This window comes from Vespa crabro, chromosome 3 (genome assembly GCF_910589235.1).
Source record: "Vespa crabro chromosome 3, iyVesCrab1.2, whole genome shotgun sequence".
NCBI classification, from domain to species: Eukaryota; Metazoa; Arthropoda; class Insecta; order Hymenoptera; family Vespidae; genus Vespa; species Vespa crabro.
The window spans coordinates 1,918,040-1,990,128 of NC_060957.1; the positions used below are offsets into that span (position 1 = coordinate 1,918,040).

The following is a 72,089-nucleotide window of genomic DNA, read 5'->3' on the forward strand; positions in this document are numbered from 1 at the left end:
ATTAAATTAGACAGTATTTCCTTCTTTTTCTTATCAAATATCTTTTCCATAGTGATTATTTCTTTAAAACGACAAGCTAATACTACGTAGACTTCGGTCTCGCCGATCTTCAATCTTATCGAGTAGCACTTCTGTTCGGTCAGTTCGAAGTCGAACGCGTGTAGGCGCCTCTGGTTATCCCACTACGAAGGCGCAGCTTTTAAAACTCCTCCATATGGAAAGTTGCACGCTTGATTCCTATGGAACCCCGTACTTGCTCGTTCGTTTGTACGTGTGTGTGAAAGAGAGATAGAGAAAGATAGATAGAGAAAGAGAAAGAGAGAAACAGGGCCAATGAGTAGCTTGTATCAAACGTTACCAGTGTGCACATAAGCGATACGTCGTCGGTGTACTAACACGAACGTATGCAAAACGCTTGCTCGAGAGACTGGTCCAGGGAGAAGAGGAAAAGAGGATGGTCGTCTTCTCTTCGCCTACGCGGCCGATCCAGGCTCTCCTCTCGGGTGTCGAGAAAATTTGCATCGACGCGAGGCCCGTGTCTGCCTAGTAACCGGCTGTCTCCACTGTCTTTCCTCGTCCGCCTGTCCACGAGCATACGTGCAAGATGCATCTCTACGAGAAAATGCATCTTTAGCTCTTCTAGATTTACCAGATACATTGTATTCGTCATTATGATCCTGGATCTCTCTCTCTCTCTCTCTCTCTCTCTCTCCGTATTTTTTGTTGTTTTCTTTTTCATGTTGTTTTTATTATTATTATTATTTTTTTTTCTTTTTTTTTCTTTTTTCCCGTTATTTCGACCCACGTATCGATAACATTTCATACAATTGTCCTGTTTTATTGCATAGGAATACAGGCTGTCCGTCCACTGTTGTCCGAGCAAATATCTCGCGATTGGTTGATATTAGAAGAAGGTTTAATGAATAAAGTTTGCACAGCATTGAATCAGTTACAAAGTGCACGTGAAAAATATTTTCTTTTTTTTTGTTCTCTTTTTTTTTCTTTTTTTTTTTTTAAGAATACTTTTTAAGAATAATCTTTTTCGCATTTTTCTATCGCATAATCGTTTGCAATCCAAATCATGCCTAATAAAAAGTTGATATTATGCATCGTTTATGAGATAATAATCGACGTTTTCAAGGATTAAAAATTTTTAAATAGTTAGTTTTTTATAATACTATTTGAAAAACAATCTTCTAACTACGTAATATTTTGAAATCATGATAATTGACTTTTAATTCGTCAAAAAACTCGACTTCTTCATTTGTAAATAATGTATCAGTACAATATGGACGTAATATATTTATGCAGAATTACAATAAAGTATGAATCTGTTAGTCAGACATTAAGATGTCGCCGATTATCTTATAAACTATGGATAGTAATCAATCTTTTTACTAGATATAATTTTTATCGTAAATGATCATTAAAATATAAATATGCAAAACAAAAAGAAATTATGAGTGTCTATCAAAAAAAGAAAGAAAAAAAAAAAAAAAAAAAAAAGAAAAAAAAACATAATCGACCTTCGTAATTCAATTTTCTATAATTGACTCCGTGTCCGTGAAAATTTTTTTCTATAAACTTTTTTATAATTTCAATCGATTATCAGATATTTCCTCGAAAATCTATGAACGGACATACTGTATATGTAAATATATATAAAAAAAATAGATATAATGAATATTAAGAACGATATTATTTTGCGTTATTTGTATCAAATTGTAATACAATGTGTTTCATTTTAAAATTCAAAAGATTAGCTTCAGGCATTTCTAATGTTAATGTTTCCTTTTTTTTTCCTTTTTTTGTTTTTTTAAGAGAATACATAAAAGTGAGAATATTTTGATAGGTTTGTCTATTAAATTATTGTTAGATAAAAAAAATAAAAGGTAAGTTATGTATGTCATGGTTTAAATTGTTTCAAAGAAAATTAAGTTTTATTCTTAATAAATAAATTTCGATTGTGTATAAAATAACGACAGAGATATGTATTTTTCATAATTTTAAACCCATTAAATTAATTAATATTGGAGAGAGAGAGAGAGAGAGAGAGAGAGAGAAGGGGAAAGAGAAGGAGAGAGGAGAGAGAGAAGGAGAGAAAGAATCTAAGATTGTAATTGTGAATAAGTTCTCGTGAAAGACACGATTGCATAATCGTTAGAGAGAATTATTATCATTGAAGAGATATATGCATAATATAATTTAATCAAAAAAATATTTTAAATCTTTTCTAACGAGATATAATTTTTATATATAAATAGATTTAAATATTCGTATGTTGAATTTCTTATCAATATTAACGTGCACCTTCCCGGTGCAAACCAGTTCATAATTTTTATCCATACCTTTAACGACAAAGCGTATTGCTCGTTTAATTATGTATCTAACAACGATCGATCGATCGTTACTCTATCGTTCGATTTAAGTCCTATTCGTTTCTCGCCCCCCTCTTGTCCCTCCTTACTTTTAATCTCGACGCTTACCAATTACCACCTGTTTTACAATTCCATTATAAGTTCACCAACGTCGTTAAGAGCTTTGCGAACGATACGAGTTTGTCGCGAGTCGCTCGTAAGTTTCGCCGGTTGCCGTTTTCTTTATCGCTCCATTCACGGTCCTTTGCTTATACAGGGTGTATACAAATTATCGGTCAGAATTTTATAACCCGATATAAATAGATACATGTTCGAAAGAAAGAGATGCGAAGAGAGAGAGAGAGAGAGAAAGAGACAGAGAGATAGATAGATAGATAGAGAGAGAAAGAGACAAATAGAGAGAGAGAGAGAGAGAAAGAAAAAAGGAATTTATTTAGCATATACAAGCTCTTTCCAAGATAAATCACTTTCTTTTCTTTCTCTTCATTTGCAAGTCAATTAAGCTGGACGGACACTTATTCGATCCTTAACGTTAAGTTAAATATTAAATATAATTCCTATGATAAATTCAAATGGATTTATGAAGATTTTATTTATTTATTTATTTATTTATTTATTTATTTATTTTTACTTTCGTGCGAAATAAAACCGATAGGATATTTTCTTTTTTACAATTTTTCTTTTCTTTCCTTTTTATTATTATTATTATTATTTTTTTTTTGTATCTTTTATCTTTCTATTTTACGATTCATTGTATACGAATTATACTTTTGCGTGTTCAACTCTTATCCTTGCGAAATTTCGTATTCGATCGAATCTAATTCTCTCGACGATGGATTCCGACATTATCGTAACTTCAAAGTGGTGGAACAGAGAGGATCAAGAGAAGATCGTTAAATGTCGTCAGACAGAGAAACGGCGATATACGAAGGGATGTAGTGTAGATGCGTGTAGATGTTACATTTGTACGTATGTACGTATGTACGTATGTATGTATATATATATACATGTATGTATATATGTATGTATATATATGTATGTATGTATGTATGTATATGCATACGTTGTACGTACAACGATTTTAGCAAAACGCGATCGTGCCCAAACATTCCAATCCCACGCAAATCGACCTCCCTAAGAACCTCCATAAAATGGCAAGTACTCGCTTACTCGTTCCTTCGAGAAGGAAAGAAAGAAAGGAAGAAATAAAAAGATAGATAGAAAGAAAGAGAGAGAGAGAGAGAGAAAGAGAAAGAGAGAGAATACGTTAAAGCCCGTGAACGATTATTTAACAACTGGCACGACTTTTTTCAAGTATACCACTTCATACCATCGAATGACATTTAAACTACTAAAAAGCTTAGTTAAGTAACTTGCGAGTTACAACTTTTAAAAGTCTATTTCGTTCTTCATTTTGTTTTGATGATACTTTGGCAATTTTCATTTTATTTCATAGCCTACGAGAGTATACACCTGTGTGCGTTATCTATAAAAGTTACATTTTTACGATCTCATGTTTGACTGGCATCAATTATATCTTATTACGTCGTCGTATTCGAATCGCGTGAAAGGCCTCGGTTGCGCAAATAGTTGGATGAATTCGACCGGTGATTTAGTGGATTAAACATTCCGAGAAACTAACGATTCTTAGGAGTTATACCTTCTCGTTGAATATATATATATATTTGTGTGTGTGTGTGTGTGCGTGAGTCGTGACTGTATGTCGTAGTAATAACGTGGGCGTCGAAAGGTGATTCGAAGAGCGAGAAGTTTTACTACTTTACGTCGCCTCTCGTAGACGAGGATAATAATGTCGGTGGTTTCGATGCGTGGCATCATTCCTTTCTGTCTCCTCTTCTTTAACCAACGTTATACAATACTCTCGATAACAAATATTATACGATTTACGTGATCCCATACAAACAAGGACATAATATGTAAATATTATATATTGTATGTCTCCTATTTCATATATAATAACTTCAAAGTCAGAGTTGACTTTATCGAAGTAGTAACTAACAATATAATTTTCCATTAGATAAAATTTTTAATCGTTTCATCGTAAATCATACAAAATATATAAATAATCGTATTTATTTGAAATGAAGTGTGAAAATACGGAATACATACTAATCTAAATACATGAATGACATGAAAGTGATTGGTAAATCAAATCTATTAAATAGTAAGTTTCAATAGGAATATATAATTAATTGATAAAATGTATACAATTATAATAAAAATAATGGATACTTGTAAATTATATGAGAATAAGATAAGTATATGTATACGTAAATATCAATTTACGTACATATATTAATTTTATTCAAATACAAAGAAATATATAATTGTTATTTAACTTATCAAATATTCATATATATATATATTTTTTTTTTTTCTTTTTATATATTATATATATGTCTGTATGTATACATATCTCATATAATTTATAAGTACTACTGTTTCATAATTTATATATTTTATTTTATTATTTAATTTCGTATTTAAACCATTATTAATTATTATTAATGTTTATAATAAATTAAATTATTACCTTTTATACGTATAAAGCTTTCTTGTTCTTAAATTCTTTTTTGTTTCTTTTTCTTTTTGTTTTATACTATTGATATATCATCGAACTGGTTGTTAAAAAAATAATGCCAACCTACGGAACTTACAACATTGTTCTCAAGCAAAATAAAATAATAATTTACTTCTTCTATAGAATGAACAGTTTGTAAATGTATAGGTATATAAGTGTTTACGTAGAGGAGACTCGTTCATTGTTCCTCTGGCGATCCTCACTTTGCTCCTATTTTCGTATTATCTGAAGGGCCTCCCAGGTTGGTTGCAACTTCTACTATAATGCATCGAACTATATTGCCGTGGCACACACAACGCGCTTACGTGCACGTTCCGAGACACCATGGTCGTTTATATTCTCACTGCCGAGAATATAGACGTTAACTACGTTCGTGAATACAGTTTGTTGTAGATCGTTTGAGTATACTATATATATACGTAAATAAAGAAAAAGAAATACATATGCTTACATGTATGTGTATTTATATGTTATAATGGTTTTTATTAAAAATTGATACTAAATATTTTTATTTTAGAAACACACATACATACACACACATATACATACATACATACATATATATATATATATATATATATATATATATATATATATATATAGTTTTTTACTTTTTTATATATACGTTAATTGTGCATAAAATTTCAAAAGTACTGTACTTATAGAAATTATATAAGAATGTATACGTGTAAAATATATTGATATTTGATAATATTATTATAGATATAAAACGGACGTTTTAAACATACGTATAGTTATAAAAATATATGAATATTACATTGAAGTTAAGATAAGTAAATATATGTTTCCTTTAGAAAAACAACATCGATCAAATAATCCAATTAAATTCAAGATATACTGTATATATTATAGCAACATTTTATCTATGAATTTTTCATTGATAAATCATTAACAATTCTTCCAACTGTACTTGTGTATACATGTGTATGTATATAACCACGTATTTTACATATGAACATATCTGATCTTAGATCATTTTCTCTCTCTCTCTCTGTCTCTCTCTTTCTCTGTTTCTCTCTTTCTCAGAAAATGTCAGAGCTTTTCGATTCGAATTTAGAAACTTTATCGACGAATAAGTACTTACCATACACTATCTCTGACTTTACTCATGGATCGTGACGCGGCTAGATGGCTTACGTAAAACGTGCCACGCCTACGTCGCAAATTCGTAACTTACGATTCTAACGATTCTTACGATTTTACAATACATCCGGTGCACCGAAAATCTACAAGGGTCGTAAGTATTCTCGATAACACGTATTTTTTTTTTTTTTTTTAATAATTTTCCGTTATACGATCGATGTATGGGATTTTATCGTTTAACAGAGGACGATGCGTAAGTCATTAAACAAATAAGGAAATATTGTATATCTTTTCTTCCGTGTATACACATACAATAATATCAATATAAGTGAATTACATCTTATCTGTATGTATGGGTAAGTATATATGTGGTCCAAACTTTCCGAGCACGCCAAGTTCCAAGGATGTTAGTCAGCCTCGACGGTAGGCCATTGAAATCATTCGTAGCATCCGCGAAACGACGCTTCTTGCTATACGAAATGGTCAGAAGGATGACTCACGAGAGAGAAGAGAAGAGGACAGAAAAAGAAAGAAAGAGAAATAGACAGAGCAAGAGAGAGAGAGAGAGAGAGAGAGAAAGAGAGAGAGAGAGAGAGAGAGAGTGAGAAAGAGAGAGAAAGTAAGAGGGAGTAAAAGAGGGGTGAGGAAGGTATTAAAAAAAAAGCTGACTGACTGTGTTCTATGGGTGAACGTGCACAGGGAGTACTCGAGCGAGTGAACGCGCGCAACAGGTGTGATTCGTGTTGGTTGACTACTCGTGCGAATAATCCGGCTTGTGTATAGAACATCTGAAAGAAAAAGAGAGAGAGAGAGAAAGAGAGAGTCAGAGAGAGGGAGAGAGAGTACGTTTCGAATTGTTTTTTCTAATATCCGGGATATACTTCGTATAAGTGTTTTTTTCTCTTTACATTTCGATTCTATGAACATTCTTAAGTTAAATGTTTAATGGTAGTGAATAAGGTTTATATCGATTTTTCTGATAAGTAGTGAAAGATTCGAAGAAACAAAATCATAAGTGTCTTGAAGTGGTGATTCTGGTTACTCGAATGGTTTGTAACTTTTATTAAAAAAAAAAAAAAAAAAAAAAAAAAAAAAAAAAAGAATATAATAAAAAACGCAAAAAAGGAAAAAATTTATGAATAAGTATTACATTTTTTTTTGAACTATCTGCAAGATACACTTGCGATTTACTTAATTATTATTTTCTTTACTTTTTTTCTAATATGAATCAATTATTTTTGCTAATAGCAACGTCGATCACATTGGTATGTATATTCCTTCTTTCCTTATCTAAATGATTATACTCACACAATAATCATAATTCAATATTCCAATTATTTATGGATATTAAAATATATAAATAATATTCTTATTTGTTTACATTTGATAAACGAATCTCAGCGTAGCGTCGTAAGTAGAAAAGATTGTTATTAATATTTCTTCTTTTTTTCTATTTATTTGAACAATAATAAATCACAGAAAGACTTGTGATACAGTATTCCATTATTAATTTAAATTGAAGAATCGAACGATTTAATGAAATTCAGTTCACTTAGACATTTATTATACTCTGTAGGAATATGAATAATAAATATATATCAATGAATAATCTCTGAGATATTACATGATGGACTTCCGAAGATGCTTCTTATAAGAAAAAATGAGAGAGAGAGAGAGAGAGAGAGAGAGTACGTTCCAAATTGCTTTTTCTAATACACGCTTTTATCTTATTTTACCTAATTTTTCTTAACTTCTAATTTTCTAATAATACTTTTCATATATACGTTCTTCTTTCTACATTTAGATTCCATGTTTAGATAAATAAAGCATATCGAGCATTTTAATGTTAAACTTTGAATGATAGTGAGGGGTTTATAACGATTTTTGTACGGGTAATGAAAGATTCGAAGAAACAAAATTATAAATACCTGAAAGAGAGTATCATGAATACGTTCATACATATTCATGAAATGATAATTCTGATTACTTGAATGGTTTGTAATTTTTTTTTTTTAGAAACGTTTTTTTCTCTTTTAAAAAACAAAAACAGGATAATATTTATAAATAATTGTTATATCGTTTTCTGTTCTATCTTCAAGATACATTGTAATTTATTTAATTCTATTTCTTTATTTATTTTCTGATAGGAATCAATTTTTTTGATTCGAGAAAAAATCGATAATAGTAATAACATTTTTTTTTTCTTATCTAAATGAATACAATCATACAATACTCATGATTCAATATATCAATTATTTATAAAAATTCAAACAAATAAATAAATATTCTTATCCGTTTATATTTGACAAAGGAAACATCACGTGTCGTGACTATCGTAAAAAAATTTGCGTACTATGTTCAAATTATTGATTTAAATTAAAGAAACGGAGGATTTAATGAAATTCGATCCATTTAAATATTTAACAAACTAATCACTATGCATTGTAGGAGTGATGAATAATAAATATAAATCAATAAATAATCTTTGAAATATCATGAAATGTACTTTTGAAGATGCTCGTTATAAGATGAAACAAGACAGTGAGATAAAGAAAGAGAGAGAAAGATATAAAGAAACAGAGAGAAAGAGAGAGAGAGAGAGAGAGAGAGAGAGAGAGAGAAAGAGAGGGTGAGACAGAGAAAGAGAAACAGACGTTATTTTCTTCGGACCTTTAATCAAGAAGGAGGAACGCATAACGACGCAGAGCGTAATGAGTAATGACATCTGGTCTGTAAAGGGCGGGGCTAACAGGTCCCACGCGGTCTCTTCCGTGCGCTCGCGCGCGCGCGTGCATACTTCGTTACGCGTTTCTGTCCGTTTAAGCACTTACGTGCTCGATTTAAACGATCCATCCCACCTCTCAGTCCATCTCTTTCTCTCTCTCTCTCTCTTTCTCTCTCTTTCTCTCTCTTTTTACGTTCATTGCATCTCTCCCTCCTTTTCTCTTTTTCTTTCGTGACTTATCTGAGAGTAGTGAGAGCGCCCAGGCTCGCGCGAACTTGACTCCGGTCAATGATTTTTTCATTTCGGTGAACCTTCAGGCTATGTAGGTATTTATATGTTTATATATGTGTGTGTATATTATATATATATATATATGTATACATGCACACATATGTGTATATATTACACACACACACACACACACACACACACACACACACACACACACACACACACACACACACACACACACACACACACACACACACATATATATACACATTTTTGTTTTTAAGAAAATGGAAATGCCAGAAAAAAGGGAGAAAGACATAAAGAAATTATTTTCATTGTACTAAAGCTTGTAAGCCTTATTGATGAATAAATAAAAAGAAAGAAAAAAAAAAAAAAGTAAAAAAGAACAATTGGAATCATGTAAAATTATAAACTACAAATAGAATTAAACGCCATGACATCGTTATGAAAATTAAAAATAAATTAAAAAATATTAATTAAAATTTAATATTAATTAAAAATTAATAAATATTAAATAAAATATAAATTAAAATATGGTTAATCGGATTTGAACTAAATTATAAATTTTGTATTAATAATAATAATAGTAATAATAATAATGATAATAATAATGATAATAACGTGTATAAATAAAAAAATTAAGCAACAAAATCAGACATATGGGGAGAGGGAGAGAGAGAGAATAAATAGAGAAGCGTTCCATTTGATTAAACACTCACGTCTTTAACTGTCTTCATATCATCGGACAATAAATAAAGAAACGATTTGGCATTTATGATCATCGACGATATGCAGAATTGAATTTCTTCGTTGAGAAAGAAAAAAAGATGGATAGATAAATAGATAGATAAATAGAGAGAGAGAGAGAGAGAGAGAGAGAGAAAGAGAGAAAGAGAGAGAGAGAGGATAGCGTTATAGCGTTAAAGAAGAGCGCGATGCATTTGAATAACGGACGGATCGGATCGGATCGGGTATAATCGAACGTTCTTCTATTTGCCGCGCGAGAGCAACGTTAACGAGGTAAATCGAAAATGCAATACAAGTTTGTCTACATGTATATATATATATATGTGTATATGTCTTTTAGATTGCGTCAGTATGCAACCACACACACACCCACACATACATATATACGAATACATGTTCATACATATATGCGCGTACATATGTACACATATAAACACACGTGTTTTGTATAGACACACATTCGCAAGAAGACATCCGCCTGCCGAGTATGGAATAAGCGTATCTCACAATCATAAACGCTCCGGAGCCGCTCGTTCGAGTTTTGTCGCTGACATCTGAATCGTAATCGCATACGAAATATTATAGTTCGCGAGTGAACTTCCAAATAAGGTGAGCTCCTCGTCTTTCTTATAAGGAACGATAAACTACCCTACATTAGGATGTCCGAGCCATCTCTGTTCTTCTCTCTTATTTTTCTTTTTTTTTCTATCTTTCTATCTATCTTATCTTTCTCTCTCTCTCTTTCTTTCACTTTAAAGAACACAGAAGAACGAGTTCGTTGTGTAATCTTAATGACTTTAATAGCGAAAAAGACTACGTTCGCTTATGCGAGCATTTGCAACGCGAAAAGCCGCATAATTTAGCGAACGAGTGTGTCCGCATACCATCGCTATGCTCGAAAGTCTGTTTCTTCGAGGTGCCGGAATACATGTTCTCTACTAGTCTGTATAAACGCAAGTATGAAAGAGAAAGAGAGAGGGAGAGAGAGAGAGAAGAAGGGAGAGAGAGAGAGAGAGAGAGAGAGAGAGAGAGAGAGAATATTTGAATAATCGAGACGCGATTTCCACGTTCGAACTTTCAAACGCTTGGTACGCGCAAATTAATCACCTTAATTACGAATAATAGCGTGACCGATCCTATCCCAGTTCAAATCCATTCAAAGCACGATTTATTAATGATATTCTCAGATGCGGTTTATTTTCGAATATGGTTTGCGTTTAGTAAAGTGTTAATAAATAGTAATTTCACGTATGGCAAGTCGTAAATTAGAACATTTTCTATACCATATTTTCTATCTATCTATCTATCTATCTATCTACTTATCTATCTATCTATCTATCTATTTATCTATCTTTCTATCTTTCTTTCTGTTTCTCGTGCTCTTACGGTTTTCTATGAACGAATACGCGACAAATTCATGCTTCGGTTCTAGCCTTCTTTGGTGCGAGCGCGCGTGGGCGCATTTACTTCGAACGGAATTACAGTCCTCACTTACTCCATCGTATCTCTCGGTCATTTTAGTATATAAGTAACTGCAATCGCGAACCGTGACCGTTGCCCGTACCATCTGGTTTACGTAATTACACGCAGACACATAGAAAGAGCACAGGGACGAGCTGTTCCTACCACAACCGCTTGCTTTGCTTTGCTTTGCTTTGCTTTGACTTGACTTGACTTGACTTGACTTGCCTTGCCTTGCCTTGCTTTTGCTTTGCTTTGCTTTGAAGACTCTCCGGAAGTAATCTTTGCCGTTACGAAGGTGCTACGCTCGACTATGTCATACATACTCTTTCTTCTTCTATTACTTCTTTTCCTTCTTCTTTTTTTTTTTCCTTTTATACTTATTGTTACTTCTTCGCAATTTGTCGCTGACTATTCCGTCCTCGTATAATTGCAAAAGTGTAGATATCTTTTAAAATTTTATATAAATCAGGATTTATCTTAGTTTTAATAAATATGTTCGTTTAGTTTCTTCTATTGAGAGGATTTTTTTTTTGTGTAATAAAAAGAAAAAGACGTAAATTATTTACGAATATAAATATATGTTTATATTGATACGATTTTAGACAAGAGACACACTATATGTGTTATTGTTAAAGTATCGAATTGAATTATTCTAAATCGTAATGGAATACATTATGATTAATAAATTAGACTATCAAAAAGAAATTCTATTTCATAATTGCTCCAATTAGTAAATTATATCGTCAAAGAGGAAGTTTATTTCTTAATTGAAACAAAAAGATATTCTTCTCGTTTTCATTTTGACATATTCTAGGCCATAATGGAATAGATTGTAATTAATAAGTTATACCATCGAAAAGAAATTTTATTTCATAATTGATCCAATTAATAAATTATACTGTCGACAAGGAATTCTATTTCATAATTGAAAAAAAAAAAATAAATGAAAAAAAGAATAAGAAACGATATTATTCCTTTTTCATTTGGACATAGCACGTGTCAGAATTTTGATCGAGGGCAAGGAAATATATACGCGTTGTCGTTTCGATGATAGACGATTGTTAAGATTATCACAGTAAAAAAAAAAAAAACAAAAAGAAAAAAAAGAAAAAGGAACACGAGACGGATATTATCCTCCACGATAGAATAGGATTTAGCAGATGTCATATTACCGTCTGGAAATGGGTGTGGTATTGCTTCCAGTAACACTTTTGCAATCAATCATATATTTGATTATATTATACACTTGACCGAAAGTAGGTTATTTCTCAGGAAGTCGATACCTGTAATAATCCGAGTCTTTCTTGAGTAATCGGACTCTCGAATTCTGTTTCTGATCGATTTCTTTGAAATATCTCTCGGTTCAATATTAACCAAGGATTAATGTATTATTTTTACTATTTATCCTTTTAAAAATCGTTTTAATAATCAACAACAACATTGGTACGTGTAAAGACTATATACAGGATGATTCCAAATACATGTTCAAATTGATCGAATAAAAACTATGTGATATCGATTAGGATCTTATACGATCGATTTATTTTTTCTTTTTCTTTTCTTTTCTTCTTCTTCTTCTTTTTTTTTTTTTTTTTAATAAAATTTAGCTCGGCACGTAAAAGATTTTTTTTTTCTGTATACTTTTTATTTGTTTTATATATACAGGATATTACAACAATCGTTAGACCATCCTGTATAATACATCCCGTTTGAACTTCCAAGATTCGATTACTTCGTCCGGCACTTTCGAATATCACGCTCGAACAGTCACGCAACTAAGCTAATCTCGTGAATGGCTGTACGCTTCGACGCAGGTTCACAATTTTTTTTGTCTATGTCTCTAGTAACTGGTACGTATCCATCCGCTCGAAGCTAAAAAGGAGAACAGAGTAAAGATTGAAACATTAAATAATAATAAAAAAAAAAAAAAAAAAAAAAAAAAGAAAAAAAAAATAACAAGAAAAAAGAATCTTAGAAAAAGGAACTTTTATAAATCGTTGCTACTTTCGGATAGTAATATACTTTTTTTTTTTTTTTTTTTACTTAATTTGTATTTTTATAATTTATTAATTTTTTAGGACAATTTATATGACAAATGTCAACGAAATCTTTTTTCTAAAAATAAAACGAATGTATTTCGAATATTTAAATCGATATCGTAAAGATTTATTTGTTTTTAAGAAGTGGAAAAAGAAATTGACAGATTTATCAGAATAAAATAAAATGAAACTTATTATTTTATCGATTATAAAATAATTGATAAAAATATCTTCTTAAATATCGTTAATTAGTGGCGAATAAAGAAACGAAAAAAAAAGAAAAAAAGAAAAAAAGAAAAAAAGAAAAAAAGAAAAAAAGAAAAAAAGAAATTATTAAATATCAATCCTCTATAAAACTAAATGTAAATCGCGCACTCATACATTATCTATATCTTTCAATATTTCATTTCACGTTTTCACCACACAAAATAATAATAATAATTAATTCTATGTTCGAAAGTTAATGTTTCCTAAGTATAAGCTATATACCACAAGTTTCGTGTTATATAATAATGTTCTTTTTTTCTTCTTTTCTTTTTCATTTTTTCTTTTCTTTATAGACAATAATAAAAACATTTTGGATATATAACGTATAGACGTTTAAGAGAAAGAGAAAAGAGACAGTAGAAAGAGATAGATAAAACGAAAGATAAAGATAAAGATAACAATGAAGTGTAAAATAAAGATGAATATAAAGATATAGATATGGATAAATATAAATATAGATATAAGGATAAAGATAAAAAATATAGTTAGAAAGAGAAAGAGAAACGACGTAATATGATAAAGGAAAGAGAGAAGGAAAGAAAGAAATAGGGAAAGAAGAAAAATAAGGGGAAGAAAAGAGAAAAGGCCAACGCGAGGATGATCTTGACGCGCGTTGAACGCGTTTCTATCGAGGGTTCGAGTGCGATCCCGATCGTAGCTCGACAGCATCCGCCCGCGCAATGGACCAGGCGCGTCGAAGGGGGCCGAGCGTTGGCGAAGCCGGTCGAACGCGGACGAATAGTAGGCTCGAATCGTGCTCGCGCGACGCATCGGTTCGAACGCGCGCTCGAGTACCGCTCTTGGTTTATCTATCTTTCTCTCTTTCTCTGGCATACACATACATAGAGAGAGGGAGAGACAGAGAGAGAGAGAGAGAGAGAGACACAAATACTAACAGAGACTCAAAGAGTAGTAATCGTCTTCGTCATTCCTCGTGTCTCTCGACTTAACGCTCGCGCGCCAGACGTTCCGACAGGCAAACGCGTTCTCGATACTCCGTACGTGCCGTGCGTTCGGTCGTTGCGCGCGAAATCGAACTTTCGATCTATCGAAATTTGAAAAGAGATCGTACAAAAGAAAAGAAAGAACAACAACAACAACAACAACAACAAATACAAAAATAAGAGAAAGAAAAGGAAAGTAAACGGAAAAGAGAAGAAAGATCGTGCATATCTTTCTTTCTTTATTTCATTATTCATTTCTTTCTTCATTTCTTTCTTTCTCATTTGACTTTTTCGTTTACTCGTCACAAGCGAGTTGGACTTGAAAAAAACTTGAGGACTCTAAAAGAGAGAGAGAGAGAGAGAGAGAGAGAGAGAGAGAGAGAGAGAGAAACAAAGGAAGATAAATGAAATAACGTGAGGGTGAAATAAGAAAAGGAAAAAAGAAGAAAAAGTTAAGTGCTCGAAACTTTGAGAAATAAGATTTCTGTGATTATTTCATTGTGGTTTTTCTTCGAAAATAATATTACGAAAGTGCAGAGCCAAGGATCCTGGACTGATGGATTTTATTTGTTTGTGCACCGAAGATACAGAAAGAAGAACGACAAGACGGACGTGAGAATTTATCGTTATACGTAATTTTGAATTAATTCGTTCCTTCAGAAACGAAGAATTCGTCGTCGTCGACGATTGGAAAAGGAAGGAGCTTGCTCATTGACAAAGTGGACAACGTCAGTATAATTCTCGTTATGGATTCCTTCTCGACGGTGAGTAATTACTTTAATTACAATAATTAACAATTTAGACATTTTTCTTTAATTCTTCATATTTATTCTTTTTACTATTTTGCTTTTTGTTTTATGAAGAAACAAAAACGTTCGTTTGTATCGAAAGCGTTCGGAAATTTTCATTATATCAACTGAGACACAGGCGCGGCGTCATTTCTGCACTTTACGAGAATTCCGCAACAAAAATAGATCGTACAAGTAATTTAATAATCGCTACGAAAGTCTAACTCACTATATGCGCATTATCCAATGACAAATGCTCGTCTTTTGAAAAATATTTCTCACGCATGTAGTTTTATATATATATATATATATATATATATATATATATATATATATATATATATTTCTTTTTTATTATTTTCATTTCTATTTTTATCTTTTGTTTTTTTTTCTACTTAAAACATTATGAAAGAAGCATCAAGGAATTTTCATTTAATCGGACAATTTGTTTTCTTCTAATGAAATCGATTTTATGTTCTGTCGAATAGAGACATTTGTCGCTAGAACTAGAATTCGATCAAGCCGGTTATAAACGTCATTATATCATCAAATAAGAAAGAAAGAAAGTGAAAGAGAGAGAGAGACTAATACACACAATGGATTACCCACACTGGATATTCTTATAAACCGCGATCGGAATGATAATAGCTATCGGTAATTTACGATCCCTAGATCATTATACGTACCTATCTGCAGATACGTGCACACTTGCCAGGCCTCTTGTCAAATGAAAGTATCGAAATTTTTATTCGTTTCTCGTTCGTAAATATTTTTCGACACCTTCTTTCTTAATCGTTTAAAGATAAATCAATTGACTGGTATAAAGAAAAAGAAAGAAGAATGGGTTGCTATATGATGACGTTTCCTATATCGATGAATATATACTTATATATATAAAAAAATAAAAAAAAATAAAAAAATAAATAAATAAATAAAAAGAAAAAGAAAATAAAAATAGAAGGAAAAGGAAATAAAAAAGTAAATGTTTTTCTTTCCGACAAATGTATGCAATTAGATATAATTTTTAACAAAAAGAGTAAAGAATAAATGAGGATAATAAATCGTCGATATGATAAAGATGGGACGATATAGAAGCAAAAAGTTAAGAAAATGTAGAAAATTAGCAATTAATTAAAAGAACGAGTAGGAAGCTATGTATTTTTACTCTGTCTCTCTCTCTCTTTCTCTTTCGGAGGTTTAATAATCTAACATGTGAGGAAATAGCGTAGACAAAGGACGTTTATCGGTCGAAAGGTCAAGATCGCCTTTATTTACCATCCAAGATGGTAACCGCGTTCGCATTCGTTCGCGCACGCTCAAAGCGACGTGCGATTAATCGTTGAGACTATCATAACATCTCTATGTCGGTCCTTGCGATGCTAAGAGAGAAAATAACCGAAGGAATTTAACGCGACGGGTTGTGTGTATGTATGTACCTGGTTACTTGCCTGCAGGTTTCACGTAAAAAGCCAGAATACGATAGCGATCTGAAAGACGCTGCTGCGCATTAGCATAATCTTTAATATGCGCCTTACGCGCAACGAGTCCCTTGAAACGCGTCGAATAGTTCGAGCTTTCGAAAAATACGAAAGGTCGTGACTATCCATTAACGAAGAATCTTAAAATAATAATGAAACGGATAACGTTTATTATTATTGTTATTATTATTATTATTATTATTATTATTATTATTATTATTATTATTATTATTATTATTATTATTATTATTATTATTATTATTATTATTATTATTATTATTATCGTTATGAGAAAAATAATAAAAATTGTTTTAACGTTCAACCGATAATTTAGGATCGTCAAGCGAATACTTCTGATCGGTAGTATAAAAATAAACAACCCATCGTAATGAATATTACCATATGTTATATAAAAAAGATAAATCAATTTGGAACAGAAGATTCATTATAAATAATCTATTATAAGAAATCGTACGTAGAATGATTATCAAAGAATTAATTTTAAGATTTACGTAGTTAATCGTAGTTAATATTGATATCACGAAACATGTCATATATTATATTTTGTCAAACATTTAAATTAGAAAGAAATCTGTACGTTGAAAGTCTAACGAATAAATAAAAACAATTTGTGTTTCATGATTAATGATATATTACAAATAAAAAGAAAGAAAAAGATCTACGAGAGAGAGGGAGAGAGAGAGAGAGAGAGAGAGAGAGAGAGAGAGAGAGAGAGAGAGAGAGAGAGAGAGATGATATATTCTTCGCGAGGAAATATTTTCATTTACTTCACCTAATCTTGATCGATACAAGCGAGATAAGAACAGCTGTTATTTCGAAGCTTCTTCATGCATTCGCGATTACGAATGTCTATTTGACCTCCAACGAGCTCCTTGGAATCGTCTGTGGATGAAGTCATTTTTTTCAGGAAGAGAAACGGAAAGTTCCTCCTTTCCTCTTTTTTTTTTCTTCTTGTCCTTCTTGTGCTACATCTTTTTCTTTTTCTTTTTTTTCCGATTTAACTTCAAACATAATTTTACCTTATCGATGTTCCGTCGTTCGCTTACAACACGTATAACATAACGATAAATCGTTTCAACTGCCATTTTAATTTTCATGCTACGTTATCGAGCAAAATCGAAATCAAAATCGAATCGACAAGATTTACGGAACAAAATCAACGTTTCTTGCGATTTTATCTGAGACCTTTATATGCTTGTAGCAATCAAATCTCATATCATTGTGTCGTTTTTTTTTTTTTAATATGTTTCTTATTCCTTTCATTTCATCCTACAAACGATATAATGCACATTGTTATTCAAACAAATAATGACATATTTCGAAAGAATGGAATAATTTAATCGTCCGATAAAAAAGAAAGAAAAAGAAAAATGATAAAAAGGAAAAAAAATTTACAAGGTTTTAATAACAAAAATCTTAGTGTAGCATACTTACTTATTATATTAATCGAATTCTTACTCACATATTTACTTATCATACTAATCGAATTATTTAATAATAAAAACGGAAAAGATACGTATAAAATGTTAAAACGTTCGAATAATAAATATTCTATATCATAATTTTCATACTTGTCATCGTATCGTTCACTTGTCAGTTTTATCATTCAATAAAAACAATAACAAATTTAAATTATCATACTTGTTATTCTAGCATTATCATACAACAGAGAAATAAAATTAAGAATTAAAACGTTTTAATAAAAAAAAGATTCTAAAAATAATACATTAATTCTCACTCTTCCATATTATATAATAAATCTATATCTATAATATAATAAAACGACATTAAATAAAAATTATAATATACAAATAAAACAAAATGAAAAAAAGAAAAAAGACGAAGAGAGAAAGAGAGAGAGAGAGAGAGAGAGAGAGAGAGAGAGAGAGAGAGAGAGAGATTCTGCTATAGCACAATTCTCATACTTGCCATCCCAGTCTCGATCTTGGTCTAGATCTCGATCTCGATCTCGATCTCGATCTCGATCTCGGTCTCGATCTCGGTCTCCGATCGAATGATCTTCGCAAAGATAACAGAATCTTGCGAGTACATCGATGAATGGAGAGAAGCAACTTCTTCTTCTTCTTCTCCACCTTCTTTTCCTTCCCTTCCTTCTTCTTCTCCTCCTTCATCTTCTTCCTATTCGCGGATATCTCTCCGCGGCACACGAGCCGAAGGAAACGAGTATACGGTAGCTCCGTTCGCAAAAAGTCGGAATAACGCGCCAACCTGGCGCTGCGAAGCGATCAACAATGGCGATCACGTGTACACCGGCGCTTCGTGAAACACAGATATATAAACACATACACGCGTACACACACAAACATACACACACACGTAAGTATGTATATATACACGTTTTGTCGCGACATGACCGGCTGACGTAAAAGCACCAATGCGTGCGTGAGTGCATGCGTGCGTGCCTCTTTCTACGTACGTATATACTCACTCACTTACTTACTTACTTACTTACTTACTTACGTACTTATTTCTTTCTTTCTTTCTTTCCTCTTGGCGAATAAACGTGAGCGCGAGCGCATAAGCAGCAACGGCGCCAACGACGATGACGACGACGACGACGAAGACGACGACGACGTCGTTCTACCGTCTCAAGCAAGCTCCCATAGACGGTACAAACAAGGGCTGCAGTAGATACAAGTAGGTAGGGCTCTGAGGGCATGAATGGGAGCTTCATTCATGTTCCCTTCTGGGCCTTGTCGTACGCGCGACACGCGCGCCTTCTCTCTCTCTCTCTCTCTCTCTCTCTCTCTCTCTCTCTCTCTCTCTCTCTCTCTTTCTCTATCTTTTTATATCTCTTTCTCTCTCTGTCTTTCTCTCTTTCTCTTTTCCTTTCTTTTGTCTCCTTCATGTAATCAAGTAACGATACCTTGTCTTACATATATATATATCTTTCTCTCTCCTTTTCTGTAAAATAACTCGATGATTACAGCGTTAACATATTATTGAAACTTATCGACTTATTTTTTTTCTCTAATAAAATATTATTATTAAAAGTAATATGTAAAATTGAATTATTTTTAATTTATACTTTGAGATAATATTCTCTTTGTCTCTTCTTCTTTCTCTCTTACTCTTTTTGTAATATAAATGACTTATGTTAACGCATTACAGACTGGAGATCTATCCAGTTAGCTTTTTTTTTTTTTTTTTAATATTACGAAAAGTCAAGTGATATTACGAAAAGTAATAAAATGAGAATCGTTTTTAATTTAAGTTTAATTATAATATCAGACTTTTTAATTTGATCATCATCATCTCTCTCTCTCTCTCTCTCTCTCTCTCTCTCTCTCTCTCTCTTTCGCTCTATCTTTCTCTCTATCTGTCTATCTTTTTCTAGCTCTATCTTTTTCTGTAAAATAAGTTCATGAAAATTACATCAACATTGACAGAAGATATATCAACTTATTTTTTCTTATTCAAAGATCGTTATTAAAAGTGACGCTATATTAATTATAAAGCAAAATTCATTTATCTTTTTTTTTTTATATTTATGATTATTAGGACACTTCAATGATTACTTCAATAATGGTTTTATTTAGACATATATAAAGTTTCAAATAATTAATATGCAAATAAAGTTACTAATATACATTTTGATTGATGCACTGATGTGTTTTTATATTGACTTATACAACGAATATTCGTTAAAAAGTGTTCATAATTACGTAAAACAGTCGATCAACAATGTTTTAACATGACAGATACGTGACCATAATTAATATAAATTAAAAAAGAAATAAAGAAGAGGATTGAGAATTATTTGATTTTCTTGATTTTTTTTCAATTTCTTTCTTTCTTTCTTTTTTCTTTTTTTTTGAATACAAGATACCCACAGACATACATTTACAATTGCACGCAATACAAATTTCTTAAATATTAATTAATTAATTTTATAAATTCGATGAAATTCAAAATAAAGTTTCCTACTCTCGGAATGTTATTTTATTAGTCATGGAAAAACTAATTACAATAATTTCGACGAATTAAAAATCATTTTGACATACAACGGTAAAGCTATGTATTTATATGGCTCACGAACTTTTCGATAATGTTAATGTGCGTGAATATTAATAAGACGTTGGGAAGATACATGCGTTATCCTTCCATCTGAAAAGTTGGGAAGGGGAAATCGAAGTACGAGGAACGTGCTTCGATGAATGGACCGTGGGATGCTGGGTGGCACGTGGGTGAAATTACAGACGATTTACGTTCGATTTCATGGCGGTTCACCGTACTCGATAAGATCGTACGACGTTTAAAAAGTTGTTAACGGAAGGCATCGAGTACATCGTGAATCGATTTAAAGTTTCGAATCGTCGTCGAATCATCTTCTTTCTTACCTTAAGGCTCACGTGATTTTGCTCTCTCTCTCTCTCTCTCTTTCTTTTTTTTTGAAACGTTGGAAGATTTACGCCTATTCGAAATCGCTTTTAGCAACGTCTCAAAGCGGAGAAAGTAACTGATCGATCGTTAGTTAAACGCAGCAAATTGCTCCGATCGACATTTCCCTTAATGAGCGAAGAAACCCGCTTTCCTATGATTATGAAAGGCACGAGAGCACGATTCCTACGAGGTTTCGCGTTTGAATCGATGTTGCATTAAAATGGCACGTTATAATACAAATTGCAAAATATTATTGAAAGAAGTAAAATTCTATTTCTGAAACGTATAGTTGTTACGTAAAAAAAAAAAAAAAAGAAAAAAAAAAGAAAAAAAAGCACACACACACACACACACACACACACAAACCCAAGCACATATCATTAATTTATACGTAAGTCCTTCCGGTGGGATAGATTAAAAAAAAAAAAAAAACACGGATGATGCGGTTATAGTATCTTGAAAAAAAAAAGAAGAAAAAAATTAAGAAACAAAAATAATAAAAAGAAAAACAATAATCGATTTAACAGATCGAAGTCATGTCGTTTAACACTAACGTTCTCTTCAGTAGAAAGGGTTACCATCGAGTGAACTGGAAAAAAGTTATGGAATAAAGTATCGATACTGGTAAAAGAGAATCATATTGAAAGAAACGATGGAATGTACGGGACGAAGTTCTTTTCTAGGAACGTGTGAGCATCTCGTCAAGGGATCCGCGAGACGCATAAAATAGTTGTATAGAGGGTCGACTATTATCTTCTTAGAACGTATCCACTCATATAATGTCTGTCTTGTCGACGAAGCAAGGGAATGCGATGTTTGATGAATGAAGATAGATAAGGAAATCGATAGATATATAGATAAAGAGAGAAAGAGAGATGACGAAGAAGAAGCTGAGAAACTAGACGAACCAGAACTAGGTAGCTGTTTTCTATCAATGAGACCAGTCTCTTGCTCGTTTTCTGAAGACTCACTTCCAATCGTTACTGATAATTCGTTTAGCACTTTTGATCTATATAAGGAATTGAAATAGTTATATTACATTAAAATTTTTCTTTTACGATTTTCATGTCATTAACAGCAATCATCGAGATCGGTGATACAATTTATAATCTTATATTCTACTTTACATTGAATTTTCTTATCGTTTTTCTTTCTTTTTATTTTTCTTTTTTTTTTTCTTTTCTTTTTCGTAAAGACATCAAAATAAAATTAAGTGACGTTAAAATGATCTAATTCGAATGTTACACTGTACGAATGAAACTTTCCAATTTACATATTTCGACATTCCGAATTATTAGAATTGAAATTAATCATATGTTTATAATGAATCATTAAATAAATGTTAATATTTTCAGTATTAGTGCGTAGAACATGGAGGTTACCATTGTTGAAACTTACAAAAGTTTTGAAACATTTCTAAGAAAATTCTTTTCGGACGTTCGTTCAATTTTCTTCGTAGTCGGTCATTTATGATGATCAAAGGACATGGAAGACAGCACGTATCAGTGTCCCGAGATAGGCATAGCAAGATGGAAGTATGGTCGTTGGTGTTGTTATCCCAAAACCAGAAGTCTCTAAGTAACACCAGGTGCACGCACGTTATGGAGAAACATTCTAAGTTTGGTAGGCTAAAAAAGTCTCTTCGTTCGTTCGCTGCAAACGGAGGCATACATCGTCGTCCTCCTTCTTTCTCTCTCTCTCTCTCTCTCTCTCTCTCTCTCTCTCTTACTCACCCTTCTCTTCACCCCGCCTTCCTGTTCATCCTTCATCCTAACAAGGAAAATTGCCCGTATATCGAGTTGGGCTTTCTCCCGTCTCGAGCATTTTTGAGTTCGAACCCGTAGCCAGGGATTCGTCCCGTCTAAGGAGATCCCCTTGATAGGAATTAACGATTTTCGAACTTCATTTGGTAGATACTCTCTTAATAAAGAGCTCGGATCTTTCGTTTCTCTTCCAGTTACGGAATTCCTCAGGGGTTGATGAGGATTCTCGAGAGACTCGAAGGAAATGCGTTGTTATCGTATGATGATTCTCGTCGGGCTGAAATTGACTTTTATATATACATACATATATACATATATATACACACATTATATATATGTGCCATGCAGGTATATGTATATATAAGTGTATTGCTACGTAAGTAGCAATCAAAGAAAGCTTTCGTGGTACTAATCCATCAGCCTCTGGGCATACCAGGGTCTTGTTTCGTCCATTACTTTGGTTTGCACTGACGAGACAGTGCAAGGTTTCCTAAAATAAAGCTAAAACAGGTGTGGTCAACTTCGAAATAGAATAAGCAATTTCGTGAATTGGCTACGGACAACGAGATGGATTTCATCAGATGCCAATTTCCATGAAAACCATTTTTGTTGCACAATTGGTTATCCTTGTTTTGCTTTTCTTTTTTTTTTATTTTTCTTTCTTTATTTCTTTTTTCTTTTTTTTTTATGAAATTTCATCTAAATCATTCGAAGAATTATATATAACGTATATATAAGAAATAGAAGTTCGATTATAGAATTAGTAGATAAATCATGTGGAAAGTAAACATTCGTCTATTCTCATTATATATTTATAATTTTCATTAGAACATTATTTCTCTTTGTAACCGCCTTATCGAAATATACCCGTCTCATTGAATTATATCAGATAACGACGAATAATCGAAATAATCGCCGTAATCAATTGGGTATCGCGCGAGTAAAGAGCTCATTAACAATTCAGCTCGTTAGCTATTACGCAAACGATTGATATATATATATATATATATATATATATATATATATATACATATACAGGGTGGCCAATTTAAATTGAAGACATTTGTGAATATATATTACGTTATTTATCAATAAATGAATTATGTTTTCGAGAAAAATTGATTTTAGAGAATAGTTTTTCTATCGTTATATGTAATGTCGTGCTGTTATAACAAAACTATGATATTAAGGTGTTAATATATATATGCTCCACTATATATATATGTGCGTGTGTTTATGCATGTATGTATACTTATTTTAAGGCGTTCAATCGAGCTGTCAGAGACGCGAATTCAGAGAAAGCGAGAATAAAAAGGGGATTATAATAAATTGCTCTCAGTTTGTGGCCAGCAACAACGTTTCATTCTCGCATTCGAGAAACTCTTTTCGGAAAGAAAAGTCGTGTCTTTTAAACGGCTCTTGAACGAAATCGATCGCGATTATCGCGTCGAGACTCGATCGTTTTCGTTAGCCTCGCATACACATTGTTTGCATTTTGCCTTTGATTAATGGCTCGGCAGTACGTCCAGCGCTAATTGCGAGACTCCTTGATATATACGTAAGTATCTATGTGTATATACATATGTATATATACATACGTACGTATGTATTCGTAGTACTTTTATAAAAGTGGCTATTGCTTAAAGGTAGAGAAAGATACATATAATATAATGAGATACGAGGCGCGTCGAGGAGTCGTTTACCATCGTCCATAGTGATCGATGACATTGGCACATATACATATACATATTTATTTATTTATTCATCTCTTTATGTTTCTCTCGTCCAAAACCGTTCGTACGGTGTTTTCTTTCTTTCTTTTTTTTTTTTTTCTTTTAATTTTCTTTTTATTGTTTTTCCTCTTTGTTCTCTCTCCCTCTCTCTCATTTTTTCTTTTTCTTTTTTTTTTTTACATCGTTTCATATTCTATTTATTATTTTAAATTAAAGCAATACGATTGCAAAGGAATCTTTCGTATCGATCGATATGATAAAAATTCGACAATGTATCTAAAAGATCATTATCAATAGTTTTGCATATATATGCATGCATAAATACTAACGACCTGGTTTCCACGTTTCTTGAACACCATTAGCATTGATCGTCAAGGTGTTTAAATAACTACGCGCTATTACATTGGTGCTTCGTTCAACCACTGTTCTATGTATAAAAAAAAAGCGGGAAAAATGGGAATCGAGCGACAAATAAATACATAATGCGCGCGAGACCAACGCGTCGTTTGCGTGGGTGCCGGTATTTTCGTTCTAACCTAATTCAGTAGTTCTAGTGTTACATGGTGCCATCCTAAATATAAAATCTAGCGCGCAAGATCTTCCCTCCCTTTCTCTCTCTCTCTCTCTCTCTCTCTCTCTCTCTCTCTCTTTCTCTCTTTCTCAGTTTCTCTGTTTCTCTCTTCTTTTCGTGTCTCTCTCTATCTGTCTGTCTGTCTGTCTGTCTGTCATTCTATATTTCTTTCTTTTCCCTTACTTATCTCTCGAAGGCACGCGAATTTTGTCCCAAATTCCAAAGAAATCGAAAAAAATTCCAAGAGAGATCGAATACCACGAAGAAGAAGAAAAAAGAAGAAGTAAACAGAAAAAGAAAGAAAAGAAAAAAAAAAAGAAAAAAAAGGAAAAAGACAAATAAAAAAGAATAATATCTTTTGTATCGACGTGAGTGGCCATTAAAGATTGAGACAGCCATATTTTCTCGAATTAGCGAATATGGCGATTGAAAGAGAAGGAGAAGGAGGAGAAGAAGGAGGAGAAGGGTTTGGTGGAGGTGACCGGTTGCAGGATCGGTACGTTCGATCTTGCACGCTTGGTGTTGTTCTTAAGAAAGAGAGGGAAAGAGAAAGAGAGAGATAATGATAGATTACTAGATAGATAGATAGATAGATAGAGAGAAAGAGAAAGAGAGGGAGAGAGAGAGAGAATAATAGAGGGGCAGAAAAAGAGAGAGAGAGAGAGAGAGAGAGAGACAGAGATAAAGATAGATAGATAGAGAATGACAAAGATAGAGATAGAGAGAAGGGAGGATCAAGACGGGAGGAGGTCTTCGATTAAAGGGTGGGAGAATTTCCACGTTGGGAGAACTGCCAATCGCGATTCGCGGTTCTTTGCCTTCTCAAGTTTGCCGCTTCGATTGCCCATGCATCTCGGTAAAGATCGCGAAAGAGAATGATAATGACAACGCCTGTAGCTTTCCCACTTCTCTCTTCTCCATCCCTTTGCCACCATCTCTACCTCCTCCTTCAGCATCCTTTCTCCACCTCCTACTTGAAATTGCATTCGTTGGCATGACATTTATATTTATTCCATATACTTACTTACTTACTTACTTACTTATTACTTGTCCAGCTGGGAAAAGTTTAACGACTTACGAGCATCAACGATAAACAACCAGTAGCCAACCAACCCAATCTGACCGTCCGTCCAATCAAAGTTCCATCGAAGCGTGCATGCGTGCGTTCGTGCTCTTATAAATACCGCGATATCATTACGAATTCGCACTTGCAATGAGTATTATACTTTAACCTGGTAACTTTTCGCGATTGAACGGATACGTTATTGCATCGTATAAATGTATATATGTATATATATATATATATATATATATATATATATATATATACGTATACATGTGAATGCTTCGTATTAATACATACTGGAAAAACTAGCTGGCAAAAAGTTTCGTCGAAATGTTAACCTCGTTGTGATGGAGCATAAATGTTTGATAAATCTGGGAGAATAAGAGAGAGAGAGAGAGAGATAGATAGATAGGTAGGTAGTTAGGTAGGTAGATAGATAGATAGATAGATAGATAGATAGATAGATAGATGTCCGGGTGCATAATACAGCAATAGATAATTAAACGTATTTGATATGTGAGACAATATTAATTTGAAACACACGTGATAAAATGACTATAAAAAGAACGTTCTGTAAGTGTACGTTAAAAAAAAAAAGACAAAGATCTTCTGTGTGTGTGTGTATGTGTATGTGTGTAAATTATTGGAGCAAATAAAGATAAAAAACAATTTATCGTTATGTTTCTTAATAGCGTTCAATTCTTTGTAAAGAACGATATAAATACGTGTCAAGGATATCGTATATAAATTATTAATAATAAATAAAAATGGTTTTATTGTCAATTTATTCGTTTTTGATTGTTATATACCAATTAGAAATGGTTATCATTTGATGTGGCCGAATTAACTGGAGGAATTGTTTTTGATTATAGTTTTGAACTAACATGCAAATGCTTTATCACTTTCGTCTAAAGTAATACCGATAAGTGGTGACGTAACGTCATCGAAGTTTTGCAGTACCTACAAATTATTATCGCCATGGATTTATTATAATAAAGGATCTGGTTATAGAACGGGTAGTGCCAATCTCCTGAGTCTGATCATTCAGCATTTATTCTAAAACCGTATCGAGAGTCAATCTACTATATTTTTGTTCTAACAGAGTAATTATATAATATAGAAGAACAAAGTACGAAATAGGAAACGATAAGGACATAACTTAAAAACGGAAGCATACGACGCTATTTTTTAACACCAGACGTAAAACAAAAAAAGAGTAGGAAATAGAGAAAGACAGAAAAGTGAGAGAGAGAGAGAGAGAGAGAGAGAGAGAGAGAGAGAGGGAGAGAGAGAGAAAGAAGGAGAAGGAGGAAAAGAGAGATCTTTTTGATGTAGACCGGTTTTTCAATATTTTTTTCGAAAGGAAACAACATAGCAACGTGCCCATTAACGTCATGGACATTTCGTCGACGGCTTTGAATTCTCCATCTTGGATTTGACGCCTACGTAAAAAGACAACGATTTCATAGTTCCCCGACGAATTGCGTCATTGCCAAATTAAAAGCACGAGAGTATTTTGAATAGTATTTCACTAAGGAAAAGGTGCGAGCAATTTAACGGTATTGCTAGTGATGGCACCTTCTTCCTTTTCGATTTCTACTTATGCGTGGGCGAACCAATTGGACTAACTGTAAGTCAGTGGTCCATACTTGAGACTCGTGAGAACGGATTTCTCTTCGAGAGAGCTCCGAAAGCTGCGTTATAACGATGATCCGGTTGAATCAACTTACTCTTCTTCTTCTTCTTCTTCTTCTTTTTCTTCTTTTTTTTCTTCTTTTTTTCCTCTTCTTTTTCCTCGTTGATGATGATTCCTTCGGAGTGTCGGCAGAAAATGAGAGTTTTGTGAAAGTTTCTTTTGATGCGATGTTCATTTATTTTCCATATCTAAATTAAGTATAGTCATGTGTTCGATGATTTATGAACAATAATATATAAATATAATATATTAATATATATATATATATATATATATATATATATATAGAGTGACTTGTTTATTTCAAAAAATTAGAATATCTTGTGAGGGACTAAATTTAGGAAAAAAATTTCTTTTTAGAGATTTGTTTGGTATGAAGGGGCACATCATATGATGGCAATTATTTTCACTGATTAAGTGATGGGAGAAATTTTTAAATCAAATTCATTTCTTTTAATGCAATTATATATTTTTCTTTTTTAGTTGGATAGCATTTGTCAGACAAATTCAACAACGTGCCATATGAAGTCATATATTATTGTAAAATGTTATAAATTATATTATAAATTTGTGAACTCTTAAGGGTTATAAATTCGTATCGTTAGATGCATGTTGTAAATAAAGGAAAAACTTCTTACGAAATAAATTTCGTTTACTTAGGATGATAATTTGAGAAGCATAAAAAAGCAACGAATAATAAAGAGGAAATAAGAAGGCTGTCCTTTATTTACAGCGGTATTATATTATATTATATTGTTTTATATTAAAGCACAATTTATATGATAAAGTGTATAATATAATATATTTATCATATATTATGAATAAAAATGAAAATAAAAATGTTTGACGTCAAAAAAAATCTGGTATTTTCTATTAAAGTCTTTTATTATCTTCCTTATTCAAAAAAAAAAAAAAAATAGATCTTTCAATTTCAAATTTTAAATCAAATCGACTTTTATATTCGGCATGCAAAATCATGCCACCATTTTGTAAATTATAATCTCCTGTTCAAAAATTTAAATTCTGGATAAAGCAGGACTTTTTTTCTGTAAATCGAGATTTATATCCAGGAAACATGAGGTGAGAAGAAGTAGCACGAGAAATCATGCCAAATCTTGGTAAATCATATTCTCCTGTTCGAAAATTCCAATTCTCTATAAAGCAGGAATTTTTTTCTACAATTTGAGTTTTGTATTTGTGTCACATAACGCGAGAAGAGGTGGCACGCATAATCACACAACCTTTCGATACATCATAATCTCCTGTTGGAAAATTCAAATTCTAAACAAAGAGGGAATTTTCCCGTAATTTGGATTTTGTATTCGAATCACATGATGCGAGAAGAGGTGACGAAATCATGCAACCTTTTAATAAGTTATAATCTCCTGTTCGAAATTTCAAATTCTGAACAAAGCGAAACTACTTGTCGCAGAAGGTGATATAATTTCGAATATCACTACTTGCTGCATTATGTGATTCTGATACAAAACTCGATTTGCGGGAACAATTATCGCTTTGTTCAGGATTTTTAAGAGAAAGGCCATTTTTTTTTGAATAAAGAAAATAATAGGTAGGTTTTATTGAAAAACACATTTTACGTCAAACATTGTTATTTCCATTTTTATTAAAAATACAGAGTAAATACATTGTATTTGATAATAATACACTTATTTACTTTATCATATAAATTACGTTATAATATAATACAATATAATGCAATATTATATAATATAATATAATATAATATAATACAATATGATATGTCATACAATATAACATTGTTTTATACAAAAGACGAAATTTTTATTTCTCTTTATGTCTCTCAAATTATCGAAAGAAGTAAACAAAATTTATTTCGAAAGAAATTTCGAAAGAAATAAGAAAATTTGTTTACAACATTCACCCTAATAGCTGGTAACTCATAATATTGGATTGTACTCCTTAGAAGTTTATAAATTTCTATTATAATTTATAACATTTTATAATAATATATGTCTTCATATAGCACGTCATTAAATTCATCTCAACAAATTCCTTCGAATTATGAACAGAAAAATATGTCATTTCATTAAAAGAAATAAATTTAATTTAAAAATTTTTCTCACCATTTGATCAGAACAATATTATTAGTACCGTATAATGTGCCTTTTCATATCAAGCAAATGTATAAAAAGGACTATTTTGGTATAGTCCCCCCTCACGAGATTTTTTCAAGATAAATGGGATATCTTCTGTGTTTGTGTATATATAATATACAAACAATTTGTAAATGTCGATTAGGATAACGATATTAGGTAAATTGTTTATATTTTCATGTTTGACAATATGAAAACAAAAAGAGGACTTTCTAAATATTTCTAAACTTTGTTTCTATTCCTATGTACAATATACAATATGACTTAGATTTAATAAATGATTATTGAATACAAAAACATTAATATGATTAACTAAATTTTCATGTTACTCTACATATGTAATATTAATAAATGAAATAAAAAAGATCGAGTTGGTTTTAACGAATCGTTTTCTTCGTCAAGAAGGCATTAGTCGTAAAAGAGGCGTCCTTCGTGTTCGAATCAGATACGAACTCGTTTCATCGGCGAACCGGTCGAAGCATATGTCGCATATATGTTCCTATGGCTAACTAATCCCCATGACCAAAATAATCACCCACGTGTAATTTCACCCCATCTCCTTATGAGAACAACCTTTTTGATTTTACCTATCGGTTATTCTCTGTATTTCATCGTAATCATTTATTTCTTTTATTTTTTTATTCTTTTTTATTTTTTTTTTTTTATTTTTTTTTTTTTTTTTTACTAAAATATCTTTTTGTTAATACGATTAATTTTTTTATGTCATTCGATAAATTTAATATCGATCATGAAAATCTATTGCTTTTTCTTGTTTCAATTATTTATTGTAAGATACTTTCTAAATGATCTGATTTTTTTATTTCGTTCATCATTTAATATTTAACATTTATTTCTTGAATGTTTCTCAATAGTTGGTAGCGATTTATAACGACTTAGGTCGGAGTCATGACTCACCCTGTAATAATACATCCCTAAAGTGTGAGAATATTTGTCATACATAATACATATACAAATACAATGTACGTACGTGATCATGCATGCGTGAAATACGTTCTTACAACACGTGCATTATTTAACGAGTGCAATGAGCGGACTCGTGTGAACGAGAGCCAAGAAACACTGTACACTTTAGATATAGACGATTTATTTAATAAATTATTGCAAATGTATAGATTTCTAAAACACATGTATCATAATGTTAGATATAGAACATAAGATTTATTAATTTCTATTAATCTATTTCATGACCTTGACACTTTTTTCATTTGCATAATTATTTAATAATTATTTAAATACTCATTATTTCGTAGGATTTCAATAAATAATTATTTCTTTGTTACAAAAAATTGAATTAATCTTTCGCAAAATTATATTTAATAAATTTGATATTTCATTTAATGAAACTTTTTAAAGATTTTATATTACAGATTAAATATATTATTAATTATAGATTAAATTTATAGATTTTCTTTTAATTTTCAATAATTTAGATTATTTATAAATATTTAAAGGGTATAAGTGCTCGATTTTTCTTCATTTTTTTTTTTTTTTTATATCGAACTATTCTTCTTTAGAATATATTAAGATGAGATTGATTCGACAGTCAAATAGAAAGATTTTATTTATTCGAATGATATTAATGGAACAACCTTTTTCACTTAAGTACATATGTCATTGTATGTTACTCCATGTTAGAATAATGAAACTATCTTACGTGACTTTTTCTCTCTCTTTCTTTTTTCTTTTGCAAATATCTATGAAAAAAATTACACAAAAAGAAATATTCATCAATCTATTATCTACTTATACGATTTTTCGTTGTTGTTGTTGTTGTATCTTATATCAAAATATTAGGGGGACCGGAAATTAATGTCGTTTCTGCGCATGTCGATATTTAATCGTGATTAAAAATAAAAATTTGTTAAAAATTTATTCGTTTGAATTTAATTTAAGAAAGCGACATTACTTTCCGGTCCACCTAATAGTTATTAATAATTCTAATAATATTTCAAAATTCAATCGATAGATAAATATCAATTATTACATTTATCTACGAACGAATATTCAATAAAAAATACGTAAAAAAAGATTTAAAGAATTCGTTCATAGGGTTCTTAGAAATTAGAAGGGTAAGGATTTAAGGTAGTAACTTTCGTGATTATTTTTTTTTTTTTGTTCTCTTGGAGATCGAGAAACTATGATGATTATGATGGAGAATGGTGTGTGTATAAACGATTGTAGATAGAAGAGAGAACGCGTTTCGCCTTTGTACGATCTGCGAATGGAGTGCTCGTGGAGGCGTACATTATATTCCCGTATAGGTTAACCTACCCCGCCCACTTGTGAGCTACGTGTCCCAATACCTGGCAGCGATATGTCAACAGCTACTTTCCACTCCACAGTTCTGGCACAACGTATACGTTCTTTTATCTTGCGAGAAGAACGACGTAACGGCGATTACGAACTGTCCGGTAGAGCCGCCATACTCGAGAGTACATATTTTCCTCGGCTTTCAAATGGCTTTGCGCTCTTTTCGATAGCCCACGATTATTATATTAATTATCGATATAATCTTTACCTTTTATGATCTTTGCTTTTGAAAAATTTTTAAATTCTGATCTTCAATGACCGTTTGACTTTTGAATTATCCATTGAAAGTGTATTTATTATATGTATATATATATATATTTTTTTTTTTATTTTCTAAAACACATTAAATTATTTTTATACATACTTCGTTTATAATTAATACGAGTAGAAACGTCTATCTATATCTCTGTTTCATAAGATAAATAACAGTGCGATGTTTTCTTTAGGGATGACTAGACTATTATATTAAGATATTAGATCATTTAATAGGATCTTTTGCTTGTAATATTATGTATTAATAAAAGTAATATTAATTGTCGTGATAACGGATGATAATTCAATTTTCAAATATATAAATATAATATTTATTAATGTTCATCCGTATCATTTAAATATTAATAGATACTTTTATCTATTATAATTATCTACATATTCATATGGAAACGTACAAATAATATATATATATATATATATACAATATATATATATATATATATATATATATATATATATTAAATATATTAAATATATATAATATATATGTATTAGATAATATAAATAATATAAATAATATTAAATATTAAATATATAAATAATATATATATATATATATAAATTTCATATTTTTGATAGAATTTCTGTATATCTATATAAAAATTTTACATATAAATACATTCAATAAATATGATGTGTAATTCTTTTTAAGATTAAAGCGATCGATCGAAATATAAAATTTATAAGAAATTCACTTCCCTCCCGTTATAACTTTCTTTATCGTTAATTGGAAAAGAAATGATTTATATTTTTTTATTAAAAAAAAAATTACAAAACAGGATACAGCTATAGATACCTAGTATCATAACACGGCAAACACGAATACGAAAGGCACGCGCTGTGTAGGTTTTAACGAGCTGTACTTATAAGGTGTAATTTAACACTCTTGGAGTTTGACTCCACTCTTGGGAGGAAGGTCGCCGTCGACTTATTGTACATCGGAAATTAAAGAATTCGCACCCGAGCGAGGGAATGCGAGACGTGTGTGCTGTTGTAGCGTAGGAGAGAAAAACGAAGTGTTAGAATGAGAAGTCGTAGACGAAGGAGAAATAGAAGGAATAAGAATACGAATATATATATATATATATATATATATATATATATATATATATTCGTATATATATATCGCATATATCGTATACATATACATATATATATATATATATATATATATATATATATATATAGTATATATATATGTGTGTGTGTGTATATATATATGTATCCATGTATGTATGTATGTATGTATGTATGTATGTATGTATGTATGTATGTATGCATGTATGTATGCATGTATGTATGTATGTATGTATCCATGTATGTATCTATGTATGCATGTATGCATGTATGTATGTATGTATGTATATATGTATGAAGAAGAAGAAGAACAAGAAGTAGCAAAAGTGGCTTGCGCGCGCGTCTCCCGATTTCTCTCGTTGGTGGTTCGCGGGGTTAAATATACCCTCCGTGTTCGCATCATAGAGAACGGCAAATTGAAGGATGAAGCGAGATGAGAGAGAAAGAGAAATGAGAGAAAGAGAAACAAAATGAGAAAAGAAAGAAAGATAGAGATAGAGAGAGAGAGAGAGAGAGAGAGAGAGAGAGAGAGAAAGGGAGAGCAACAAAGTTAAAGAAAGACGAACGAATGCGATCTCGTGAGCGTGCGAGAGAAATAGAAATATCGAAGGAACGTGTACACATGCGAAAGAGAGAGTGAGAGAGAGAGAGAGAGAGAGAGAGAGAGAGAGAGAGAGAGAGAGAGAGAGAGAGAGAGAGAGAAGGGAGAAGTCTGCTATTACAGAGTACGTCCGTGGCCACCGAGCACAGCCCGATATGGAGCAATCTCAGATTTCCATCCGCCCAAATCGAGAATATACGCCCGCGCCTCCGCTCGAACGGGCAACTCTCGGCGTCGTCGAGCGTCGCGACGGAGATGGAAGCGCTTCTCGGGGTTGGTGCTTGGCCCGTCGTACTAGTAACAGTGCCAAAAGTGCCTCAAAACGGTCCATGCTTCTTCTTTCCATCACACGTTCCTTCTTATCTCTCTCTCTCTCTCTCTCCCTCTCTTACACACACATATAACACTGTCTTACTCTCTTACTTACTATCTCCTTCTCTCTCTCTCTCTCTTCCTTCGTCCTCTTCTCCTTCCTTCCCTCTCATCTCCCGCAGTGAATCCATCGAAGACACGTGCTCCGCGTTCTCATATCACCTTTCTTCTTCCTTTCCTCATCCCTGATCCACACGACTCATCTCGGAGGTGGGGGATCGTCTCATCCCTACAGAGGGTCGCTCAGTGTTCCTCTTTCTTTGTACATCGATGATTCTCGTCGCGAATACGTTCACATCGTCGTTATCTTCGTTGTCGTTGTCGTTGTCGGTGACTGACAACAAGTGGTCCGAAAGAGCCGCAGTGTTATCTCATATATCGTTTATTTAGTGACCGGCTAATATCAATCGTTAATATTGTTTCATTTTTTTATTCTTTTTATTTTCTTTTTTTTTCTGTTACGACAGAATGAAAGAATAGATAAAGGAGAGGAGAAATTATTTTTCTTTCCTTCTTCTTTTCCTTTTTTCTTCTTTTCTCTTGGGGAGGTTTTCTAACCTTACCCCAAAATCATTATAGGTCCTATCTTCAAGGACCACGATAATTTAAATCGAGACAAGTGTTCGTACGAAGGACGATACGTTCATGTTGCCAGAAAGCAACTTTCCCGTTACAGGTAAATTAGAAACGAAAATATCTTTTGATTTAATTTTATTTCGATTAAGTTAATTATTATAGTTAATAAATAACATAACTATATTACTAACATTAAGGATTACGTATCGTTTCATTGTCATTCTACCCACGTGATCGATTTTGTTTGGTAAATATGTCTTATTACATCCGAATATAATTCATCGTAATCAGTGCAATGGATTATGAGTATTCACAATAATCGACGATGGATTATGATTTTAAATTTTCATCTATTGAATCGTTATCGATACCCTTAGCACCCTTTCGTATTGTCATGTTTTATTTAATCTTCATTATATTATAGTAGAATTTCTTTTCTCTCTCTCTCTCTCTCTCTCTCGCGTTTTTCTTTTTTTTCCACATTTAATAATATCATTTCCGCAATTTGGAGAAAGTTTCATTATTTATAAACTTCCTGTCGATTTCTTTCGAGATTCTCTCGTCACCTTGACATATTTTTGAGTATTACAGCTGACTTTCCGTTTTTAACCTAGTTGTCTTCCTGCCAATTGTATGAGAAAGATAGATAGATAGATAGATAGATAGATAGATAGATAGATAGGTAAATAGATAAATAGAGGAGAGAGAGGGAGAGAGAGAGAGAGAGAAAGAGAGAGAAAGAGAGACAGGAACACATGCATCGTGCTCCGTATACTTTAAGACACGAAACGTTTCGTATCGTCCACTTGTTGCCCGTATATATCTATCAACAAGCTTATACGCATTCCTCGAGTATCGATTTCACGTTTTCTCGATACTCGAGATTTCTACCTTTCTCTCTTTTAAACAGAAAAAAAAAGAAACAAAAAAATGATCACTGAGAACGATTTAGTCGGAAATGAAAATAAAGAAAGAAAAGAAATGAAAAATTTCTCTGCTTGCCTGTCTGTATCTGCCTCCCTTTCTCTTTCTCTCTCTCTCTCTTCTTTCTCTCTCTCTCTCTCTCTCTCTCTCTCTCTCTCTTTCTCTCCCTATTCATTCTTGCTTTTGATTTACGAATCTTTTACGTTATTATTTTAAGAGCTTACTCTCGTCGTAAATTATTATCTTCTCTTTCATAAGAAAAAGAAAAAGAAAAGTAAAAGAAGGAAAGAAAGAGAGAGAGAGAGAGATAAAGAGAGAGAAGGAGAAGAGTATTCGACGAAGAGTAGCCGGCTCGTAAAGATACACCACCGTGTGCCGTACCAAGTCCGTCATACATAATCCCAAATATGGAGTGAGAAATTTGAGAGAGAACCGAAAATAGTGGCGCTACGCCAGCCGCCCTCTAAAAATAGCCAAAAAATAAATTGTAGTTACGCGCCCGCCTGCATCATTCTATAAGCGAGCTTCAATGAATCGGGTGTGCCTTTGCTTTTGTATGTGTATGTGTATGTGTATGTGTGTGTGAGTATGTCTCTCTCTCTCTCTCTTTTTCTCTTTCTCTTTCTCTCTCTCTCTCTCTCTCTCTCTCTCTCTCTCTCTTTCTCTTTATCTCTCTCTTTACCGTACTATCGTTATTATATATTAACACATACGTCTACAATGCGATGATTATATTATTATACCTTTTAACGGATTATGATTAAGTAAAGGGAACAACAATAATAAGTAAGCGAACTTATGTGAATCAGGATATTCGTTCGACTTCAATTTATAAAAATAATTTATTCTATTTTACGTATTCTATGCTAACCGTGTCATTAACCCGAATATTCTAATGGATGAATGATGATGATTTGTTTAACATTTATTAATAATTTTTATGAAATATTAGGTATATCAATCATTAAAAAGATAATATAAATCAAAAATATATACACACACAGATATATATATATATATATATATATATATATATATATATATACATAAATATATATTCTATATATAATCCGTATATATATGGAATAAAATATTGTAAATACATGAATTCCGAGCAGGAATGAGAATTTACGATAGAATTGATAAGCCGTATTATCAATTTTCTTTTTTTCATTTATTTTGTCTTTTTGTAAACCTTTCACTGCTAAAACATCCACGTTGTTTCTTCTCAATTAAAATGGAATATCAATTTACAAGTTTATCTTGAGTGCAATCATGCGTGTACGAACGCGCTTCGATCATATGCATAACGATTATACATACTCAACTACAACATAGTTTCTCTTTTAATACTATTTCCTTCTCTATTTCTCTCTCTCTCTCTCTCTCTCTCTCTTTCTATCTTATAATCTACCATAAAAGAAACTATCGAAATCAGTTCTCGAGATATTTTACGTCCCATTCGTACTTCCCTTTTCAATTAGATCCATTCGCTAGTGTCACAACGTGGGCATTTTTTTTTTATCTTCAAATTCTCTCTCTCTCTCTCTCTCTCTCTTTTTTTCTATCTTATCGTCGACTTTTAATAGATAATAATAGCTTTACGATTTACAGAGAACCTACGTAATCTTTCGTATGTTTTCGTTATCACGTGATACACAATGAAGAACTAGCCTAGCGATTACGTTCTATTGTCTCTCTCTTTCTCTCTTTCTCTCTTTTTTCTTTCTCGCTCTCACTGTTTCTCTCCTTTTTTTCCTCGCTCTCACTCTTTCTCTCTTAAAACATTCACCGATCGTGTTATTATATACACTTTCTCCTTCTAACGAAAAAGACCAATCGTACGTATTGTCCTTCGAAAGTAGAGAAATTCTCTGTAATTTCGTGAGAGATAAGAAAAACAAAAAAAAAAAGCAAAGAAAAGAAAAGAAAAATAAAAGAAAAGAAAATAGGAGAACAAAAAAAGAAATTTTATATTTTACCTTCAAGAGAGTTTGAGAATGTGCAATGGTCCCATGACTTCGGTAACGTTGGTATTGGTAGCGTTAATAGCAGCAACAACGAAGGCGCTGCCGGTCGTAAGAAATGAAACCTGATCGAGTAAAGCCAAGTACGGTCGAAGAATTGCGGGTGTTGGGTGGGCTGTACGTGTGTCCAGTTCTATTTCCGTACATGAATATTTTTATCTTGTGCGGTGCTGTAAAGTCAGTATGTATAATACCGCTTCTTCTTCTCCCTTCTACGTCTTTCTCTTTCTCTTTCCCTTACTCTTTCTCTCTCTCTCTCTCTCTCTCTTTCTTTCTCTCTCTTTCTCTCTTTTTCTTTCTCTTTCTCTATCTGTGTCTTTCGAACCTCTTCTTCGAGCCCGGTTTCTTCATCGACGCTTGGAAATACTCGGCGTTCTATCTTACGAGGAAACTGTTGTATCGTCGTTTTAAGAGAACTCTGCGAAATATGCGATATTGTAAGAGATAGACGATAAGGATACAACATCCGTTCGTTTTACCTCGATCAACGATATCTTTTATACGTTTGAGATTTTACAAGAGACAAGAAATCTTTACGAGAAGGAAGTTAGAAAGGAAAGAACGAAGGAACGTCGTTGATAACAAGTTAAATATATTACGAGCGATTTATGATATAAATTATTGCAAACTTGTCGAAAGATCAGATTCATATCTTTTTGAAAAAGAATATAGAGAAGAATGTATTTTCATTCAATTTTGTAATACTATTTTATTCCATTCATAATTCAATAAAAACAGAAACGAAAACAATTACCGAAGTAGAAGTTATATCAACATTCTCTCTTTTTTTTTTTTTCATAAAATACTTACATCAATTTAACATTTTAGAAGAATTCGTTTGAATTAATAGATACAATTTTGCATATTGATACATGTATTAAATATAAATATGTATATTCGTTCTATCTAATATCGTAGACATGAATTTTTAAACCTTTAAAAGAAAAAATAAAATATTAAGTAAGTAACCTATTATCTGAAGATAGTAACTGCGATAAAGACTTGGAAAGATTCAGCCACAAGTCATGGATCATAAACGACGACTTCGTTTCCCTATTATGCGATTCCGAAACCTTGGACGCGTCCGCAAAACCCACACACAAGGCATCGATGGTGTAACACTTTCGTATATATATATATGCACATTGATAGACACATGTAAACGCGGTAGATAAACCTACATAAACGCATTTATAAATCAGAATCAGGATCTGCATGTGGGCATTTGTTCGGTTTTCTTCCATTTCTCACGCCTGCCGGTTCCAAGCGCCGACACTTATCGACCGACGTTTAAATCGAAATATGTGCGTTCATTAATAAAACTGTTTATGAATATATCAAGATACCTATTTCAGACAAAGTTGTAATAATAATTAACCGATTGGAGTCCCACGTTTGACCTTTTCGTCGGCATTACGAATCGGCATCTTGAGCAGATGAGATGAGCTAGGAAATATGATTATTTATTTATTTATTATTTTTTCATTTATTATTTTATGATAGAGTTCATAGCCAATGTCTGACCGGACACGTTCCCTTTGTTTTTCTTTTTGTTTGAAATAGGGGGCACTATGCAAACCGAGGAAGTCGTGCCTCGTGCACAATCAACTGGCATAGACTTGGCCCTAACGGACAATAATTTGCAGCATCATCTGCATCATCATCATTTAGCGCAAATCAAGTGTCCATTGGCGCCTCTTGCACATATGGCCGTTAAGCAAGAACCTCAGGAGGAGGAGGAACGTAGTCGTGATACCAGCACACTTAGGTGAGTTCAAGTTCGATAGGATATATTGTTGAAATTAATCGTTTCATTAATAATTATCGATTTTTCTTTTTTTCTCTTAACGAATTTTACAGTCCGCAAACGGACACGAGTTCCGTGCAAGTGTCGCTTGATAGTAAAAATGGAAATGATCAGCAATCCGTTCACCATCGTCAGCTTCAAACGTTGGAGGATGCTCCCGGTCAAACGTGTGCTTCAGATCAAATTAACAGGAATAGAAGCAGGTAAATCGATTTGCTTGTAATTTTCATCGAGAACTTACGTCTACTAAGTTGGATGGAGTTAACTTTGATATTCATCTTGGTTGGTTGGTTGGTTGGTTGGTTGGTTGGACCCTCTCTATAAACTCTTAGCTTGCTTTTATCGAAAGAATCTCGAAGGGAACTCGCGTTCGTTGTATCACGTTGCTAACGATGTCCACGACATAAAGCTTGCGCCACTTGCAGAGAGCAGGTACTTAAGATAGCTAGTAAGAAGGATAAGCGCCGGGTAAACTGGTTCGTTCTCGAGTACATCGTCGATAGAGTCTATGGCGAGACTCATGGAAAAAAGAAGTTCCTGTGCGTCGCTGAAATACCACGAGTCGATTACCGTTACTGAATTTCATTATACCGCCAAGCGATATAAGCGATCGTGCCACGGAGCAGCTCTAGGAAGGGAAAAATGTCAAGATATGCCCTCTGCATACGATGGAAGGTGTCTTACAGTGCGGTGTATTAGATTGCCGTCGAGGTGTGGTTTGGAATGCAGTTATCGACTACGACGAGGTTAATGAAGGAACGATGTTGGCTTTGTAGTTATTGAAGCGAGCCTATTCTCCTTTCTTATGACTCGATTATCGAAGAACATTCATATTTTTCTTTTCTCCCATTTCAAAGAAAAAGAAACAATAGATACACGATTAAGAGACGCTCGTTAAAATAAATGTTTCGTTTGAAAATCAAATGGTATCTTTATTTTATTTATTACGTTATTTTTTTCTTTTCCCTTTTTTTTTTTGATTGCAGCCGTGGCAGACGAAAGTCACGATGGAAACTCAAATTCCATCATCAGGCATTACCGCCGGAGTATTTGGATCATTACGAGGCATCTCTTGCTCAGGAGGCATTAAATTCATCCTCACCAACTCACACGAGCGAACAAACAGCACCGAGCCCGGCACCTACAAGTGCTACGTCTACGCCTAGTCCAATCGCCGATGTTCACGGTTGGTTGCAACGTATAGCTGCCATGCAACAAGAACTCTGTCCTCAAACAATGCCACAACAATGTATGAACTTTAATTCCGGTCAATCGTCGGCATCGAGACGATCAGTGATCACTTCGACTTCCTCCCACGCTTACACTGTACCCCATCATCATCATCATCACCATCATCATCATCATCATAATCACGCTCAACAATCGTCCCAGCAGACAACCACGAGGCCACCTATGAAGTATTCCGATTTACCTTACATGGGTGAAATTACGCTTGACAATAGTAAACCTCGGAGAGGACGTAAACCAAAAAAGGCAGATATTTGTCATTTGATTTACAAGAACTATGGTACTATATTGCCAGGCACACCTGGACACGAAGAAAAAAGGCTCTCTCCTCAAGAGAAACCTGATTGTCGGGATCAGTTACCACCTCAGATACCATTTCAACGAACAGACGTTCAGAATAGGATCAGCAGTCTTTTAGAAAAACGTCTTACTCAAGAGACCAGGCGGAATTTCGTCTTGACGGATACTACGAACGAACAGGACGAACCATTGAATCTCTGCATCAGAGATCTCAATCAGTTGAAGATCAGATTGCTTCGGAAGCATGGCAACGTTTACGAGTCCGGACAGGTGAAGAGTGAAGCTTCAAGTGACGGGGAAGACATCGAGTGTTTGGGTACGACTTTTTCTAACTCTTCCAATCGCTTAATAGATTCGACGAATCACATCAACAACAACGTTAATCACGGATCCGACGGATCTACGGATCCAATGATTACACCAAATCCAGGATTCGTGTATTTTCCAAACGCTGGTGTTTTCATACATCCAATGGCCCTACAATCGCAATTACTCTATTATCAAAAGATGGCTCAGAATGACAAATGTTTCCCACGCGGCATTGAATATTCTCAGAAAGAACAAAAAATAGTCCCGAAATCGATATACTCGATGATGGACACGAAGAGTTCGAGTTCGGTCTCACCAACTACTCCAACTACTCCAACGCAACAATCCCAAACAGTTCCAGTTTCAGCTCCGTTATCGCCTAGACCTAAGAGAAATGCACCAGTTACTCAACATCAGGGACAACCGACGAAACGTAAACGTTCGGCAATTTTTATCCCCCCGATGCCTTCGGAGAATAACAACAATCCTGCCACCGAGGTGAGCATATGTAAATTCAAGTTCACCGGTGGTGCCAAACCGAGCTTGCAAGAGAAAAAAAGCCTTTCCGTGGATTCAGGTGGTAACTTTAGATACTACAGTGGCACTGGTGATAAAAGTATGCGCGGTTACGAGTTCTTTCCACGTGAAGCCCTTCAACAACAAGCCGGTCAATCTGGATCTTCGGCAGGTGCGTTTTTAAATGCGTCTGGTGAGAGAGTCCAACCTCCGGTAGTTTGTCCACGTTCTAACAGTCAAGAAGATGGCCGTCGCAAACGAAAGACCAGGAAATCCCTTCAAAGGGAAAAACTTGAACAGACATTCAAGGAAAAGGGTTTTCTTATTCAAACTCAACAATTGGAATCCGCGGAAGGTGCTACATATTGTAAATTCCGTCAGTTAAGAAAATTCACGAGATATTTGTTTAGAAGTTGGAAGGACTATCTTCCTGGTAATGTGCGCGAGTTATCTAACAACGGGGAGAGTGATATCGTTGATGGTGATGTTGAGACCGACGCCAGGATCGTATCGTCTCCCATACCCCGTGATACGAATCACGACGCGTCGTCGCCTACGTACGTTGATGATCATCGGACTCTTCCTTTAACGTGAACGTTATGAACTATCTTAAAGTGTCTCGTCCTTCGAACTCTCATATACACGTAATGGAGTTTATTTTCTTGCGGCGATATACGAACGGCTATGAAAATATGCAGCAGTGGAACTTTATGATACCGATAAGTCATAACTATCTCTATCTCTTTCTATCTGTCTGCCTGTCCATTTGTCTATTTGTTTCTCTCTCTCTCTCTCTCTCTCTCTCTCTCTCTCTCTCTCTCTCTCTCTTTCTTTCTCTTTGCTTCTTCCGTTCCACTTGTACGCTGTTGCATTTACGTTGCCCGTGTAAACTCGAGACGAATTTTACGATCGTTTTATGCTCGTGACCCATCGACTTGTGATCAAGTGAGAATTTTCTTAATAAACGAATAGTATAATTAATTAGAAAGAAAGAGGGAGGAGATCTAGGCTATGGAATGAGGGAACTTGTTGTATTATCTGTGATGCGTATAAAAACGAATTTCGATGATTTTCTCCGCGTCGTTGTGTATATTAAAATATAGAAATAAATTACAGAAATAAATAATATTCAGAAATATCGTATATAATTTAATCGTACGTATGAACGAAAAGGTTAACTATTTTTCATAATAAAAGAATATGCCGATGTAAATTAATTATGCGAGACAAAACGCGTGCTTTCGTGAGAAAGTGAAAAGTAACGATGATTGTTACGTGATTAGATGTACGAATTTTCTTTTTTCCCACCTTTTATTTTTTTTTTCTTTTCTTCCTTGCATCTTTCCCTCTTGGATTTGTTTAACCAGAAAACACTGATTAATGTAAAAGTCGATCGCAGCTTTGTGCCAAAGATGGGAGACTGGAATGTATGTATGCGTGTGTGCGTGTGTGCGTGTACGTGTGTGCGTGCGCGTAGGTACGTACAAGATACGAACGTAAGAAAAAAAAAAAAAATAAAAATATAACTAAAAACGAAACAAAAAAAGAAAAATAATAATAAAAAGAGTTAGAGAAAAAACGTGTTAACCAAAGAACAATGATGTGTCTCGAGACTCTTCGTCGTTGTATAACGACGACAACTTCGTGACAGAGAAAATGAAAGACGAAAGAATTTTTCGTTTGTAGGAGTTGGGATTATTGTAAATAGAGAAAGAATGAGAGACAAAAAGGAATAAACAAGAAATAAGAAAAAGGAAAAAAGTAAAGAAAATATACGGAGATCTTCCTTCTTCTTTCGAACGTTAATTTACAAAGACCCAAGGGAAGTGCATTTTTCTAATAATGATGTTGTTGTTGTTTTCTTCCGAGTGCGACCCAGAGTGAGACTTTAACGATAATAAATACGCGATGTTCTTATTTTTGTTTATCGTATTTTTCTAAGACTATATATCGAATATCGTATTAATCGATAAACGCAGTCTAACGAAATCTAGTCCTATTTATACTCTTGTTAAATCAAAAAACGCATCGTTTATTATTATTCTTATTATTATTATTATTATTATATTATTATTATTATTATTATATTATTATTATTATTATATTATTATTATTATTATTATTATTATTATATTATTATATTAAAATTATTATTATATTATAATTATTATTATAATTTTATTATAGTTATAATTACTATAGTTATAATAATAATAATAATAATAATAATTATTATTATTATTATTATCATTGTATCATTTAATGAATATTTATACGACTTCATTCGCACGCACCTATAAAAGCCACTAGATAAAACACATTATCGTTCGCTCATTATAATATTAAATCTATATATGTGCGATACAATATCACGCATGCCTGATTATCTGTGAAAAACAAGAAATAATAGGAATAACGTTAATTGCGATAAGTTAATGATGCGTTATTTAGACAAATGTTGTGCGACGTGCAAATATATATATATATATATATATATATATATATATATATATATATATATATACGCCGTATGATAATTTATGACGTAGATATCAAACGAATCGTACGACTTGTATATGTTTTTTTTCGAAATTGTTTATAAAAGAAAAGAAGAAGGAGAAGAAAGAAAAGAAAAGAAAAAAATGGAAAAGAACAAATCATCATTATCAGAAAACCGTTCTTTCCAGATATTAAACACGTCTTAGCAAAAAAAAGACGTTTATCTTTTTTCCCTTCTATTCTCTTCTTTTTACTCTTTTACATAGCCTTCTTTTATCGTCCGTAATAAAGAAAAGTTATGAAGGTTCTTCTAGGTTAAATAGACAAGCTGAAAATAAACGATTTTTAAATTGTTATTGGTCGTTCTCTCTATTGGTTTTTTGCTTTATTTTCTTTTTTTTTCTCTCTCTCCCTCTCTCTCTCTCTCTTTATTTGTATCTATTTTCCCCCTATCCCTCTCTGCACCTCTCGCCGTTCTTCTCTGTTTTAAACAGTATAGAAAAAGGAGAACAAGTTGATCTTATCACCTCGAAGATTTCTCAACGATGGATAAACACCCTTTGATCGAAAACGAATAGAAAAAAGGAATAGAAAAATGCAAAAATAAGAAAAAGAAAAGAAAAAAGGAAAAAAAGGATGCAAATAAAAAGAGATAAGAAAAAATAAAAAAAGAGAAAAAGATGGCTGTTTCTATCGACGTTTATCTCGAAAGATGTAAGAGTATTACTTACATTTACGTAAGTAAAGGAAATACTACTTCCACATGGATATGTACTATGGAAAAATACATGCACACACAAACGCACACACAAAAATATACAAACATACACTACTACGATATAGGAAATATCTCCTCTTACGCATAGAGATAAAGGAGAACAGAGAATAAGAGAGAGATAGAGATAGAGAAAGAGAGAGATATATAGAGATAAAGATAGAAATAGAGATAGAAAGAGAGAGAGAGAGAGAGAGAGCGAAAGAGCGTGAGAGAGAGAGAGAGAGAGAGAGAGCGAAAGAGCGTGAGAGAGAGAGAGAGAGAGACGGCAAGGTGCGTGTCGGGACTGGCGTCCATACCAGTTGGCCTCTCTCGAGTGCGTATAGCGACCCATTCATGCATACGCCCATTCATACGTCTCTCCGGCTAACCTTGAAGGCTTACCATCTCTCTCCCTCTCTCTCTCTTTCTCTCTCTCTCTCTCTCTCATTCTTTCTCTCTCTCTTTCTCTTTCTTACATATACAGACAACCAATCTCTATCTCTCTTTCTCTATCTTTTTCTCTCTCATCAAGTGCATACACGCATTCACCTCAGGTATGCGAGCACGCGAGCGCATACCGGCCACTCTTCGACTACATATGTGATATATATATATATATATGTACGTGTGTTTACATGTACGTGTGTATTCTTATGTATGTTTCCTTACCTCCGTCCTCCGATATATCGAAAAAGCGCAAGAGGAAAGAGGTCCCCGTCCGGCGATCAGAGAACGAACTCACTGTGGATCCAACAGTGTAATTCTCAGATGTTTTCGCAGAAAACGTCGGTTCCATGATCCGGGAAAGAGACGTGGTATTTCCTGCGATAGATAGATAGATAGATAGATAGATAGATAGAGAGAGAGAGAGAGAGAGAGAGAGAGAGAGAGAGAGAGAGAGAGAGAGAGAGAAAGAAGGAGATACCTTTTTGGTAGAGAGATCGATACAAGTGTACTGAGATAAAGTTATTATATAGTTAGCTTTCTTTTAAGAACAACTTATGGAAAAGTTTGAAATTCTCTTTCTTGCCTTTATTTGGAATTAAATAAAGACAGAGATAGACAGACGGACAAATATAGACGGAGAGAGAGAGAGAGAGGAGAGAGAGAGAGAGAGAGAGAGAGAGAGAGAGAGAGAGAGAGAGAGAGAGAGAGAGAGAGAGAGAGAGAGAGAGAGAGAGAGAGAGAGAGAGAGAGAGAGAGAGAGAGAGAGGAGAGAGAGAGAGAGAGAGAGAGAGAGAGAGAGAGAGAGAGAGAGAGAGAGAGAGAGAGAGAGAGAGAGAGAAGGAGAGAGAGAGAGAGAGAGAGAGAGAGAGAGAGAGAGAGAGAGAGAGAGATAATTGTCTTGAATGATAGTAATTAATAATTTTTATTAAAAATTTTTATTAAAGTTTAAAATTTTTATAGATAAGTTTCTATTTAACAGGAAGAGAAAGAAGAATGAAATGAGAATAAGAAGGGAAGTAGGTTGGAAGAAAGTAAGACATGAATGGAGAAAGACAGGAAGATAGAAGGAGGAAGGAGAAGAAGAAAAGAAGGAGAAGAATCTTCCACTTATGTCTCCTCTTTGACTATAAAAAGACAGCTACTCTAACCAATTTACACGTAATAAAACGTATTAATAAAAATGAAGTGGAAACGTTGACTTACTCGCTTTCTTTTTCACTTAACACTTTTTTTCCACCTCTTTTTCATCTTTCTCATCCTCCATCTTTCTTTTTGATACTCTCTTCATGTCTTTCTTTTCTTCTTATTCACATTTTGTACATCTCATTTATTTCAGTTATCCATTCAAATGATTAACATAGAGAAATCGATTATATTATCTTTCAATAATATAGACGAGTATACACGTTGAACGTAGATCAAATACAGCTATCATAAATTTGTATTAATTATAACAAAATAGCAAACACTACGAGTTAGATTATTTAAAAAGAAAAAAAAAGAGAAAAAACATTATCCTTTAAAAATTTGGTTTTAAAAATTTGTGTTTGTATAAAATAGAAAAAAGCCGCATAGATGAGAGAAGAAAAACTAGAAACTAATAAATAGAAAATAAAAAGTTTATTCTGTCCTTAGAGTATGATATTTTTGAAAATGGGATGCCATACGAGGATCAAAGATATAATAAGTATATATAATACAAAGTAAAGTATATATTAAAGTATATGCTACGAAGAGCATATGTGTGTATGTGTATGTGTGTGGATATATATATGTGTGATAATACATCAACCTGAAATAATCTATCCGATACTCAAATTAATACTATCGATATCAACTTGTAAATTATGATACCGTATCTAACACTATCTGTTAATGATTGATACTTTGAATATTTTAATTAATACTGTTTCAATCATTAATAATGATACTTTCTATTTTGATATTTCTATGAAAGTATTGATACACGTTTGATATTTTTATGATGGTACCGATAATCGTTCGATATTTCTATGAAATTACAGATACCCGTTAGATACTTCTATGAAAATTTGAAAACAATCAATTTTTTTGTTCATTTTTTTTTTATTTGTCTTTTGTCTTTTAGACTCTCTTACATCAATTTCCAAAGATTTTCTTCGTTTGATTGTTTATCGATAAATCAGCAGAGACATCAAACAGATATCGATACTTTCACGAGATATCAAGTATTGATTCGGTATAAAGATTTTTATTTGATATCGATTCGAGAAGTATCTATATAGAAAATTGATACTAAGTATATAAAATGTCAATATGTATCGATACTTACCATTGAGTACTTTGACGTTGAATTGATTGTATATTATCAATAGTATCGTTATTGATTCGATATCTACCAAGCTAACCGTTCATTGTTAACTGAACTGTTTAAATTTATTATTTATAGTTAACTGAACTGTCTAAATCTGAACTTAATCGATGACATATGTTTATTGCTAATAAATACTTATAGCTAGCTCACACATATATGTACATTGTTATATAGAATATTCATTTCTCGTTTTTTTCTCTCTTTTTTTTTTTTCTCTTTTTTTTTTACACAAAATACATATATTAAACTGTTGAAACATAAGCGTTTCAAATATATCCTCTAAATATTTAATATTAACGAATATTTCACGATATATATAATAGATACGATTGAAGAATGAAAAAATAATATATGGTTATCGCTTATATGGACTTATATCTAGCTCATACATATACGTATTACTATATAGAATTTTCATTTCTCTTTTTTTTCCTTTTTTTTTTTACACAAAATATACAGATTTAAAACTGTTCAAATATAAACCTATCAAATATATTCTCTAGATATTCAATAAAAACAAAATGTTTCATTGTATATCATAGATATTATAATAGATATTAATAACTAAATATTAGGGAAAATCTAAAAACAAAATCAAAATTGCCGTAGGAAGCTTGTCGTAGGATGTTACGAAAGAAGAAAGAATATTCGAGGAATAAATTAGAGAGACCATGTAGTAATTATAGAAAGTGGCAAGGGCCTGCACGTAACACGTATTCTCTTATTATCCTTATAGTCTTGGAGAACTTTTTGCAAGTTGAATCTCTCTCTTTCTTTTTCTCTCTCTTTCTTCCTCTCTCCTTCTCTCTCTTTCTCTCTCTCTCTCTCTCTCTCTCTGCCACTGTTGTTGGTCTTCTTCGTCTTCGTTTTCGTTGACTTCGTCGTCTTCATCGACTTCGTCGTCTTCGTTGTTGTCTTCGTTGTCTTCGTCGCCGTCGTCGTCGTTGTCGTCGTCGTCGTTGTCGTCGTCGTCGTCGTCGCCGTCGTCGCCGTCGCCGTCGCCGTCGCCGTTCAAGCGAGACGCGCACAATGACTGCAGGTTTCCTAATACGGCTTCGCGGCGGAGCTCGAATGAAAAAAAGAAGAATTTTGGCGACCACGAACGAGAAGGCCTGGGAAGGAGATGCGGAACGCGTTAGACACCGAGCGTGCAAAAATTTCATAATAATCGTTGCTACTTTTGATCTTGGAAAAAGGAAAAACAATGTTTCCTTTTTTCCATTTTTTTTCTTACGAATTTCACGTAAATCAAATATAGATAAGAACTTCGTAGTTTATATATACGGGCGGGCAAAAAAGGCGGGCAAAAAAGGAGGGGATCGCGCGCGCGCGCCCTCGCGGGTGTATTTGTTCACGTTATATATGTGTATAAAATAATCCACTCTTGGTATGGTAATGGCCGGCGTGAAGTTGAAAAAAAAATCCTCCCTTCATCTGATTTTGCAGAACGATCGCAAGTTTCCTAATACGGTCTCCAAGTAACTGGCCTTGAAAGAAAGAGTCCGTCTCACGTTTTGACGATCATCGCGATGAACCTCCTCTTCTCGCACGCTGACATCGCGAAATGCAATCGTACGCGTTCATCGAGCCTGCTCCTCCCAGATGTCCTGGGAATTAACGTTTCTAAAACGTCAATCTATAAATCATCAGTGATTATTACCGATCCAATCAATTTTTCATTTTCTATTATATATAGATCTATACTCGATCGTAACATTAGAATATCAAACATGAACAATATAGAAAATCTCTTAGATAAAAAAAAAAATATTTTATCCATAGAATTTGATTTTCCTTATGAATTTTTAATTACTAAAACCGTATGTTCATATAGGATAGATAATTCTTAATCTCTTAGATTTATCGGTATTTTTTAACGCCTGAGGTATAGGATATAACGAGTTGCTGTTAAGAGGTTAAAGTCGATTAACTCCTTCTCCCACTCCCCCTTGATCACTATCCCCCACTCTCTCTGTCTGCCTATCGTAGGTACTTCGTAACGTACGAATGGGTGAGTCTCAAGAAGAGCGAAGAGCAAGATATAGAGAAGGGATTATGGATGGCCGGTTTAAAACGAAGGAAGACGAGTTCGAGTACCGTGGACAGGTTCGTTCGTGAAAAACTTCGATTTGTCTCGTTGGTATCGTCGTCGCGGCATCTTCTCAACCGAAGAGTAATATGCATGTGTTGTTCTCTTATATGCATACAGGTATGGTATCCTGAGCTCCATCCCTTCTTCTTCTTCTTCTTCTTCTTCTTCTCCTCTTCTTCCTCCTCCTCCTCCTCCTCCTCCTCCTTCTTCCTCTTTATTTATTTCATCCCGTTCTTTTATTTTTATTTTTATTTTTATTTTTATTTTTATTTTTATTTTTATTTTCATTTGTATTTTTATTTTTGTTTTTGCTTTTGTTTTTTCTTTTTTTCTTTTTCTTCTTTTATCTCCAGTAGATATTTACGTACGTGATTCGCGTTCGTTCGCCGTGACGGTCAAGTATTTAATTTATGCTTGTACGGAACACGCCAGACTGGATTATAAAATATATTGTCGCCAAGGATCTTCTGTAAAGGGACGAGAATAACTAGTAAATGTATGACGAAGTATTGAGTATTTTTAAAGGAAATACGGATAAATTAGTAAATGTAATAATTAATGAAATTGCACAAGTCACTTTTACTTTTTCTTCTTATTTTTTTACCCTTTTTTTTTCTTTTTTTTTCTTTTTTCTTGTTCTCGCTTTTTATTGGAATTAAAAAATTAATACGTAACAGCGATCCTTAAATTTCTATGCACTTTTTTTATCTTTTTCTTTTTCTTTTTTTTTTGTTCTCTTTTTATATTGCATTAATGTAAAATATGAACGTCTATGTTCGAGTACTCACCGATCTCTTTAGCGAAATAAAAAATTAATATTCTTTTTTGGATACATGCTCGACAATTTTAGTCTTTAATAAAGAATTACGAGAATGGTATTGATAACGGTTTCATGTACCGTACACATTGGAAAATTAGTTCTGAACCTGATAAAAAATTATGATGTGATACGACGTTCAACCTGTTTCTGATTAATCCGTACATGTAATGCAATCATCGTTCGATCGAGATTCTGTAAAGAAAGTATTACGTTCTACTCCATCTACCGTTCACACTACTACTATTACCGCTATCATTATCATAATTATCGTTATCATTTTATATTATTATTATTATTATCATTATTATTATAAATTATTATTAACTATCTATACTTTATTAGTGAACTAGTCAATTTTTTCTTCAGATTTCCGTTCATTTATACTTCTTTTACTTCCTTTTTTGATAGAGAAGATATAAGGAATTACTTTTAATTGCATAGAAAAGTTCATAATATACATATTACTTTCTCAAATCGAAATTGTTTGAATGTAATAGCAGTTTTCTTTTTTTCTTTTTTCTTTTTTTCTTTTTTTTTTTTCGAAGTAATGATTCTTTCTATTTCCACAATAAATTTTCATTACGTTAAGAATATAAGTAAAGTACGTTATCATATATCGGATTGATACTTGTCATTTATAATTAAAGATTTTATTACAATAAAAAAAATTATTATTATTTATCAATCAACCTACTGTTACATCGTTAGTTTTGATGCAACCAACAGTTTCATGATTACTAATCGATTACATCATTACACGTTGACCATTATCATTGAAAACGATAAAACAAAGTGGAATATAGACGATGTCTTTCTTGAATTGAGATGCACAACGTAGCTCGCAATTGTGTAATGCGCGCAATTAACCCTTAGCCGCATTCTCGTTCGTTCGTTGGCTTTGCCTTCGATGGTCTCTCTCTTTCTCTCTTTTTCTCTTTCTTTCTCTTTCTCTTTTCCTACCTCTTTTTCTCTTTATCTCTTTCTCTCTCACGATTCGTTCATCGTTCGTGAGGTTTCACGGCAAGAGACGCCGACTTCATGAATGAACTCCGCCGCTGCAGGTCGGTAAAAAGTCATCGGACGTTCTCTTTGTCTCTCTTTCTCTCTTTCTTCTTCGAGAGCACGAGCGCGCGCGCGGTCCCGCAGGCAGGCGCAGCAAAGCAAACGCAGGTAACCAGGCAGGCAAAGGCGCGCGCGCGCGAACACAGGACAAACTGGAAGAGGCACAATGCAGACAGCATACGTGATTGTTTTCTAGGCGAACCTGTGAAGAAAGAGATAGAGAGAGAGAGAGAGAGAGAGAGAGAGAAAGAGAGAGGCTGTTCGAACACTCGTGAAGGAATACTCGCGAAGGTAGGCAAGAAAGAGACGCCACCGGAAATCATCATTCTCGGCGGGAGTTTTAATCCCGATGGAAAACCGGAATCCATGGCCGTTCCGTAAGCCGCGCGACTTGACTGACGATCAAGCGAGAAAAGGAGAGATCCAATGATCCGGCCTAACGAAGCTTGGATTCTTCCCTCTCCCTTTCTTTTCCTTTCCATCCCTTCCCCCCCCCCCTTCATCGCAATCCTTCCACTCTTCAACCTACTCACCCTACCTATCATAATATCAAACCTTTTTAGCTTCTCGATTAATTAGGCCGACTTCGAAGGCGTAGCGCCGTACCTTTCGCCCGCTCTCGCGAATCTGACATTTTCTTTTTTTCTCTTTCTTTTTCTTTTTAGCTTTTAACTTTCGTCAATCCGTGAAATAAATTGACGACGATTTTTTTCTTATTTTCTCAGCCGATGAGCCGAATAATGACGATTTTTTAATCTTCCTATTTCTTTAAAAAGATACACAATTTTGTCATATTTTTCGATATTACGCTTGAACGAAAAGATCATCATATTTCCCCCACCCTTACCCCCAAATTTATTAAAACGAAAGATCGTTAAATACGAAATTCTCAAGTACAAAACTATTCGTGGATTTTCATTGACAATGCTCAGGTAGATATGCTTCGAAAAATGTTATCAAATACGAGAAATTATTTATTTTCCAGCGAATTTGTTTTTTAAGTAAAAAGATTCTTTTTTTATCTTTTTCTTTTCTTCGTTTTTTTTCTTTTTCTTTTTTTTTTTTTAATTATTTTTCGACAAAAGGCTCTTCCGACAATGATCTGTCATATTTTTTCCAGCGAATTCACACAGATGATATGAAAATTTCTTATATTTTTTTAATAAATATACAGAAAGTACGAAGATTTTTTTATATTTAATTATATTTTCTATCGAATTTACTCGACTGAATTTGAAAACTGTATGCTTGCTAATATGATGTATTATTCGAGAACAAATTGTTCGCTAAATATATGTATCTACTCGAATATAAAATTATTCAAAGTTTCACGTGAGCTTAGACAAATTTGAAACTTCTTTAATTTCATATCAACAGATTCGATTATAAATACATTACACGAGTTCGAAGTTATTTAAATTTCTTGCGAGGAGACGCGTGTGTCTTCGACGCTATACGACGATTAATGAATGACCAGCGTGTAACGAGTTAAGCAAGTTTGTTTTGTTTAGAAATCATTAAACTACATACATACGTTTCTCGTTAATCGAAAATTTTTTATTTTTTATTTTTTTTTTTTAATTTACTTCGCTTCGTCGTTTAATCAGAAATATGAAAAAAAAGTACACACTCAATAAATAATTATTATTAAAATAATTTTCTTCTGTCCGTTAATTAAACATCATATTTATTCAGTTGGCAAACACGCATTTAGATTTGCGATAAACAGTTATTTTTTTAATATTCTTTATTTTAAGAACTTAGATATCTACAAATTATATTTGCAAATAGGAAAAAGGAAAAAGAGAAAAAAATCTGTTTGAAAAAAAAAAGCAAGAAAAGATAAAGAAAAGTCTTAAAAAAAGTTTCGCGAAGCTTTTTTGCTAAAAATGATAATACGAAATGATGATCCAATTATGATAATTATGTATGAACGTTGTCACATTATTTCTCTAATATCTACATCATATCAAATGAATTCTATTCAAGTTAGTATATCCGCCCGATGATCCAGTCATCAATATAAAAACGGGACTAACGAGTAAATTTATCGCATATAAACAAATTCATCTTGTTGTTTTAGCACGAGATCATCTCCCGTTGCGTTCGATAGACTTTAAGCGTGTTCGTATATTCTCGACGGCACGTATACCAGCTGGTCCAGCTTCTTGTCCATCGTCGACAGCTGCAACGAAAACGAAAAATCTGAATCGGAATGGGTGAGAGCAAGAACCCTGAGGACGAAGGGTGGGAAAGGGGGAGAGAGAGAGAAGTGAGTGAGAGAGAGAGAGAAAGAAAGAGAGAGAGAGAGAGAGAGAGCGTGGAAGACGAGCGTGAAACGTGAAGAAGAGATGGAGAAAGAGAAAGAGACGTAGAAATAAAAAGAAAGGAAATGATCAGAGGCGAAGGAGAAGATCACTGGACAAGGAGAGAACCGGATGTAACGAAACGTTCGATACAAGAAACGTATAACCGCTTTTCGATTCCCTTTCGTCACTCGATCGAGATGTCCTTTCGATGTTCCTACGAACGATCGTATAAACTCGAGACGAGAAAACAAAAGATCCTTCACGTTTTCCTTCTTAAGTCTTATCCATGTCTTGGTATAATTAATCGTTATCATGTAATAAAATTAATTATTCCTACGTATTTTAACGTTGGTTGGAATGAATGAATGCATATTCATGCGATCTAGAAATCATTCGATAATAGAAATGAACTAATAGTATGTGGGTGAATCGATTGGAATAATAATAACGATGATAAATCTGTATTTGATTTATATAAGCGAGATTGATTATTAAATAACTGTGACTCGAAATGAATGATATCAGTTAACTTACTGTATCCAAAAATTTGTTAATGGAATTTTATGAATATATCGATAGATTAGATCTATCTAATATTTATCTTTCATTAGATTTTTCTAGATAGAAGATACGAGAGAATTCATTGTTTGACTTACCTTTTTTTTTATTTTACTATTAATTGTAATAATATTACTAAAAATATGTTAATATATTATTAGTAATTATACATTAATATATTAATTATATATTAATCATAATTATTTAATATTAATCATAATATATAATAATTCTTTGCTTCACTATTATTATTAAGAAGTATATTATAACGTTTAATATTTTAAATAACGCGAATGAAATCTTAAGAAATTTTTAATAAAGTTTGTAATGTTTGTAAAGTTTGTAAGTGACATTGGTGACTTACATGATATTCATAACAAACATTTTTTTTTTTTCTTCCATATTAAACATTTTATCATATTAAACATTTCTTTCATATTAAAAATTTTTTTTTTTCATATTAAACATTAGCATACGTGTTGAATAATTAAACAATATACAATCATTTAATTTGTAATTATAAAGTGTGTACGAGTTAGGAAATGTTTTAAGGAATTACGTCCATTTAGAAATTGATAAAAAAAAAGGGAAATTAAAAATTCGAAAAATTTTCTCAGAAACGAAATTTTTTTCTAAAAACGAAATGAAATTCTTTTATACGGAGGTACGTTTATCGAGAGGATTGAGAAAAAGAATTATTCGAAAATATTGACAAGCGAGAAAAATATGGCTGTCGGGTGGACGATAAATTTTTCTTGAAGACGTTCAATGAACACTCTCCGAAGCCGAAACGATCCATTTGAAATCAAAAAACGAAAAGGCTTATTCATGTTAACACCAAAGACGTTAACGATCTTCGATTTTTAAGACCGATTTTTCTTAGAAAATAACTAAACATGGAAAATTTATGAGAGAAATTGACCAATCGAAACACAAACATCAGAAATTTATGAGAGAAATTGTCACTTTTAAAAAGAATTATTAAAAGGTAAGGATCGATTAAAAAAAAAAAAAAGAAAAAAAAGAAAGAAAAAACCTGAGACCATCAACGATTTCTAAATATTTCTGAGCTCATTATGTATAAATTTGAAAACAATCCATTGAACAGTTTTCACGTTAATTAGTTTCAGGAAAATGCATTTAAAGTTTCAGGTATTGTAAAGTTTCTACTGTTGTTAAATAGATCATTTTTTATTTTTATCCCTAGTCGTCAATTTCAGGTTCATAAATAGTGCAATTGCAATTTCATTGAAGTAGAATTGTTTATATTACTTTTTCCTTCGAAAAATCTCTATTAAAATTCTACTTTCAAATGTATCGCATCCTGTGTTAGAATTTCAGTTGAATCGACATGAGGTAATATTTTTTAATAATTTTCAAGATAGATGATATAGGGACTGTACTGTCCTGGATCATTCGCATGTATCACGTATTTCTATAAATATTAATTAAATTTGTAAGGGATCATATTCGATTATTTACGGCAAAAGGACTGGTGAAAATTAACGTTCTATAAAACAGCGAGTTTTCCGTGCTTAATTAACATAATTCGAATGCATTTTACACGAAGTCTTATTTTCTTCGTCAATTTTACAAATGTCCACGTGAGAACTTCTCAGTATATTCTTAACGTTTGAAACTTTCAACAAAAAAAAAAAAAAAAAAAAAAAAAAAACAAGAAAAAAGAAACGAATGAAAAGAAAAGAAAAAAAAAAAATATAAAAACGAAAACTTTCTAAGAGGACTTAAAGAGAAAAATTATTTAAAGAGATCCTTTAAATAATTTTACGAATCCAAAACTTAGAAATGTTCATTAAAAGATATAACAAAGTTAACTGTTGATGGTATAACGTTCAAAGATTAAACTTTTTATTTCATTTAAATTAATTTGATATAAAATTTAATTTTATTCATAGATATTTTTATCCATGGATATTTTCAAATCAAAGATTTATTTCCTCTTTGACGAAATTACATATCTAATCATTAAATCATTAAAAAAAAAGAACGTTCGTTGATTTATATTCATAGAAGAGATTTTTTTTTTGTTTCTTTGTAATTAAAATCTTTCGTATCCACGAGGCGTGTATGTGTATGATGACGTGTGTGTGTTTACATTTGTGAATGTATATGCGTAGTTTGTGCATTTGTTAAATTTATCTTCTATAATATATGTATTAGTTTATTACATATTACATATAATATATGTAATACATTACGTGTGTATGTATCTAATGTAGGAAAGGGTTTTACAATATGTGTTCTACTTTATCTTCAGGTGGCTGCAAAGATCCTTCATTCTCAGAAGAGTTTTCTCTACTACGATCAAACTGAGAGCTAAGTAACGACGACGACAGATGTCAGAGGAGAAACGACATTGAGATTCTTACGAAATAATGTTCGTACATTTTTTTATTCTCTGAAACAAAGTTTCTCTAATTTAATTAATATTAATAAGTAAAATTAATTAATACTAATTAATTACGTACATGCTAGATAAAAAAAGAAAATAGATTAGATAAAAAAATATATAATTATATAAATGAAAAGCAATTTAAAAATAATTTAGATATCTTTTTTTGTTTTTCTTTTTTTCTTTTTTTCTATAAAATCTTTGGAAAAAAGATGACGATGAGTTAATACAAATCGAACTCAATGAAATAAAATGTACGATTAAAAAGTACAAAGTTTATAGGTATACTAGGCTAAATAATTGTAATTATATTGTTAGGTTGGTGCGAATGAAATGTCGGATTCTTAAGTGAATATATTAAACTGCATATCTTTTTCCAAAAGCTGTTTATTTAATCAAAATATGCTCCATTTACTTCCATACATTTTTCCCAACGAGATTTTAATGCATAGATGCCTGTCTTGAAGAAATTCTGATCTTTAGAATCAATGAACTCTGATATTTCAGACTGTCTTCATTTTTGTACTGTTTAGCCCGTAAAAACAGTTCTAAATGTTCAAATAAATGAAAGTCGGTTGGCGAAAGATCCGGTGAATAAGGTGTGTTCTGCAAAATTTCATATTTTAATTCATTTAATTTTGCAATTGTTTTCTACGATGTATATGGCCGAGCATTGTCGTGGAGAAGTATTGAGCCATGCCGTTTAACAAATGATGGGCGTATAATTTTCAATTTTTCATGCATTTTTTCAATGTACTGGCAATACTTTTCGGCTGTAATTGTCATTCCAGTTCGAAGGAATGAGTAGTGTATTACTTCAGTCACATTTCATCAAACTGTGATTAAAATTTTCCGTGGATGAAGTGATGGCCGTGGAGTATGAGCACAAGCCTCATCCCTATTAAACCATCGAGCACACCTTTTCCTATTGTCGTAAAGAACCCATTTTTCATCACAAGTAATGATCCGATCGAAAAATGGATCTCGATTAAATCGGGTTAGCAATGATGAGTATACGATTCAAACGATCCAGCTTATTTCGCTCGGTTAGTTCGTACGGTATCCACTTATCCATTTTTTTTACCTTGCCAATTTCAGAAAAATGTCGCAATATTGTTGTATGATTAACTTCCATTCTGGCAGCAAGTTTCCTTGAAGAAACAGTTGGATTCACCAATTGTTCACCATTTCCACCAATGCTTTTAGAGCATTATTTTTCACAGACGTTTCGGGTCTTCCACGCGGTTCATTTTGCAAGGAAAAATCACTAGACCGAAATTTTTCAAACCAATGCTGCACTTTTCGATCGTTCACAGTATTCTCCCCAAACGCCTGGTTTATATTGCGTGCAGCTTTTGCAGCATTATTACAAAGTTTATACTGATATAAGAAAATTACGCGAATATCGGTTGAATTCATATCGGTGCAAAATTCAAAGCAAATAACAAAAGGGAACACTTTTAAGAAAATCTTTTTTGCTAAAATGTAACTCTGGCAATGGACAGTACGACTATAAACCAGGTTATGCCAAAAACAAAAGCATAACAAAAACAGCATAACAAACGTTCACATTTAAAAAAAATCCGACATTTTATACGCACCAACCTAATATTTGGTCGTTTAGTTGGCAAATCTGGAAATGATAAATAAGATAATTTGTAATTATAATATGGAATATTATTTATATGTGATTTGTGATCATAAAATGAAATGTTTTATAAAATATTTTATGGAATATTTTTAATTATGAATATATAATGAATAATATGAAAATGTTCTATTTACATTAGTTAGTTCGATCTTATGATCAAGAAAAACATTATAAATACAATTGGAAATCATTCATACTATGTAAATATATTTTTAATGTTACGATGTAATAGTAATCAGTATTCTCTCTCTCTCTCTCTCTCTCTCTCTCTCTCTCTCTCTCTCTCTCTCTCTCTCTCTCTTTTTCCCATGTATAATTTTGTAAGTTCTTAAACTTAAAAAAATTTAATACTTAACAGATTATGTTCCTAAATATATTTACTTTAAACATACACACATGATATTATATTCTAATTTAATTATATCTGATCTAACAAAAGATACGTAAAGTCTATGATGGATCTTTAAAATAATTAATTTTGAGATTTATTTTTGAATTTAAATAAAACAAAAAAAGAAAAAATACAAAATTCTCGCGACATATTTTCATTTAGTCTATGTTATGATCAATAAATCTTCAAAATCTTATTACAACGATAATACATACATACGTACATAATACATACGCATAAACGTATATAGTATATAGATGCAAATATGCAATAAAATTGAATGAAAAACATATAAAAAGAAAAAAAATATTATTGACGAGGTCATTACAATATTTATCTGAAATAAAAATTGCAAGATTATTTTTCTTTTAATAATGAAAACAATATGGAAAAGAAAAAATTGGCTTTGATAATAATTTATTACTTTTTAAAAATAATTAATAAATGTTCATGAATTATTTCATTAAAGTTATTGTTTCAAATAAAACTCATTGCTTTAAGTCATTTATAGAACATTCAATTAATTTTGAAAATGGTCTAAGTCAATTAGAGCTTTAAAAACAACATTTTCGTATGAAATTCATACAAAATTTCATATTCATAATAAATTTCCATTAATCAAGACTAAGAAAATTATAAATTAAAATGTCGCATAATATAAAAATATTTTTTAATTCGTTCAAACGCAATTCATTAAATATCTCGAAACAAGAAATATATGACTTAGACCACTTTCATAATTATGAGCACAATTGCTCTAGGCGTTTTATAAATCGGCGAGTTACCAGGGAATATATTAATTGTGTACGATCGACATTACGATGAAACTTTCAGTCAATTTGTTGGCGCCATTCCTCGTTTGAGGATTAACTTCCGTTTAAGAATTGAAAGTATTCCGCTAAGAACACTTCTATTCTTTATTTTTTTTCTATCCTTTTTTCTTGTGAATTTATTGCTATTACACTATTTTGAGATAACACTTTGAACGCACAGTGATGCATCTTTTCAAAAATATATGTTGAAAACAATTAAAACGTAACAAACGTAATGGTTTTCTCAAATAAGAATTAGAATAGTAAAAAAAAAAAAAAATATATATAGGGAAAAATCGATATACGCAAAGTTTGACAAATAAATGTTGAGCAATAGTTTATAAATATTTTTAAAATATCTGAAGTAGTGTATTTGGAAATTTTTTTGAAAAATTCTTAGAATACGATTAAACTTGTCACCGTATTGTTAAACTTATTTAACGTATCGGCTATCGTCTTCGTGAAGATTAATTGAAAATTGTTCATAATTAAAAGAAAATAAAGTATATTTACGATAAAATAATCAGTTTTGCTTTAAAATTTCATTTTAACACCAATTACATAATCGAAAGTTAATTAATTTTTTCTTTATTAAATAATGATTCCGTGTGTGTGAAAGGGATTTGAAGAAATCATGATATTCCTCCAATATAATCATGGTATATATCGTAATAGGTCAATTATGTCCTTGAATTTTGCTGTTGTAATTTGTCTGATATTTTTATACAATGTCAATACAATATTTTCGAACTTTCTTGGTCTACCCCGACGTGGTAATAAATACAGAACTTTAAAATTTTTATTTTCATTCATTGATTTAAGTGTAAATGGAATTAGTCCACTTTCAAAATAAACTGTTAAATTATTGAACTAACTCTGAAAACTTATGTGTCAAGAATTATCGTATTTGCTCGGAATATAAGCAACCTGAAATGCCTTACTGATAAATAAGATAAAGTTGTAGATGTAATTATAACAACTGGAAAAAATTGACAAATGGAGTTAGGCCACTTTCAAAATAAACGGCTCATATAACATTTCATTTGTACTATGCAAAAATGAACAATTTATTTCATTGCAATAAAATTTAATTGACTTCTATTGTTTGTTATAAATTATTCTTAACCCTCTATGGGCCGAATTCTTGTTTTAAATCCAAAAAAAAATGGGGGAACGGAAAATCAGCAATTATAAACCTATATATGCAAATGAAAAAAAAATTTTTTTATTGTTTTATTTTTATTTTTTTATTGTTTTATTTTTATTTCTTTATTTTTTTTATTTCAGATTGATGAGCCTAGCAACGATCATAAATATTATATTGGTTGTCTTGACAATGTTATAGAATTAAGATTTATGCGCAATCTCATGAAAAAAGCTATAATTATTTAGTAAAATCTCGATAAATTAAAATGTGACCTGAAAGTTACACGGGCTCATAGAGGGTTAAATTTTATAAATTTAATAAATTAATAAATTATTCTTTAAATTTTAATTATTCTTAAGTTTTAAACTGATAAATGCCATTGACTCAATCATCTTATATATTCTCCATCTATACATCTTTATTCTCTCGTTTAGTAAAATGTTATTTCATAGAATATTATTTTCTAACTTTTATGTAAAATTTCAATGTTTAAAAAGAAAAATATAGGTAAAAATTTTATGAGAAATTTAATTTGTAGATCAATTCGATTCGTTTAACTTAATTGAATTTTCATTTTTTTCCTTTATTATTACAATAGTTATCCTTACAAGATAATGTTAACAATGGCGATGAAGATTGCAAAGACAATAATGATAATAATGACAATACTAGGAACGAGAAGAATATTGACAGTGAAAGAAACAATGAAACAAAGATCGTAAATTCTGTTCAGAGAATTGCAACAAAATTTGTTAGAACTTTACAAAAAAATGATTACAAAAAAAAAAGAAAAGAAAAGAAAAACGATAAATTTAACATAATAAAATTACACGCGACAGATTTATATGAGATAGTTTCCAAAAAATAAAAAAAAAAAGAAAAAGAAAAGAAAAGAAAAACTCAAAACTCAGTAAACAATTATTTTGGCAAAGTATAATTATTCTGTTGAAAAATGTAAAACGATATAATAAATTATATGACAAAGTTTAAACAAATTATGTAAACGTATTCGTTATCAATGACATTTTTAATTCATCATTATTATATTCATCAATAAATCTGTTTGATTGGAGTATAAGGATCGATAATGGAATGGAATTAGCGATATAATAAAGTACAATATTCCAGAGAATAATAGATATGGTATATTCAACTTCAACTAATAATAATTCATAATAATAATCGCCATATTATATGCAGTTGTATAGATTAATGATGTAGCAAATGTACAATATTTGACAGATTAGGTTACATCGTACCAGCCACTTTTCAAAATAATGTTATATGTATATATCGCTGATTGAAAAGACCCGCATGTATACGTATACGCGTGTATCTACATAGTGCTCTAGTGTGTATTGCGTAAAAGAGAGAGAGAGAGAGAGAGAGAGAGAAAGAGAAAGAGAGAGAGAGAGAGAGAGGGAGAAAGAGAGAGAGAGAGAGAAAAAGATGGAGAGAGTGAGAGAAAGGGTAAATGAGAGTGAATGTATAATGTATTTGTGTATACTTTCTCTCTCTTACCGTAAACACATGCATACGTATACAAACGCATCGAACTTTTTGGTCCATCTACGTCCATCGAATTTTCACGTTTCGAAATTATATCGATCTACCGTTTTTCGAAATACGAACGATATTATCATAGACGTATAATCTATTTCGATTTGATCCATCTCTCTACGTCTAATCACGGACTTATCTTTTACGTGAACGAGCGATTGACAGGATGGACCGTGAGAAACTGTACAGTTGATAAGCCTCGACTATATAATATATTCTAAAAAGTTGTGTTATCTTCTTTTACCTCCTTTGTTATTATTATTATTATTATTTTTTTTTTCTTCCTTTTTTCTCCCTCTTTTTTCTTTTTTTTTCTTTTTTCTTCTTTTTTTTTTCTTTTTTTTTCTTTTTTCTTTTTTTTTGATAATAATAGACCCTTTGAGAGAGCGAGCTACCACATTGATTGATGATAATTGGAAGGACACTTGCAAAATACGTTTGCCTCGGAAAAAGATTTTCTAATTCGCGTTAAAATCGTACATATTTTAAGAAGTTGTTGCTGTTATTGTTGTTATTGTTATTATTATTAAAATAATAATAATAACAATAATAATAATAATAATTATTATTATTATTATTATTATTACTTCGTCATCTTAATATTAATATCGTTAGATCTCCGTCTCTCTCCCTCTTTCTTTCTCTTTCTTTCTCTTTCGTTTTATAAATTATTAACGTTAAATGTAATTATTACTATCGTCGTTCACTCCCTCGTCGTTCTTATTAATATATATTATAATCAGTAATCATATATATATATATATATATATACATGTGTATATATATAACTAATATTTATTATTATTAATAGTAACGCCTCCTTAAGCGAGAATGATATTTTATGGCCCAATAAGGATATTAGATGTCAACGTTTTTACATTATTCGTCTCTTCGATAATGATCGTTCTGTATTTTCTTTTATATTTTTTTTGTTCTTTTTTTTTCTGGGTTACGTGGTCATCGTCGAGAAGAAAAAAAAATAACTTCCACCTATCTGATCTCTTTTTTTTTTTTTTTCTTTTACATGCCTCATCGTCACATTTTTTCGATCGTTATCAGACGACAGACATTCCTCGTAGATGTTTTTTTCAATGTTAAAGATAACACGTCGTATATATATATATATTCATAATTGTCAGGCATTGATGACATATCGCATTCTAACTTAATTATTTTTTCGCACTCTTACTAATTCGATAATAGCGATAGTAATAATAGTAATAGTAATAGTAATAGTAATAGTAATAGTAATAGTAATAGTAATAGTAATAGTAATAGTAGTAGTAACATATATATATATACATATATATATGTATACATATATATATAATAATAGTAGTATTAATAGTGTAGTAGCTTATAAAAACTGAGTTGTTCGTCGAGAATCGTATTGGATAATTTTTTGGATCATGATTTCACGATTTAACAACGTATTTATTATTACATCATAATTCACGAAATTATACAAACGATTCTTGCCAGTAAGTCAACAGTATTGTCGACGAGGTACTACTAGCAGATAGTATAGGCAACTACGGTGATATGATTGAGTTTCAGTAATTTCATGTTTTTCTAGCTCCAAATAGTTCGAACGTTCGATCAATATTGCGTTTATTCTCTTTCTCTCTCTCTCTCTCTCTCTCTCTCATCGATCGTTCACGTTTCTAATTTTTTTGTTTTCGTTCATTTCAGTATTCTTTTTTCCGATTTTCACTTTTTCCCCTCTTTTCTCCTTACCCTCTTCAATCCTGTATTTTTACTATTTCTTTCCTTGTTTACTTCAAGAAGAAAATAGTCGCGCGCGTTGAACGTCGCGCCTTGATTTTTATCAAAACATTTTTTGTACGTACGATTGTCGAATTGATCGAAGACAAAGAGAAGAAAAAAAGACAAAAGAAAGAGAAAAAAGAAAAAGAAAAAAGAGAAAAGGAAAGTACGACGATGCAAAAATCTCTCTTGAATATAAAAAAAAAAGAAAAAAAGAAAGAAAGAAAGAAAAAAAGAAAGAAAAAAAGAAAAAAAAAGAGGACATGGACAAAGCGAAAGATCATGCACGCGTTATGGAAAAAATCCGAACCTTTGAAGCTAGGTTTTTCCTTTCTGTTTTATTATTATTAATATTATTATTATTATTTTTTTTTTTCCATTTTCTCTTTTTTATTTTCATTTTTTTTTTTTTTATATTCTTATCCCCTTTACATTATCCCAAGATCGAAGTTTAAAAGTTAGTTAGAGAGATCGTCGAAAAATAGAAAATATGGACTTCTTTTTTTTTCCGTTACTTTTATTTTCTCTGTAAATGATAAATGATCGTTAGGTTCGGATAATTCCTTTTTTTTATTTTTTTTTCATTTCGGGCGGCTGAAAAGAGAAGATTTATAGTTTCTTTCTTTTTTTCCTTTCTTTCTTTCTTTTCTTCTTCCTTTTTTTTTTTTTTACGTTCCTTTTCTCCTTAAATGTATAACACTTTATACTTATAATTATAGATTATACTATAATTAGTAGGTATGTGCAAGTATAACGCTTTGGTCTCTTTTTACATATTCTTCCATGTTATATATTCTTTCTTGTTGCTCTTATGATTTCTTTTTCTTTAATGTCTACTGGATAGAAAGATTTGTAGAATAAGGTCATTGATTATTATTTGGTCTTGGTTTTTATTTTCCTTCCTTTTTCTTTACTCCCCTTTAACCATTCATTTATTTTACTTAATATCATTCTCAATTAATTTTCAATCTCGTTTCTTGCTTCTATTTATTTATTTATTTATTTGTTTCTTTTCTTTTCTTTTTTTTTTTTTTTTTAGTTGTTCACATTCAATTTTTGTCTCGAAACTTCATTCGTTCAACGTCACTTTAAAATTACATGACTTCCTATTTTTGTTTGACGTTATTAAAATACCGTTCGCTTTGTTTTCTCCTTTTTTTTTTCTTTTTCTCTTTATTTCGTTTTCTTTTTTAAATACGCATCGTATTTTGGTCCTAACAAATGTGAGATCAGAATAATCTGTGTTTTTTTTACTCCGCTCGAAATGAAGTCTTCCCGATATTATATTTAGCAACAAGATCTCTTTTTTTATTTCTTTCATTATGCATAGGATAATATAAGCGAAAAAGTTTGTCTTAAAAATTCAAATGGTGAAATAAAATAGGTACTCGCGAAGTAGCGTTTCATGGTACAGTTTATGATTTTTTTTTTTATTCTATCTTCTTTTCTTTCGTTTTCAAAGACGTTTCTCTTTCTCACTTTCTTCTCTTTCTCTCTTGGTTAAACGAGTTGTTTGTGATTTTACAAGATCGTTTTAATTTTCTTTGAAAAATTCGATAAGCAATTTAATAATTCTTTATCGGATAATAAGTATCGCATAAATATTTACACAAAGAACGTAGCCTTATATTTTCGTATCAATTTGTAAAATAATAAAAAACGATTTATACGATATCACGAATAGATATAGATAAGAATGATAAAAGGAGATCATTTTTCTTTTCTTTTTATCTTTTTTCTTTAGTTTAATTTTGTTTTGTTTTGTTTTGTTTCATTATTCATTCCTCTTTTCTTTTCTTTTTTCCATATTTACGTTCATTACGATATTACCTTTGCAAATATTATTACACAGCACCTTTTTCATCTGTCTGTAATTTTCTTTGTTACATATTCGTATAGAGAGTTATTTATATATTTATCGTCAAATATGATTCGATATAATAATAATAATAACAATGACAAATTAAGATTCGAAAGAATATAGAATTATTCATGTTCGATTTCTTTCTTTCTCTTTTACGTTGTTTTTCTTTTCTTTTTCTTTTTTTTTCTTATCCATCTTCCTTTTCATTTAATCGTACAGTTATAATTCGCATAATAATAATATCTAAATAACGTTTAAATGTTTATAATTATTCTCTTTTTTTTTTTGGTATGTCGTTATGTATTATTAAAATCACAGAAAGACAAATAAAATTTTACGTTGGTTTTCGTTTTTCGTCTAGATTCAACATGTTCGCGCGTTACATTCTATGCGAGATGTACCTTCTTTATTATTATGTAATTAATTCGAGGATTTTCTTTGGTAGGACTTTGAGTCGATATAACATATGTATGTTAATATTACGTAAATAAGTATACGTAAAAATTTACACGTCGTTGGTCGAAAACGCTTGGGATATGGAAAAGTTTTAACAAGAGGAAAAAAGAAATTAATTTAGAGTCCTTAAATCTATGGAATGTAAAATACAAAATGAAAAATAAATTACAAGTATAAATATCTTATAAATTAATATTATTAAGCATACAATATACGCGTAGTACGTAGATTCGCTTCGTTAAATTAATTTTCACGTCTACTCAACCCCTTAAATGCATTAAAAAATATAATGTATGTACATGGAAGAATTTAATTTTTCGTGAAATTTTGTAAAAAAAAAAAGAAAAGAAAAAACAGAGATAATTATGATAATCTAATCTTTCCATTATTTCAACTTTTAATATTTATTTCATTGATGATGGAATAATATTCTTTCTTTTTTTAAAAATGTTTGAACCAAAAATGCCAAAGCGTGCATTAAAGGGTTAAGTTATTCTCTACACCAAGATTAATTATATGTATATACTTATCAAAATTTTTAAACTAAAAGAAAGATGTGTTTTTATGCTTCTTGGTAAAGTACGACTAAACAGATTTACATTTAAGAGAGTGTAAGTAAGTACATGTCGGAAAGTCAACAATATGTCGTCTTTTGATTCGACGACAGTCACTACTACATCGAGAATGCCTCTATGACGTTTTGGTAAATTTTTTACTTCGACTAACGTCGACATTTCGTAATTCGTGTTATTATTAGAAGCTAATTATCCTTCTTATACTAGATTGCATGTCGTTATCACATTCTAAAATTGCGAATAACAGATTCTTATTATCACTTCTACTTTCTCTAAATCGGACCTCGATCGTTTCCTCATTATTTTACGTTTACGAAAAGTATTTACGTTTTATTTATTTATCTTCCTTTCTTTTTTATTTTATTTTATATTATTTTATATTATTTTTTTTTGCTTTTTTTTTTCTTTTTAAATCGAGTTTCTCTTATTTTTAATTATTCATCGATAAGTCTCGAAAGAAAATCAGATAATCCGTACCGATTTTCCTGACAAATGGATACAATATTTCTCTTTCCTTTTAATCACATTTTTTTTCTCTTTCTTTTTTTTTTCTTTTTCAAAATTTTGTTCGTCTCTATTCTCTCCTGTCGTACGTAATCTTACGTTTTCTTCCATTTGTCCTTGATGATCTAATAACACATTTACACCTTGCAAGGCAAGTTTATACAAGATCACGTTTCACCTAATCGAATGCACCAACGCGTATAATATCTTAGGAATTATAATCTTTATCGTGCGTTATATAATGTATAATACATTATACGTATGTGTGTGTATATTCATACATAAACATTACATATATATTTACATATATATATGTAAATATATATATATGTTACATACATATATATATATATATATATATATATATATATATATATTTACATACACACACACACACATGCACGCACATTACACGCATTATTATCGGCCGATTCACGAACACTACTTGCATTTTGAGATCCTTTATAAGTATATATATATACTTATGTATACATATATGTATACATAGGTACGTCAATCATGCAAAGAGAGAACGAAGCACCGAGATAAAATTTCAAAACGAATCCACGTCCACGATTATTTTAATATATTGCTCCTTGACGACGAAAGGTATTTCCTTTCCCTTTAGAATCAGACAAAAGATTCGTTGTTTCGATTATCGTACGCATATTACACATATTGCATGTAAATTGAATGTAAAAAGAAAAAAAAAAAAATACCAAAAGAATGTATATAAATATATACATATGACAATAGAAAGAAGAAAAAAAAAAGCTTTAACGATCTCGTTCTACTTTAAAATTAAATAACGATTATTTATCACTTTGCTAATCAATCGATCGATCATCTAATTTAAACGCCGTTTAATTCGATAGCTTTTAAATCAGTTTACTGCACATAAGAGGCAAGAAGCAATATATCACAAAGCTATCATCGAAATGTTATTACAACGATTAATTTATCTTTTTCTCTAATTATATACGAATAATTCGAGATAAGCGTGGAGAAAAATAAGCAATTTTTGACTAATAATAATAATAATAATTTTTTTTTTTGTTCAATTTTCGTCTAACAATAAATCGATTGTATTTAATTATTCAAATTGTAAGAAATAAAATCTCTCTCTCTATTCGAACGGACTATAATAAAGTTTAAATTTGATTTCTGACTTCATACAGAATCATATTTCTTTCATGTATATACATACATACATACATGTATATATATATATATATTTTTTTTTTTTCTCATAGATACACTACTATATATAGTCTATCGTCTAATACGAACGAGAAGCGTTTTGAAAATCAAATTTATAAACAAGATTAAAAATAAATTTCTATATCCGTTACAATATTTTTGTTGGGTTTGCATTCGAATATAATACATGTGTATCTATACTTTTTTACCCTTTCTTTTTCACCTTTTCGATATTTTATAAAATAAAATTTTTATATTATCTAAAGAAACCTATCGATGATAACGATGGTTATTGATTGTCTCTACTCGTACTAACTCTAACTATCATATGTATGTAAGTGTCACGATGTTATCTTTTTCAATGCTACGATAACGTTTAAGCTATACAATAGAACCATCATTATCTAAACAAATTTTTTATTATTATAAAATATTTATTACTTTTCTATTAAAATAAATAATTATTTTTATAACGTGAAGCTTATTAATTTTGATAAAAAATTAAATAAGTTTCATAACGATTCGATGTAACGTTAAAAAAAAAAAAAAGAAAGCAACAAATAAAATAATTTTACAATAATTCGATATAACGATAACATTAAAATATTTTAAATAATATCGCAGGATCATAATTTAACTTATTAACAATATATTTATAACAAAGTATATTTAAAATCATTTAATTTGATTGGATAATCGAAAGTTCTATTGCAAAATATTTTTCCGATATTATTATAAATACTTTTACAAGATTGTCCAATATAATCGTCGCTATTAATGTTTTCGTTTCGTACGTTCGAATAGTTGAAAATTCATTCGTAAATTGATCAAATTTTGTTTGATTTATATTCGTTTTTACGGATCGACGGACATGATTATTTATGTTGATCAATTCGTCGATCTTCATGATAATGTCAAATTTCACATGGCGTACAGTACCTATATACGTAGTCCTAAATTTCATTGTCGTCCGTATTTTCTACATTTCTTTCTTTCTCTTTTTTTTTTTTCCTTAAAATTTTATTTCTTCTACCTTATATAAATAGTTTATTTTATTATTATTGGACCGTCTAAAAATTTTTTTCTCTACAAAATCGATTTGCGTTACGTAGTGGAAATAAATTTAAAGTAAGAGGCACCGTAAAATGTGCATCTTATACGCGCGCACATGCTCATAATATAAGCGTGATCGTGTACGGAGTATTATTATTATTATTATTATTCATATTTCATTAAAAACTATAATACGCCGTTTGCTGCGTCTTACATTAATCTCTTTTTTTTAATTTCTTTCTTTTTTTTTTGCTTTTTTCCCTTTATTTTTGTTCTACTATTTGAATCGAACAATCTTCGAAAGAACAACGTAGTAAAATCTCTCTCTCTCTCTCTCTCTCTCTCTCTCTCTCTTTCTCTTCTTTTTTTTTCTTTTCGTTTTCCTTTCTAGTTTTGTTTCGGAGAATTGAGGAGGAATGTGTAATTACATAGAGACGAAATTCTGGCGTATGGACCCTCTTAAAGACGTTGAGAAACTTGGCAATGTACTATGTCCAATTTGCACAACAATTTCAACATGTTTACATTATTTGGAGGTATTAATGCGTTCTAATTGTTAGACACGATACTTGCCATTCTTTTCCCTTGATACAACATCATAGTTATGTTACATGTTACGCAATTGTGTTATACTTTGGACCCTATATACGCCGATATATATATATATATATATATATATATATATATATATGTATATATGTATATGTATATATATATATATATACTTATATATGCACACAACACTATACGGATATATAAGATGTGTGTAATATATACGTACGTACATATGTATATAAAAAGAAATGTTTGCTCTCGTGAGATTAAAAATATTCTTTAAAGCCTCTCTTAATTTAATAATAAATTTCCTACGATTATTGTGAGTGTATATATTTACATAGCTTTTTAGTTTTATTATTGGTATATAATAATATGTATAAGGTGATAGGTATGTATAACGCGATTAATAATTAATAATAATTATAATAATTATAGTAATAATAATAAATTATAATAATAAATAATAATAATAAATAATAATAATAATAATAATAATAATAATAATAATAATAATAATAATAATAAATAATAAATAATAATAAATAATAATAAACGTACGACGCTATCTACTTGTCATTCGAGACTATTATGCTACTATTAATCGGCATATGTTCCTTAAGACGAATACGTATGCGTATATATCTATTTTTTTTAAATAAAAGTACATCGAGGTACATGTGAAATTAACGTAACGCTACGTTAT

The 72,089-nt window shown here is 31.5% G+C and overlaps 2 protein-coding genes across 8 annotated transcripts in view; both read left to right on the top strand.

Moving 5' to 3' along the window:
- The window catches only part of LOC124423163 (tuftelin-interacting protein 11), a 3,883-nt gene extending 3,877 nt beyond the window's left edge, over positions 1-6 (top strand). Inside the window, exon 8 of the mRNA XM_046960625.1 lies at positions 1-6. This exon is cut by the window's left edge and continues 549 nt beyond it. The gene's annotated coding sequence lies outside the window, so the exon portion shown is untranslated.
- Positions 7-10,288: 10,282 nt separating this feature from the next.
- Positions 10,289-43,537, top strand: LOC124422572. 7 transcript variants are annotated; one of them, XM_046959217.1, is made up of 5 exons: positions 34,554-35,240; positions 35,411-35,507; positions 39,922-40,126; positions 40,219-40,368; positions 41,152-43,537. In XM_046959217.1, exons 2-5 carry the CDS (start codon positions 35,477-35,479, stop codon positions 43,130-43,132), a joined length of 2,367 nt encoding a protein of 788 aa, XP_046815173.1. In that variant the 5' UTR covers positions 34,554-35,240; positions 35,411-35,476; the 3' UTR covers positions 43,133-43,537. The 7 variants fall into 7 exon arrangements, with proteins under 7 accessions (XP_046815178.1, XP_046815174.1, XP_046815175.1 ...); XM_046959222.1 differs by lacking the exons at positions 34,554-35,240; positions 35,411-35,507 and adding an exon at positions 10,289-10,417; XM_046959218.1 differs by lacking the exons at positions 34,554-35,240; positions 35,411-35,507 and adding an exon at positions 14,037-15,286.
- The last annotated feature ends 28,552 nt before the right edge of the window (positions 43,538-72,089 follow it).

What these genes read in the sequence shown, in the direction of transcription:
- LOC124422572 (XM_046959217.1), top strand. Translation starts at nt 35,477, where the DNA reads ATGTTGCCAGAAAGCAACTTTCCCGTTACAG. An exon ending in AAGCAACTTTCCCGTTACAG is followed by an intron (nt 35,508 to 39,921) that starts GTAAATTAGAAA and finishes TGTTTGAAATAG; the next exon opens with GGGGCACTATGCAAACCGAG. An exon ending in CGTGATACCAGCACACTTAG is followed by an intron (nt 40,127 to 40,218) that starts GTGAGTTCAAGT and finishes CGAATTTTACAG; the next exon opens with TCCGCAAACGGACACGAGTT.